This window comes from Marmota monax, unplaced genomic scaffold, assembly GCF_021218885.2.
Source record: "Marmota monax isolate L192 unplaced genomic scaffold, Marmota_monax_Labrador192_F-V1.1 WCK01_AAM20220418_F8-fsc00077, whole genome shotgun sequence".
In the NCBI taxonomy this organism is placed as follows: domain Eukaryota; kingdom Metazoa; phylum Chordata; class Mammalia; order Rodentia; family Sciuridae; genus Marmota; species Marmota monax.
The window spans coordinates 1307906-1379680 of record NW_026694610.1 but is presented as its reverse complement, the minus strand read 5'-3'; the positions used below and the strand labels follow the sequence as shown (position 1 = coordinate 1379680).

General features: G+C 42.8%; 2 protein-coding genes and 1 long non-coding RNA gene across 6 annotated transcripts in view; 2 read left to right on the top strand and 1 right to left on the bottom strand.

Annotated features, from left to right (window-relative positions):
• The window catches only part of Wdr70 (WD repeat domain 70), a 307105-nt gene extending 299361 nt beyond the window's left edge, over positions 1 to 7744 (top strand). For both annotated transcript variants that reach the window (XM_046422290.2, XM_058572058.1), the window contains exon 18: positions 7559 to 7744. In XM_046422290.2, coding sequence (XP_046278246.1) covers positions 7559 to 7646 — 88 coding nt within the window. In that variant the 3' untranslated portion in view covers positions 7647 to 7744. The remainder of the gene's footprint in view (positions 1 to 7558) is intronic.
• Positions 7745 to 40631: 32887 nt separating this feature from the next.
• On the bottom strand, positions 40632 to 63767 carry Gdnf (glial cell derived neurotrophic factor). Of its 2 annotated transcripts, none has more exons than XM_046422314.2 (3): positions 63638 to 63767; positions 58959 to 59135; positions 40632 to 41919 (listed from the first exon to the last, which is right to left on the bottom strand). In XM_046422314.2, exons 2-3 carry the CDS (start codon positions 59107 to 59109, stop codon positions 41435 to 41437), a joined length of 636 nt encoding a protein of 211 aa, XP_046278270.1. In that variant the 5' UTR covers positions 59110 to 59135; positions 63638 to 63767; the 3' UTR covers positions 40632 to 41434. The 2 variants fall into 2 exon arrangements, with proteins under 2 accessions (XP_046278270.1, XP_046278271.1); XM_046422315.2 differs by having other exon boundaries at positions 59037 to 59135.
• A 487-nt stretch (positions 63768 to 64254) lies between these two features.
• Positions 64255 to 70107, top strand: LOC124077796 (uncharacterized). Of its 2 annotated transcripts, none has more exons than XR_006846724.2 (4): positions 64255 to 65510; positions 66079 to 66340; positions 69214 to 69359; positions 69849 to 70107. It is a non-coding gene; the product is annotated as an uncharacterized LOC124077796 (long non-coding RNA). The 2 variants fall into 2 exon arrangements; XR_006846723.2 differs by having other exon boundaries at positions 64256 to 65510; positions 69811 to 70107.
• The last annotated feature ends 1668 nt before the right edge of the window (positions 70108 to 71775 follow it).

The window sequence follows — 71775 nt, the reverse complement described above, 5'->3', positions numbered from 1 at the left end:
CTCCATTGCATGCTTTTAGCCCCTTTATCAAATATAAGATAGTTGTAGTTTTGTGGATTGGTTTCTGTGTCCTCTATTCTGTACCATTGGTCCACACGCCTGTTTTGGTACCAGTACCATGCTGTTTTTGTTACTATTGCTCTGTAGTATAGTTTGAAGTCTGGTATCGCTATACCGCCTGATTCACACTTCTTGCTTAACATTGTTTTTGCTATTCTGGGTCTTTTATTTTTCCATATGAATTTCATGATTGCTTTCTCTATTTCTACAAGAAATGCCATTGGGATTTTGATTGGCATTGCATTAAACCTATAGAGAACTTTTGGTAATATCGCCATTTTGATGATGTTAGTTCTGCCTATCCATGAACAGGGTATATTTTTCTTTTTTTTTTTTTTTAAAAAATTTATTATTATTATTATTATTTTTTTTAGTTTTCGGCCAACACAACATCTTTGTTTGTACGTGGTGCTGAGGATCGAACCCGGGCCGCACGCATGCCAGGCGAGCGCGCTACCGCTTGATATATTTTTCCATCTTCTAAGATCTTCTTCTATTTCTCTCTTTAGGGTTCTGTAGTTTTCATTGTATAAGTCTTTCACCTCTTTTGTTAGGTTGATTCCCAAGTATTTTATTTTTTTTGAAGATATTTTGAATGGAGTGGTTGTCCTCATTTCCATTTCAGAGGATTTGTCGCTGATATACAGGAATGCCTTTGATTTATGCGTGTTGATTTTAAATCCTGCCACTTTGCTGAATTCATTTATTAGCTCTAATAGTTTCTTTGTAGAGCCTTTTGGGTCTGCTAGATATAGAATCATATCATCTGCAAATAGTGATAATTTAATTTCTTCTTTTCCTATTTTTATGCCTTTAATTTCTTTCGTCTGTCTAATTGCTCTGGCCAGTGTTTCGAGAACTATGTTGAAGAGAAGTGGAGAGAGAGGGCATCCCTGTCTTGTTCCAGATTTTAGAGGGAATGCCTTCAGTTTTTCTCCATTCAGAATAATGCTAGCCTGAGGCTTAGCATAGATTGCTTTTACAATATTGAGGTATGTTCCTGTTATCCCTAGTTTTTCTAGAGTTTTGAACATAAAGGGATGCTGTACTTTGTCAAATGCTTTTTCCGCATCTATCGAGATGATCATATGGTTCTTATTTTTAAGTCTATTGATGTGGTGAATAACATTTATTGATTTCCGTATATTGAACCAGCCTTGCATCCCAGGGATGAATCCTACTTGATCATGGTGTACAATTTTTTTTATATGTTTTTGTATCCGATTCGCCAGAATTTTATTGAGGATTTTTGCATCTAGGTTCATTAGAGATATTGGTCTGTAGTTTTCTTTCTTTGAAGTGTCTTTGTCTGGTTTAGGTATCAGGGTGATGTTGGCCTCATAGAATGAATTTGGAAGTTCTCCCTCCTTTTCTATTTCCTGAAGTAGCTTGAAAAGTATTGGTATTAGTTCTTCTTTAAAGGTTTTGTAAAATTCTGCTGTATACCCATCGGGACCTGGGCTTTTCTTAGTTGGTAGTCTTTTGATGGTTTCTTCTATCTCCTCAATTGATATTGGTCTGTTTAGGTTTTCTATATCCTCCTGACTCAATCTGGGCAGATCATATGACTTAAGAAATTTATCTATGCCTTCACTATCTTCTAATTTATTGGAGTATAAGGATTCAAAATAGTTTTTGATTATCTTCTGTATTTCTGAAGTGTCTGTTGTGATATTGCCTTTTTCATCCCGTATGCTAGTAATTTGAGTTCTCTCTCTTCTTCTCTTCACTAGCATCGCTAAGGGTCTGTCGATTTTGTTTATTTTTTCAAAGAACCAACTTTTAGTTTTGTCAATTTTTTCAATTGTTTCTTTTGTTTCGATTTCATTAATTTCAGCTCTGATTTTAATTATTTCTTGCCTTCTACTTCTTTTGCTGTTGTTTTGCTCTTCTTTTTCAAGGATTTTGAGATGAAGTATGAGATCATTTATTTGTTGGTTTTTTCTTTTTTTAAGGAATGAACTCCAAGCAATGAATTTTCCTCTTAGAACTGCTTTCAATGTGTCCCATAGATTCCGATATGTTGTGTCTGTGTTTTCATTTATCTCTAAGAATTTTTTAAGTTCCTCCTTGATGTCTTCTATAACCCATTGATCATTCAGTAACCTATTGTTCATTCTCCAAGTGATGTATGCTTTTTCCTTCCTTCTTTTATCGTTGATTTTCAGTTTCATTCCATTATGATCAGATAAGATGCATGGTAATATCTCTACTCCTTTATATTGTCTAAGAGTTGCCCTGTGACATAATATATGATCTATTTTTGAGAAGGATCCATGTGCTGCTGAGAAAAAAGTGTAACTGCTTGATGTTGGGTGGTATACTCTATATATGTCAATTAGGTCTAGGTTATTAATAGTGTTATTGAGTTCTATAGTTTCCTTATTCAACTTTTGTTTGGAAGATCTGTCCAGTGGCGAGAGAGGTGTGTTGAAGTCTCCCATGATTATGGTGTGGTGGTCTATTAGACTCTTGAACTTGAGAAGAGTTTGTTTGACGAACATAGCTGCACCATTGTTTGGGGCATAAATATTTATGATTGTTATGTCTTGTTGGTGTATGGTTCCCTTAAGCAGTATGTAGTGTCCCTCTTTATCTCTTTTGATTAACTTTGGCTTGAAATCTATTTTATTTGATATGAGTATGGACACGCCTGCTTGTTTCCGAAGTCCATATGAGTGATATGATTTTTCCCAACCTTTCACCTTCAGCCTATGTATGTCTTTTCCTATCAAATGCGTCTCCTGTAGGCAGCATATTGTTGGGTCTTGTTTTGTGATCCATTCTACTAGCCTGTGTCTTTTAATTGGTGAGTTTAAGCCATTAACATTTAGGGTTATTATTGAGATATGGGTTGTTCTTCCAGCCATATTTGTTTATTTCTGTTACTAAACATTGTTTGTTTTCCTCTTTGATTGTTTCCCCCCCCCCTTTACTGTCCTACCTCCCACTGTTGGTTTTCATTGTTATTTTCCATTTCCTCTTCCTGTAATACTTTGGCTAGGATGTTTTGAAGAGATGGTTTTCTAGCTGCGAATTCTTTAAACTTTTGTTTATCGTGGAAGGTTTTAATTTCATTCTCCATCCTGAAGCTTAATTTCGCTGGATACACAATTCTTGGTTGGAACCCATTATCTTTCAGTGTTTGAAATATGTTATTCCAGGATCTTCTAGCTTTCAGAGTCTGTGTTGAAAGATCAGCTGTTATCCTGATTGGCTTGCCCCTAAATGTAATCTGCTTCCTTTCTCTTGTAGCTTTTAAAATTCTCTCCTTATTCTGTATGTTGGGCATCTTCATTATAATGTGTCTAGGTGTGGATCTCTTATGATTTTGCACATTCGGCGTCCTGTAGGCTTCTAGGATTTGGGATTCTGTCTCATTCTTCAAGTCTGGGAAGTTTTCTTGTATTATTTCATTGAATAGACTGCTCATTCCTTTGGTTTGGAGCTCTGTACCTTCCTGTATCCCAATGACTCTTAAGTTTGGTCTCTTAATGTTATCCCATATTTCTTGGATGTTCTGCTCATGGTTTCTTAACAGTCTTGCTGAGCTGTCTATGTTCTTTTCCAGTTGAAATACTTTGTCTTCATTGTCTGATGTTCTATCTTCTAAGTGTTCTCCTCTGTTGGTAGTATTCTCCATTGAGTTTTTAAGTTGGTTTATTGCTTCCTGCATTTCTAGGATTTCTGATTGCTTGTTTTTTATAACCTCTATCTCCCTGTATAGTTGATCCTTTGCTTCCTGGATTTGTTTGCGTAATTCGTTGTTGAAGTGATCTTTCATTGTCTGATTTTGCTGTTTAATGTCTTCCTTGATACTCCAGATCATCTGAAGCATGTATATCCTGAATTCTTTATCTGACATTCCATAAGAAGACAGATTCTTACCCCACAGCCTTGTTTCTGAGCCCTGCTTTTCTCTGCCCTCTCCCAAGTTAGGGGAGGATGGAGCCCTTTATAGATAGGTACTGCCTACGGTGGTCCATAACCAGTGCTGATGAAGGAAATGTAAGCACTTGGGAAATTTTATAGCAGTTTGATATATGTGAAATCTAATAAAAATTTGGATTATATTTTCCTAGAAATGAATGTAATGTTTTGTATGCAAGGAATTGGAAATAAGAAAACAAACACTGGCCTTGGTTACCAGTTGTTTGAAAAATACAGCCCTAGGCACAGCTCCTGGTCAGGGACAAAGGCTGTCTTCAAGATACCTCCTTTGTGTCCCAGGAAGAGAGTTTATTCTTCCTTACTTCTAAATTCAAGAGCCTAGTTTGCTTTTTCTTTCTCTCTCTTTCTTTCTTTCATTTTAATTTTTAAAAGTCCAATTTTGGTAAAGTACACACAACAAAATTTATCATCTCAACTATTTTTGAGTATGCAGCTCAGTAGCATTAAATACACTTGTATTGTTGTGCAGCCAGTCTCCAAAAATCTTCATCCTGTTAAAACTAAAACTCTCTATCCATTAAGCAGAAACTCTCCATTTTTCCCTTCCACCCAGCTACTGGAAACCACCACTTTCTATTTCTGTAAGTCTGGCTACTATAAGTATTACATGTAAGTAGACTTATACAGTATTTGTCTTTTTATGACTGGCTTATTTCACTTAGCAAAATATCTGCAGGGTTTATCATGTTGCAGCATTTTAGAATTCCCTTTTCAGAATGAATAATATTCTATTTATGTATACAACATATTTTCTTGCCTATTCATGCATCAGTGAACACTTGTTTCTTCCACCCTCTGGCTCTTGTGAATAATGCTGTCATGAACAAAGGTGTGCAAATATCTCTTCAAAATTGTGCTTTGAGGGGCTGTGGTTGTAACTCAGTGGTAGAATGCTTGCCGAGAATGTGTGAGGTACTGGATTTGATCCTCAGCACCACATAAAAAATAAATAAAATAAAGGTTAAAAAAAAGAAACTTAAAAAAAAAAAGATTTTGCTTTGAATTCTTTTGAGAGTATACATGAAGTGAAATGGCTGGATCAGATGGTAATTCTATTTTTAAGTTTCTGAGGAATCTCCATACTGTTTTTCATGGTTGCTGTGTCATTTTATATTCCCATTAACAATATGCAATGATATCAGTTTCTTCATATCCTGGCCATACTTTTGATAGTAGCCATTCTAATGAGTATGAGGTAATGTCTTATTATAGTTTAGTTCAGCATTTCCTTAATGATTAGTGATATTGGGCATGTGCTTTTTAGCCATTTTTATATCTTTGGAAGAAATGTCTATTCATGTTCTTTGCCCATGTTTAAAACGAGGGTGTTTTGGGTACAAAACAAGTTCTTTATGTGTTCTGGATATTATTTCCTTATCAAGTACATCATTTTCAAATATTTTCTACCATTCCATGGTTAGTTTTTCAATCTGTTGATTGTATCCTTTGATCCACAGAAGCTTTGAAATTTTGATATATTTCAATTTATCTATTGTTTTTTTTTTCTTTTGTTGTCTCTGCTTTTGGTGTCATATTCAAGAAATCATCGCTGAATCAAGTGTCATCGAGCTTTTTCTCTGTTTTCTTCTAAGAGTTCTGTAGTTTTCATTTTTATGCTTAGGTCTTTGATCCATTTTGAGGTAATATTTAAGGTAATGGTATAAGGTAAGGATTTGGCTTCATTTACTACATGTGAATGTACAATTTTACCAAACAGTGGGTTGATAGAAGTCTAGTTCCCATGATCAATAGTGCTCTATCAAATCTACAGAAAGAAAGAATAAATGGTAATAAAACATTGGGAAATACTGAACATGGGTTTATGCCTTATTTATGGCAAGTTGAGAAAAAGGAGACAATAGCAACTTGATAGTTATATGTCAGGATTTGACTTTGCATATAAAAACATGACTCTTTAAATGAAATATCCTTTTCAACCTCTAGATTTTCTTCCTGTGATCTGCCTTCAATTTCTTTTTTTTTTAATATCCAAAAGCAGCATTGCAGCTTCATAGTACTTACATCACATTACAGCTAACACTGATGAGCAGGTGTCTTATGAAACATTGTCAGATATCTTTGGAAGGCCATGTTCCTTTTATTTTTCTTAGACATTAAATATCGAATTCAAGCCAGAACCAGTTTGTTCCCATTCAGGTTTGTCTACAACTAAATGGTTAGCATCTTTGCTACAGGACAAAACATGTAAGAAACACCAATTGTTTTGTTATAGCATGTTCAAAAGTCAGTGGTCTTGCTTTCTAGTAATTCAGCAACCCTGGGCCTATGAAACTCTGCAGCTGCTTTTTGAAATGTTAGAGGTATGACCTGTGTGAGGATGTCATAATAGTGTCTTGAAGTGACAACAAGAACTGTAACCAATTGGATTTGGTATGGGGACAGCTTGGGCTCTGGTAGGTGTGTGAGGTAACTGGAGAGAGGGAATTGTGAACAACTTGCGCACGAGGAATTCTAGAGCATGACTCATGTAAGACAACATCAGTATGAGTTGTGGATGGTTTATTTTTCCCTGGGATAATCAACAGAGGTAATGTAAAGTTTTAACCCTGCCAAATAAAAGGAATTTTTGTTGTTGTTATTATCTTTACCATTCTGAAATTACCATGATATAATGCATTGAACTAAAAATGAAGGTGCAAGCCAAAATATGTCATGTAATCTTCAGATATTATACTGTAATGTTTTTTCATAATGTAATAGAGCTGTTTTTAGCGGGAAATCAGTAGTAGCAGATATTATAGGAGCATACATTATAACCATTTGACATTTTCTTGGGATTATTTTCTGTGTGAATAGTAGTAAAAAGGAATGTCATCGAACCAGGTATGTTTAGAAATTACAGAAGGTTTTGCATGCAAAGATTACTTGATGTACGGTGGCAGTATTACAGCAATGATATTGTAGTGCAATGTTACAGCCATGTTCATTGATGTAAATGCCTGCTATCTCTATGCTTTGGTCTTGATATGAGGGTGAAAGGGATGTTAATTAGTTTGGTTTTGTTTTTTACTTTTACAGGATCAAATGACAATATTTAGATTAGCTATTATTTTAAACTCAAGTGTTAACTCAAATACTCCTTTTAGCATGTATTATAATCACATGTATTTGGAATAGTTATGTCTAGAATAAGCCAGAGAGCTATACATAACAATTATGTATATTTTCACTTGGTGACTATATTTTATCCTCCCAAATGATATCAGTTTGCCTGAATTGGAGGTGGAGGTTTTTGATGTGTGAGCTTCCACTGAATTTTATGTGTTTTTATTTCACTTAAGGAAAGGACAGTGTATACACAGTCTGTCACAAGGGAAAAAACCTTTAGAAGAATCTTTGGCTCTTTTCCTGAACATAATTAAATGTCTCTTATCCTTTCCTTTGCCAGAAATTTAATGATTTATATTTAATAATTGAAATGTAATCATTTCCCCAATTTATTCCCACTTGATGAAAGAAGCAAGGTCTAATATAATAAACACTTGCTGACTCAAATTTTCCTCCTCTTTTTAAACTATTTTTTTAGGACTCAGCCCAAAACCATGTTTGCCCAAGTTGAATCTGATGATGAGGAAGCAAAGAATGAACCAGAATGGAAAAAACGTAAAATTTGAAGAATCTTGTTTGAGAACCGTTTGCATGAGGGGAAGGGATATGGAACAGTGTTTTGTTTTCTTTAATGCTTATGAAATAAAAAATGCATTTTTATGAACAGATTTTGTCCTTTCCATCACTGAGTCATCCAAAAGATTGATAGTTATTCTTCACTACAATTGTGCTTATATTTTCTTACCTACAACTGTTAAAGTGTGTTACAAGTAAGCAAAAAATAGAGAGTTAGCCTGTTACAAGTACTTTAGGTATTTGGAGACTCATTCAACAGTTACTTGCCTTGTATAGATTCTCATAACTTCAGATGGAAAATGAACATTGAGATGTACATCTGTCTTGAGCAATTTTAGGAACATACCATGGAAATAGAGGTCAAAAAGTTTAATATTCCTGTATAATGTCACAACAATTGTTTATATGACTGTAAATAATTAGGCTGAGTTCAAACAAGAGCATTGTATACTAGGAAAGAAGAATGTGTGTCTGATTGTCTTTCTACAGTAGAACACAGTGGCTAGTTAGGAGAGCTGGCTCTGAAGTCAGGCCAGTGTGGGTTCGAGTCCTGGCTCTGCTCTTCACTGTCTGGCTCACCTTTGGAGAATTATTAAACTATGTTGTAGCCTCGAGATAGCAGTACTAACCTTGTAGGCTTATCAGAAGGATTAAATAAGACTTTCCATGTACAGCATTTGGTGCACTACTTGGAACATAATAAATTCACACTAAATATTTGCTGTTTTAACATAGGGCTAATAATATGACTTTGCTGATTTTCATTAGTATTAAATTTTAAAGATATAGAAATGCTTGGTAAAAGTAATGACTATATAAATAGGTAACATTAAAAATCATGCTAAAAGGTCCTTTTGTGATTAGAAAACTAAAACATAAGTTGGCAGTTTGTCCAAAGTAATAATGGGCCAATGGAATACAACTTTGTGGACTAATCTCACATAGACATGGGGTCACTTTTGCTTGTTAAGTAGTCCCCTCTGGACCATTCAGGCTTTCAGTACTTGCCTTTCACCCTCCTGCTCTCATTTGTTCTAGTAAATTAAGTAGTTAATAGAAGTGAATGATGATCCAGAAAGCTCCTGCTTCTACAAGTTTCACTCATAGCCCCACTCTACCAATCTTCCACTAACGCACATCTCTCTTCTCTATAGTTTCTGTGGTGACAGTGACATTTTTCTACAAACATAACTATAAAGACTTATTTATATATAGTGTTTTTGTCTCCCCCCCCCCCTTAACCCCATCTTCATCCCATTCCCCTTTCCTTGTGACTTAACTGATAGTTAATGAGAGGAAGTACTGCGGGTCGCTGTAGTGCACACCCATAATCCTAGTGGCTCAGGAGGCTAAGGCAGGAGGATTGTGAGTTCAAAGCCAGCCTCAGCAACTTAGTGAGGCCTTGTCTCAAAATAAAACATAAAAAGGGCTGGGGAGGTGGCTCAGTGGTTAAGTGCCCTGGTACCAGAAAACAACAATAACAAAAGGGACTAACATCTGCTGAGGACCTGCTATATAATGAGTATTGTCCCAGGCTCTTGTACTAGCTGATTTAATCCTCCCAAAAACCTCAAGAGTAGGTACAATTGCTAAACCCACTTTATAGATAAGGCAAAAGAGGCTCCAGGTGTCAGTCTAAAGTCACAGTCAAGGAAGGCCATATGAAAACACCCAAGATATCTAAACATCCCTAATTAACAAACTGCCTCAACTTTCCTATTCCTTTTGAAATGCACTTTATCCTAAATCAATTACACACCAATATTTTGTTCCAGCTGCTTAGGATTTATAAATGTATTATTGCCTCATGGATAAAATTTACTGAAAGCCTCTCACATTTTCCCCATCTTTAAAAAAATTTTTTTTTTAATTTTTAATTTTTTATTCTAATTTGTTATATATGACAGCGAAATACATTACAATTCATATTACACATATAGAATACAAATTTTCATATCTCTGGTTGTGTATAAAGTATATTCATACCATTTGTGTTTTTATACATGTACTTTGGATATTGATGCCCATCTCATTCCACCATCATTTCTATCCCCATGTTCCCTCCCTTTCCCTTCCACTCCTTTGCCCTCCCTTTCCCTTCCACTCCTTTGCCCTCCCTTCCCCTTCCACTCCTTTGCCCCATCTAGAGTTCATCTATTCCTCCCATGCTCCCTTTCCCTACCCAACCATGAATCAGCCTCCTTATATCAGAGAAAACATTTGGCATTTGTTCTTTTGGGGATTGGCTAATTTTACTTAGCATTGTCTTCTCCAACTCCATTCATTTACCTGCAAATGCCATGATTATATTTTCTTTTATTGCTGAGTAATATTCCTTTGTGTTTATATACCACATTTTTTTTTACCCATTCATCTACGGAAGGGCATCTAGTTGGTTCCACAGTTTAGCTATTGTGAACTGTGCTGCTATAAACATTGATGCAGCTGTGTCCCTGTAGAATGCTAGAATGCTGTTTTTAAGTCATTTGGGTATAGACTCAAAATGGAGTAGGGAGGAAGAGCATGAGAAGAAAATTACCTCTAGATAGGAAAGAGAGGTGGGAGGGAAAGGGAGGGAGAAGGGGAATTGCATGGAAGAGGGAAGGAGACTCCCTTCATTATACAGAATTTAGGTATGACGATGTGAGGGGGAAAAAAAAAGAAACAATTTTATGTGGTAGAGAAAAGACAAACATGTTTTTTATAATTTGTATGTATAATCATTTTATAGGGAAATTAATAATGGCACGCTCAGTATTGAACAACAATGTGAAAATGAGAGTGGAAATGGAAGAAGAAAATTGTAAAGGGAAAATGACCTTTATATGTTTTTTATTTATTTTAATAACATCAAGAAGCTAACCATTATCAGCTTTGTAAAACCATGGTCTGTTGGCAGCTAAAAATCTCAATAAATACATGGTATTTAAGTCCTATAAACCACTGATTAGAAGTTTCATCACATGAGCATTATTTAAAATGCAACTTACTGACATATTGTACTTTCATGGATTACACATAAATGTGTACAATAAGCTAAAGAATTTGACTAGGGGAAATAAGCTATAATTTCTAAATAGAGAAATACAAATCAATTTAACAGTGACACCTTTAGATAGTAAAGCAAATATCAAAATTGCTATCTTATTAATAAGCTTATCTTATGACTCTTTTTGGAAAATATCTGAAATATTTCTTGAACATATTTTCCCACCATCACCAGCAAAGCTTCAAAATAAGTTAAAAAATTTTTTTTCAAAACTACAATTTTTTTATCATAAAGTAAGAGAGGATTCATGTTAAAAGAACTGAACCAGAAACATTCTTGGCCTCACTGGGGACCAAGTTTTAAGTACTTGTAAATCAGTTTACAAGCAATATAATAATATCTGTGCATAATCAAAACTACTCTAAGACTTCATCTCACTCTAGTCAGAATGGCAGCTATTATGAAGACAAACAACAATAAGTGTTGGTGAGGATGTGGGGGAAAAGGTACACTCATACACTGCTGGTGGGACTGCAAATTGGTGCAACCAATATGGAAAGCAGTATGAAGATTCCTTGGAAAACTGGGAATGGAACCATCATTTGACCCAGCTATCCCTCTCCTCAGTCTACCCCCATCTTAATATAAACATTGCACCATATGGAAGTATTCGTCTTGTACAGCCAAAAGTGGAGGAGGGTTTGGGGAAGGAATAAAAACTTGATCATAGTGGTCTTGGCAGAGTCTGCTATGATGTAAGGACAGAGATAGGCAAATTCAGCATGCGGATGATTTTCTCACCGTTGTCTACAAGTAGGTCATTTCATGTTTGAGGTGATCATTCTCACTCGAGAGTTTTGTAAAGGATTATTTTTGCCACAGAAAATTGAAAAAATGCATGTAAAGACTTAGTTTTTAATTTGGTGAGGGAGAACCTTAGAACCAGGACTGGACAAATAGGAGGTATTCATTTGGCCTGAAGTCCTGTCACCAGGGTGGACTTTACCAGTTGGTTATCCCTCATGAATTACTTGGGTGAGTCTAGAGATTATGACTAAAGAAAATAATTGTAATAATTTTTCCTTCAGTTCCTTCAGAAGTTGCTGTCTTTTTTCCTGTTTTCCCTTCACAATTTTCCTGGCAGTGGTTCCCTGAACTGCTATAGCTTCCATACTTGGTCTTATCCCTCTATCCTCAGGACAGACAGATGCCCAGTATTGTAGCTTCCCAATCTAAAGTATTTATGATCTTATGAGCTTATAAGTAAGTCTTCCTCAAGACTTTTTTTATTCTAAGACACCTATGGCTGAATTACTGATGATAGTTTTGTTGTTTATAAGTGACTCTGAAGTGTGGGTGGTTGACGATAACTGGACTCTCTCCTCATATCTGCCTGGCAGAGTTGTCATGACCAGATGTCTGGTGCTACTCCTCAGATCTCTGAAGTTCATCAGCCATTGCAAAGGATAAACATATGATGAAATTATATTTAGTACATTAATCAAGGTGTCTTGTTAAATGGTATGGCTGGTATCTTGGCTGTAGCATGAAAGATGAAGTCAGGAGTTTGGGGTTCATGTTCCTCCTTTGTTATGTAGTAATTTTGAGAATTTAGGGAAGTCACATAAACTAGGAACCTGTTTCTTCATTTGTAGAATATTTAGCCACCTAGCCCACATCCAGAAGAGGGTTATGGTTCAAATACTGGGGTTGGGGAGAGCTTTGCAAACTATGAAATGCTAATAAAGTTGTTGCCTCTTATGGTTATTTATTATTAGTACTTCAGTGAATGTACATGAAAGACATATTCTGAGGCAGCAAGCCCAAGTCTGTATCAGCATATAATCAAGAATGATTGTGGTGGCTGAAAGGATGTTCTACTAACAGGGAGAATTTGACTCTGCATGTCTGAAAGGATGTCATCCAATGTGGAAGTTACCCAGATTGGGTGGTGCTCTGGTGTGGTTGGTATAGCTTCTCATGGGGCCAATAGGGACCCTGACCTAGCTCCTGTTGGCTTTGTTGTTGACCATGTTTGACATAATGAGCCTCATGGTGCTGGCTATGACAGTATTTGAAAACTTTCCAGATTTAGAATAATGGGAAAGTTGTCTTCTGTATTTCTCATAGGTTATTTTGATACTGTGTGGGGTTTTTTTGCCTTTGATTATCCCCAGTATTAAAAATTATTGTGCTCATTTCATGGGGAGCTGTATGGTCTTTCCCTTTGACTCTACTGCCTCTTGTTTATGAGAAATATCAAGTCAACCATGACAAATGGCCAGCAGTAATCTTGCCTCCAAAATACAGAGACTATTTTTCTTCCCCTAGTTTTGTTTTAAAAAATAAGAAAGCTACTTTTCCTTTAGGGGAATAAATCTTATTATTCAGAGATTCATCATGTAGAGAAAGCTTTGGAAGCAGAAGACCTGGGTTCAAATCCCAGGTTGGGTAATTTATATTATCTCTTTGGAGCCTCGATTATGGTATGAGGATCACATTGTGAAAGCAATAAAACACTATATAAATGTTCTTATTACTATGACTCTTTTTCAGTGGAGTCATGGCAGGAGTATGTAAGGTTCAGGATATTTTTTAGGAATGCTTTATCATGGCTTGTGTGTTTGGTCTGAAACAAGAAAGTTCTAAAGAACATGTAGATATAGTTCTTCATCTCAAAAGTTTTGAACACTATTTTTGAAATATAGTGCCTGCTTGCTCAGTACCCACCAGGAATCAGTCATGGCCTCCCCTGGAAGGTGGAGACCAGACTCTAAGCCTTTTTCCTTTGGGTCTTCCCCTGTGACTATATATTTCTTTCTATCCGGGTCTCAGACTGACCAAACCCAAAACACATGATGGCTCTGTCGCCTGACAATGTAGCCTGGAGGTGAGATCTGTGAATCTACTTCAGGGACAAATGTAAGGTCCTAATCTATCTGTGACTGGTATTCCTCACATCTTCCCAAATCTTGGTCATTATAAATAGTCAACAACCATCAACATGATTCTAGATTCTATTAATTTATGTGTAGTTAGCTTTCAATTTCCCCCCATTTACTCAGGATCACAGAAGTGTTAAAAAAAAAAAGACCAACCAGCACAAAAAGCAAAAGTTATTGCTTTCATCTCTGGAGATGCCTGGCAAGCAACGCCTCACCTTTGCCTCTATGTGCGCTGGGAATTGTATCATGACCTGTGCTGTGGTAAAGCAGACACTGTCAAACAGTCTGTATTTACCCATAAGAACAGTGTTGTTTATTGGGAAGTGGAAGAGGTCAAGGACTGAGCATCCCATAAGTCATAGTCATAACCAACCATGTATCATGAAATCCAGAGAAGGCAGAAAAAGGCTTCTAAAAGAGTGTGAACAAAGAACAAAACTGTGATAGAGAATGTTAGACCCACCAAGACTATCAAACTTCTCCACTCTGAGCCCCATATTTTACCTCTGAGGAAAGTGGTGCTCTCAGGTTCAACCACTGATACTAGGATGCATTGCTAGCCAATGATAGAGCTGGGATCATAACCAAGTTCCTTTCCCAGTGTTCCATTATGTTTGCTACACTGGAGTGTCATTGTCCTGCAATAGTTCATTGGAATAAGACACACTTGGATGTTAGGGTCTGTAAACAAGTCAAGATGGCGCCTGGCATTTTGCCAGAGGGAGTGGTTTGTGAAGTAACGCCAGCGAGCCATTAAGTGTGGAGATTCCTTATTGGTTGACTGCTGTATCTAGTTTATGTTAATTAAGATAAGCTGTGTGGAATGTATATACCCCTCCCGTCCTACAATAAACGGCTCCCACTCCTGCTGTATCAATGTACACAAGTTGTTCGTCACACACACACCACACCCCCCCCCCCCCCCGTTATTTTGCTGCAGCCGGACTGTAGCACTTGGGGTGGGATTCCAGCTCTGCCATATTTTGTGTGGCCTTGACAAGTTAATTCACTTATGTTCCCGATATCCACTGAACTGTATCTCCTCTAAATTTATATGTTGAATCTCTGACTCTATTATCTCAGAATGTTACTGTACTTGGAGACAGGGCCTTGCTATGGTTTGCATCTTGAATGTCCTTCAATGTCCCATGTGTTAAAGGCTTGGTTCTCTTGGTAATACCATTGGGATGGTGGTAGAACCTTTAAGAGGTGTGCTGAGAGCCATAGCCAAGTAGGAATGACATGGCATGGCATTTTTGTTTGAAAGGTGACCCCAGCAAGCCATTGAGATGATAATGATTATGTTAAGATGCGCATTCAATTGGAGATTAGACCCCTGCTGTCTGCCTAGGCCTGCTACTTTGGAGCTCTCTCGGGATCTCCAGGAGAGTTCCCAATGGTTGGGGAAGTGCGGTATGAGGGAATTCCGGAGGAGGGATTTCCTGTTGGAGTAGTGTGTCCAGAGAGAACACCACGTGCGAGGTTCGTGAGAGAATTCCCGGGGAGCGTGGGTGGAGTGTGCTGGTGGAGTTCAGAAATAAAGTTTGTTCCTGCTTCAGTGGCTTGTGATTTGTGCCGAGCCAGACTGCAGCAGAGGTGGGGCCTGGTGAGAGGATTTTAGATAATTAAGGACATGCTTTTGAAAAGGATTATGGGATCCCAGCCCCTCACTCACTCCTTTTTTGTATCCTGGCCATGAGGTAAGCATTTTTGTTTCACCACATTGCTCCTACCACAGTGAATCATCCGGGACAAGCCCAGAACAATGGGCCAACTGATCATGGACTGAAGCCTCCAAAACTAGTAGCCAAAATAAACCTTTTCAGGTGTTTCAGGTATTTCATATAGTGATAGAAGTCTGAATATTACAGGCCTTTAAGGTAGTGTTTAAAGTAAAATGACACCATTAAGATGGATCCCAGGCTATTTGGACTGGAGTCCTTATAAGAAGAGGGAATTTGAATACAAGAGAAAACACCAGGCATAGGTATGCACATAGAGAAAAGGCCATCTGCAAGCCAAGGAAAGAGGTTTGGGGTGGGGGGGGAATCAAACCTGCCAACACCTTCATCTTGGACTTGTATCTTCCAAAACTGTGAGAAAATAAATTTCTGTTGCTTAAACCACCCAATCTGTGGTATTCTGCTAAGGCGGCCCTAGCAGATGAATATAACCCTCATCTATAAAACCAAGATAGGAATGCTTAATCCATAGAGTTGTCAAAATCAAATGGGATAATGACTCTAAGAAAAAGATCCAATCAGAGGCCAAGACACAGCACATGCTAAGTAGCAGGTATTATGGTTATAAAAGGGTCCAGTAAAGTACATATAAATCACTCTACTGTGACATAGATTGGGTCTAAAATGAATTTGCCTGTGATTCTGGACTAAGCTCCTAGGCTTCTCTCAGTTTGGTTTACCCTCTATCAATTTTTTTTTTTTTTGAGAAGCTTTTGGAGCTAGATATGGATTCTCTCTCTGATTGTCATTTGTCTTTCAAATACAGACCAGAGAAAATGAAACCTGTCTTTTTATTTTATCCTGATAACTGTCTCTGCCATAATTAGTCATATTGGAGTCTTTTCACGAAGCTGAGACATCTGCTTAAAATTCAGATTGTTCTTTTAAAAATAGACATTAGGGAATGCAAATTATTGAGAGGCCTCACTGAAGACTTCAGATTCTTGAGGATTCTGAGCATGGGTCACTCTCAGATCTATTCCTTTTGTCGGCTTTTTAAAAAAATCACCCACATTTTCGGGGCTGCTGTGGAAGCTGTGAAAGCAAAATGAAACATCCCGGGGACACCTGAAATGCAAGTGCACAGGGGGCATGCCAGCTGGTTGCGTTGGTCACAGTGGACCAAATCTCACATGTTCCATCAGTGACACCGACGTTACCACCTCCCACTGCACTGGCCCCTGCGCTTCCTCCAGTATCATTTAGCATTGGCTGAAGGCACCAACTGAGTGGGGAGGTGGGGCTGCTGAATTAAAGTATGCCAAATGATCTGAGCAGTACAAGGCCAAGCTCTAAAACACCAAAAGTCCTGGTGTAGGATGAGAAGCAGCAGCTGGCTCCCCTTCAGTTCTATTCCATGGGTGTGCTGGCAAGACCCAGGGTATGAGCCATGGCAGGTGGAATAACTTGCCCATTCTGAATTTCACCCAAATCCCTGAGAGTAGAATTCACACAAGGGCATCTGAGTGTGGGCTGAGGTTTCTCTTCTGCACCACTCAGATTTCTGCAAATCCTGTCTCTTGATCCTGACCACTTCCCTCAGAAGCAGGGCAGCAAAAGTTTCTGTTTTGCTTCTAAAGAAACCAAGGCACAGGGACTTAAACTAGACTTAAAGTAGCAGGTGTGGATAAGCTGACCCTGAGATCAAGAGTTTCTGTACCGCCAAGGTGGCATTTTATAGGCATTGTTCATAATATCTCAAATATAGAGAAAGTGATCTGGTTGTAGAAGAATGTAGACCAGAGACCCTGCAAAAGTCAAAGCCGTGACTGGAGTATAAGTCATGCACATGAGCAGCATCTGTCTGGGTGGCACATAATTGTGGTCATGGCTGCATTACTAACTTCTCATTCAGCCATTTGTTGAAGCAGTCATTCTTTGCGAAATGGGAGTCGAACCGTTCCCCCTTCTGATATCCAAAATGCCACCAGTGATGTCCTTCTTCATATGGTCCATTTTGATGGCTTGTGGTGTCTTACAAGTTACTGAAAGAATGTTGCCTGGAGGGAAGCTTTCTGGATAAAGGCACGCGATGGATTCAGTCTTCCAGTGGAGGGTCTCAACATAAAAGGCTGATCCAATACAAGGGAAAATCTCATTCTAAAACATTGGCCTGCATCAGTCATCTGGGGATAATGATTAGAAATACCAGATTCTAGGCCCCATCCCCAACCATTTATCTTCAAAAAGTTCCTGGGGCAGTGCCCAAGAATCTATACTTACAACAAGGGTTCCCAGTTAACTCTGAAACAGAAGGTCATGGACACTGCTCCATGAAACACTGCCCAATACAATACCACATATTCATGTTCCTTCTGATTTTGAAAACCTCTGACACTCTGTGCCTGAGCTTGTGGGCAATGTGGCTGAATTGGGAGAAGAGCTGCCTGATCTGAGAAGACCAAGGAGTGCTTACTCTAGCCCCCCAACCCTGAAACCTCTTGATCCTCTTGTTTTTTTCTGCCATAAAATGGACCACCCCACACTTTGAGTTTTTAAGAGGAAGAACACTGTGTGATAACAGAAGTAATGTTGGTAAAAGCTATACTACCTTAAACTCAGGTACCATTTGTCTATAGCTTTCACTTTATCTTTTGATGTTCACTATAATATCACTAGAATTTCACAATAAATTATTTCACTCATGAAGAAAAAGCTGGAGGCACAGAGAAGTATTCTGGAGCCAACATCATCCCATTGAGTGAAAAATTGAACTTAAGGCTGGGGATTTGCTCTTCAAACTGGCCACTGGAGAATCTATTGCTTGATGGCCTTACCAAGGGTTGTGGTGTTTGGCTGTGAGGAGTCTTCAGAATCTGGTCCTGATAGCTTTCATTTCTTTGCATTCTTGTCTGCCTAAGCAATCACAGAACTAGACCTGGGATGGGACACTATTCAATCACCAGGATGGAAGTATTCTGTTAGGCCCCCTACCTTTCTGTATAAAAGTCTTGGGGTATCAGTGGTTATTGGTACTGATTATGGGGTATAGGAGTTGCCACTATTAACTCGCTGCCCCAAGTGTTTCCAAAGACATTTGACCAAATTCTCCTTCCTGAAATTGAACTATCTATAACTGAATAGTTATAGCTCTCTTAATGAAGGTGTCTCATGTTTGGCATAGATTATGGTAGGAGTCAGTCTAGGCTTAGCCAAAAATTTGCTGTGATCTTGGGAAATTTACCAGTTTCTTGGATTCTCAAGTTTGCTCATTTATAATATGATATTTCTTACTCTATGCTTTATGGGTCTAATATTCTTCAACCCAACTCTCACCAAGCCACTGGGAAAGCTAAGGATATATGAGTGAGTACTTTCCTTAAAAGCCAGACAGGGAATAAGAAGACACCTCTTGGTGAATTTCCAGAGGTAGAAAAAGCAAAGGCCTCATAACTTAGGGAAGACATGAGAATAGAGATATATTTACATTTTCTTGCTCAGTAGGCTTAAATAGATGCCTATTGCCTCAACCTTTTGCTTTTGTGTTGCTACTTGAGGGAATCCCACAACACCTCGCAGTTAGATCAGGGCATTACAAGGGGGAAACTAATGAGGTGGCATTGGATATTTCTATACCTGGAAATGCATTAGAACATAGTGAGCATCTCTAATTACAGGTAGGCTTGGGGTTCTCCTGTAACCACCTGATCTTACAACCAGGTGTGGGGATGTTTCTAAGGACCAATGGATCACAAAGAGACTAGACCTTAGCAGACACCTATTCCAACCCCAAATCTAAGTATGTTGGAAGTACATTTACTGAGATCCGAACTTGGAGTAAGTCAGTGGCAGAGATTATGCTTTAATGAAATTCTCAGAGACTCAGTAATAACAGGCACTCGGTAAATACATTTGGAATGAGTGAACATGTCTGCAAAATGGAATGATAAAAACTAGAGAGAAACAAAATATGCCTGAGCACTGCTTCTCAAGATTGGAATGTGGAACACCAGGACCAAGGATGTGGGCTTGAGGTGACTTAGACAAGGGCAGGGACTATGGGGGTGGAGAGAAATGTAGGCTTTCAGAATAACTTGGTAGGTTCATGTTTCTGGTGTGACCATGGGTCCAGGTGGTGCTGACCTTCTTGATCACTGATATTGCACTGTTTACCAGAGATCATAAAACGTTCACCTGCAGACTTGTTTGGTCAAACTCACATGGTATTAATTTTTTTTAATGTGAATTACTTGTCAAAATGAAATACAAATTTTGAGCTTCTCATGAAAAAAATCAGAAGGTCTAGCAACAATTGACTGGAGCTGAGTCATGGCTGCCCCCTTAGTGGGCCATCCATCTGTCAGCCAGCTTGTTCCCCTCATTTCAGTTCTTGCTTGGGTAGGGCCAATATTTAATGAATGTGTAATTGGCAAAAATATTTCCGTTCTAATTGGTAAATAACTTCCGGAGCTCCCTTAGTGTCTCTCAGGCTCTGGGCCATTCCCCAGGGCCATCTCCCTAACCCACTTCCCTAGAATCTGGCCATAATGAGGATCCATTTGGAAACACAGGGCCTCTGGCTCCCTGCTCCAGTACCAAGTCCAACATCCAGTTTCTGATTAGTCCTCACCCTGGGCCATAATGGTTGTTAAATACTTTGTACATCACCTTAGGGGATGAAATCTGCAGAAAGTGCAGCAGAGGCCTCCTAGGCAGGGGATATGTTCAATCCCAGATGGCTTTGGGGTTTGATTTGACTTTTTGCCCCCAAACATTTATAATTAAAGACTGTTATTTTCAGAAGTGTTTACTTTTCCATAGCATGGTGCTGAATGTGGTCAATCTGGGGAGGATTATGTAAAATTTTATAACCTAAGGGAGACAGGAATTTTTTTTTTTTTTTTTTTTGCAGCTCCAACACATGAACATGATGTGATTTTGTTTAAATCTATGAAATGTCTTTTCAGAGACATACTTAAATTCTTTGTAGTCAGCATCAGGTAACAGTACAGCTAAATAATAATAGGAGTAATTAATAATGATTCTAATAAAATCTATTTGTCCTTTTGAAAACGTGTCCAGAAAGACACTTGTTCTGTTCGAATCAGAAACCAGCGGGCGCTGGGTTGGCTGGCTGGCTGGACACTGGGAGAGCTGAGCGGAGGCCAGCGAGTCTGAGCACATCCTCAGGCTGAGATATTGGATTACACAAGGAAGGGAAGCTGATTGCCAGTCCTCCCATCTGGAGAAGAATTTCTGGGTGGCAGGAGCTAAGGATAGGGTGAAGGAAAGTGATACACTGAGGAGAGCCGGGTGAGGTGAGGAGAAGAGGCTGCCTGGCCCTTTTCCGTCCGCTGAGGGGAGGCCAGCTTTGCCTCGCCTGTGTTTATCTGAAGTGGAACTAAATGTAACTAAATCACTGTGGGGTTTGCTTGGGGCTCCTTGCCCTGCTCTACAGCAGCACTCTCCTCCTGCTCAGCTGGGCAAACCCATTTCTCACTGCTTACCTCTGGGTCTTCCCCAAGGGTGGAATTGAGGGGAAGGCAGGCTCTTCTTGAACAAACTCCCCCCACCAGAGGCAAAGGCAGAGCCCTTCTTTCTTTTCTCCCACAGCTGCATGGTTGGAACTTTCTGCCTGTATAGCTCTTATTACTAGGATCCTAATTGGCCTTGCAGTCCTCATTCCCTTCTCGAATGCAAACCAGGTGATGGCAATGACCATGTGTTCCTTTTTTTTTTTTTTTTTTTTTTTTGGTAGAGCAACATCTGGCACAAATATCTGCTTAATAAATACTCATCAACTGAAGGAAGGCAAAATCCAGGACAGGTCAGAAACAGCTTTGATAATAGTGCTTGCATTTCCCACAATTGCATTGCTTTCCAAAGCATAGCAAGACCTTGGAGTGCTTGAGAAACCACAAGCAAAGATGGTATCATACAGGGAGAGCAGGTGATGCCCATAGAACCAATACAACTCTAGTCATTGAATTGTTTCAGAGGTCGGGGATTGACTGTGGCTCTGCTTTAAATAATAGCTCAAATGTGTGTGTGATCCTCCAACATCAGTCTCAGTGATTCTGAATAAACCAGAATTCACTACTCGTATTATCATATATACATTTTAATTCCAGTTTGAATTTTTCCTGTTCTCTGTCTCATAGGCCCTGTATTGCACTCTTGCCAGGAGCTAAGCCCTTTGCAAGACACGCTCATGTGGTAGCTGCCATGGCAGCCCCTGCGAGGCAGATGGTTCTCCTGGTGCCTGGGAGGAACTGGAGACTCAAACTGGTTACGAGGCAGCACAGTGAACTGAAAAATCCAGGCCCTATGTGCAGAGAGTCTTGGTTTCCAAATTTTGCTTCTTCTAATTAAGGGACTTTGGGTTACTTAATTATAATCATTGAAACCAGAATATTTGGAAAGAAGTCATTGTTCATCTTCGTCAATCACGTTGGATCAGTGCTGTCAGAGCAGTGGTGGTATGTGGATGTCTTGTTGTATGTCAGATATGCACATATTTACATGAACTTTGTGACCTCTTTGTTCCCTTTCTTTGCGACCTGGGGAGAGAAAGCTTGAAGGTCAGGCATACTCTTAATTGTGCTAGTTCCAGAGTTTGGAAGGGCCTGTTCAATGAATAAGCTGGACAGGCCTTTCTTTTAGACATGAAAGATTTATGACCTGTTCAGCCTAAAGCCCCACCACAAAAACCTCATTGAGCTTGTTACTCGTTATCTTTCAAATATCAACTCAGATTAAAAAGGACTGTCTGGCCTGCTGACAATTATTCACTGGCATCTGTACACTGTGTTATTGTACGGCACTTCCTCAGGAGCTATAATTAGGTGGTTGTGTAAGGAGTCCACAGTGCACGTTTGAATAGCAACTCTATTTGGCTCATGATGTCACTTGCTCACTCTGGTCCCTTCTCATCATATGGCCTTTGCTGTGGTGTGGCTGGAATTCAATACACATGAAGTCAGACCAGGAGTATTCTGTGAAGTAATGATGGCACTTAAGATGAATCACTTGGTACATACCTGAAATAAGTATGGCCCAAGTGACAGGAATTCTGGGAATCCTACTTTTTAGCCATTCAATCACTCAGTCTTTCAGAGACTCTCTTTATCTGGAAGTTGGGTTTCATGGTACCAGCAACTCCAAATGTCTAAGTCTGTTTTGTGTTGCCATGACAAAAATACCACAGACTGGTTAATTTGTAAAGAAAAGAGATTCATTTCATACAGTTCTGGAGGCTGGGAAGTCCAATATCAAGGTGCAGGCATCTGTGAGGGCCTTCTTGCTATGTCATTCCATGGAGGGTGAGGGAGGGAGAGAGAGAGAGAGAGGCAGGGTCCCAAACTTATACTTTTATCAGGAACCCACTCCATCGTAACTAGCCCACTCCTGTGATAAGTGCTTTCATCCATGAGGCCGAGTCCTCATGACCTAAACCCCTCTTAAAGGTCTCACCTCTCAACACTGATGAATTGGGGATGAAGTTTCCAACATATGAACTCTGGGGAAAATGTCTAATCCAATGGCGATTGTAATGTATAGTGTATGAATTACCCGCCTCTTCCTTCCCTCCCACACTCCATTAACCCCACATCCGGTGCATTTCTCCACTGAAGTGACTCTCTTCATATTTCTTGTCTCCATGGCCACCACTTTGGCTGTAGCCTTAGACCACTGTCTCAGCCCCTTGCCCAGTTTCACGTTACCGGACCACCTTCTAATAAACTGATGGCTTTCTTTGATGATCACTTGGAGCATATTCTGTAACTGAGAACCTTACAGTACCGTCTCGGTGCTTTCACAGATCAAATTCTATAAGATCTGCCCCCATCTTCTCTCCAGCCTCTCCTACTCTTCTCCTCACTACAACAATCCAGCCAAAGCAGCTTCTCTTCAGCAACTCAAATGTGTCAAGAGCTCTCCTCCTTAAAGATCTTTGCACTGAACTTTGCTCTTTCTAGGACATTCTCCATACCTCTGGCTCCCTACCATGCCTGCTGATCCAGGTCATTCTTCAAGAATTAGTTTGAAATGTCACTTCCTTAGAAAATCCTCCTGAGACCCCCCACACTCATTTCTTAATCTTCTGGCAAACAGTTCAACTCCTTCAGAGAACATTCCACAATTCCAGTGAGGTAATTACCTGGGAAAATACCTGTTTAAAATCTGTCTCCCTCTAGATTGCCTCTTGATCTTCTAGTGTGACAAGAGGCACCCAACATCAGATATAAACACTGTGGAGAATATAGTTATGGTTCATCTCTGAACTGAATTCTACTGTTGCTTTTTTGTTGTTGTTAAAACATTTTTTTAGTTGTAGACAGACACAATATCTTTATTTTATTTATTTTTTTATGTGGTGCTGAGAATTGAACCCAGTGTCTCATGCATGAGAGGCAAGTGCTCAACCCCAGCCCCTCTACCTTTGCTTTTTTGCACTAGAACATCCTTGAGCATTTTTACTACTGGTCTCCAGCCTCTGTTCCTGGAGAAGAGCCATGGCTCCATGTGAGGGTTTCTTAGCCACCAAGGCCTGGTTTGAAAGCCTGATGGGAGTGAGGAAACATCATCAGGGGCTGGGGATGTGGCTCAAGCTGTAGCGCGCTCGCCTGGCATGCGTGCGGCCCGGGTTCGATCCTCAGCACCACATACAAACAAAGATGTTGTGTCCGCCAAAAACTGAAAAATAAATATTAAAAAAACTCTCTCTCTCTCTTTAAAAAAAAAGAAAAGAAAAATTATCAGTTTGCTGAATTTTCTGTGCTAAAATGGAGCTGAGGGGCCAATGAACCCTATGGTCATATTTTACAGATTGGGGGACTGAGGCCAAGAGACATTGAGCAATATGTGAAAGAGCAGAGCTAAGGAATGGATTCAATGTCCCTAAAATTTTCATCAGAGAGACATACATACAAAGTCTGCCTTTAAACATGAAATGACATATGGAAAATGTCTTATTTTCATTTCTGTCTCCTCACTGATCCTCGTAGCAACCTTGAGAAGAAGGTATTGTTCATCCTCTTGTTACAGGAAGGAAACACAGACACCATAGTGACTTCAGTGGGGTCAAGCCTGTGTAGAAACACCGAAGCCCAACTGTGTCCCCGGGCTTGTGCTTTTTGTGTGACTGTCATTCCCACTGTACCATTCTGCCCTAAATACATTCTTGGGCAACTCCACCTCTGGGAAAAGCTATATTGATCAGGGAACCACAGCTATGAGCAAAGGAAAGGCTGCTTTCTCTTCCTTGCTCACAGGATGGCTGCAACTTGTGTTACCTGTCTCTCCATCTTCTCATGAAACTGCCTCAAGTTAGAGGACTTGACGGGTGAGAGTGCAGAGGCTCTGGAATCAGAATCAGCCAGTGTAAACCCTGGCTCTGCTACCTACAGCCGGTGACCCAGTCAGGTTGTAGATCGTCTCTGAGCCTCAGGGGCTCCTTTACAAAATGTGGGTATGAATTGCCTTCCCCTAGGTTTGTTCAGGGTTAGACAAGATACTGTTTATGACTCCAGAAACACTTTTTATTTTGTTCTTAACTGACACACAATCATTGTACACATTTATGGGGCACTGTGTGCTGTTTCAATACCTGTACTGTTGTTCCTTGGTATCCTTGAGGGATCCGTTGCAGGACTCCCCTGTGGCTACCCAAATCTGCAGATGCTCAATACATAAAATGATATTATGTTTGCATATGATCTACATTCTCCTTCCTGTGTACTTCAGATCATTTCTAGATTACTTATAATATGCCATACCATGTAAGTCCTACATACATTGTTGCTATACAGTAGTGTTTAGGGGGTAATGATTAGAAAAAAAGAGTCTGTACATTGTACATATTTGGTCCAAATGCCACCATTGTCCAGCCACATGTGAGCACATAATGGTGAATTGTCAGAACTAAGAATGAGCCAAGGGGCCAATAAACCCTATAGTCATGTTTTGCAGATTGGGGGTCTGAGGCCAAGAGATTTTGAACATTATCAAGGTGAACAATGCTTAAACAGTATAGGAGAGAGACTGCAGAGTGGTGAAAGTGGGAGGCCACAGAGAGGGTGCCTTCATGTCACCTCACTTGTGGAAATTCAACCTAGGGCTTGGCATGTGACAACTTTCTAGAATTATGTCTAAATGTTTTCTATCCAAGGTTGATGGAGGCTTTGGATGCAGAACCTGATAATATGTAGTGCTGACTATGTACATCGTGCAGAAACTAAATCAGGGTAGTTAGTACATCACCTCATACATGTATCATTTCTTTGTGGTGAGAATATTCAAAATCCTCTATCCTTGTGATTTCTCCTAACAACCAAAGGTAGTCTGGAGCAACTAGTTAAGAAGATAAATGTCTGAAAAGACCACCTGTTGGAGATGTTAGAAGGAGTTGTTAGAAGGGCAAAGTGGATCCAGGGATGTGGTTAGAAGAGGGCAGGGTTGCAGATTGATATGGATTGTCCTTTAGCTGCAGGTACTGGTGTTCACCCCTAACCACATGCCTGCACGTCCATGTGCCATACCTCATGTGTGTGTGTGTGTGTGTGTGTGTGCACGCGCGCATGCATGGGTGCTTGCTCATGAAGTGTGTGGGAGCACGGGCCAGGCAATATCCATAGCTCCCCAGACCCTCAATAGCATCGTGCATTCTACACAGATTGCATTGCCCCCTCTCTGTGTTTGGATGGGGAAGTTTAAAAAGAATAAATGTGAAAAAATGTTTATAAGTTAATTTGATTGCCAATCTGAAAAGGGCTTCATTCTTTAAGACATTTGAGAACTTTTGCTCTAAGCTGTGGCTCTATAAGATATACCCAGAAAAGGTGCTTTAGCAACTGACTCAACTGAGATGTGAATGAAGCTTTTTTTTTTTTTTTTTTTTCTCAGCCTACAGGCTGAAGTCTAAAAAACTAAATGTTAAACTAGGGAATATTAATTTAGAACAGGTTTTTATTATCCACATTGAAATTATAATTTCATGGCAGATTCAGGAGAAGGAAGGAACATTGAAGAAAGAGGTGCCAAGTGATCAAATCAGAGAAAAACAGTTAAAAAAAATAAAAAATAAAAAGAAGAGCAGCAGCTGGGTTCCCAGGGTGTACACCTGCAATCCCAGCAACTCAGGAGGCTGAGACAGAAGGATCACAAGTTCAAGGACAGGCTTAAAAACTTAGCAAAATTAAAAAATAAAATAAAATAAAAACATCTGGGGATGCAGATCAGTGTGCAAGGTCATGGATTCAACCCCCCCCCCCCCAGTACTGCAGGAATAAATAGATAAATAGATAGATAGATAGATAAGCAAGCCAGCCTAGGTCATTCCTGGAGAGATATAAGCAGGAGCTGGCACCCCAGCAGCCTGCAGGTAGGCAGAAATCAAGCCTTGGGGGAAGGAGCCAATAGTCATGAACCCTATAGTCATGTTTTACAGATTGGGGGTCCAGGTTCAAGGATTGCACTTGAGCTTGCAAGCTCTGTCGTTGCATTCTCTCTGCAGATCAAGGGCAAGTCTAGAGGCAGACCCATTCTCCCCCAAGCTCCCAAGACTGAGATGAAAGCAGAAGCTGAATTAGTTAATTTCCACCAAGAAATCACCATGGCAAGGTTTGGAATCTCACATTGGCATAGCAAGCTCCTTCCCACTGTGCATCAGGCAGTCACAGACAGTTGAGCAGTCAGAGGAATCAAATGTCTAATGGGGTGGTGAGAGAGCATCTGTGTCAGCCTTGCCACTGGGCCTGAAGTCTGATGTCCTCAAGCCATGGCCCCTGTATCCTGGGAGGTCACTGCTCACTCAGGCATCCCTGAGCGCTCACTCTCTGCTCCCATGGCCAACCAACCCCATTTAGGGCACATCCATTTCTCTAAGGAGAATATATATCTTTCCTTCACAAAGTGGTACACTCATAAATTCCCCAAGGATTGAACATGGTGAATTCAAGTTAATAAGCAAGATATTCAGGAAGGGCAAGAAATTAAGGAATTTACATATTCCTTGAAATATCTTCTAGATGTAAAGGAAAAGAAAACTATCTTGGGTTTCCTGATGCTAAAACAAAATACCCAGATTGAGTTCATTTAGAAAGCATGGTGATTTATTGAGCTCACAGACATGGAGACTAGAAAGTCCAAGAGCATGGCACTGGCATCTGGTGAGGGCCTGCTTTCTGCAGCATAACATGGTGGAGGACATCATACAGTGAAACAGAGCAAGCATGCTAGCTCAGAGCTCTCTTCCTCTTCTTATAAAACCACTGATGCCATCATGGAAGCCCCATATTTATGAGTTTTTCTAATCTTAATTACTCCCTAAAGGCCAAATTTGCAAATACCATTAACATGAATTTGGGGCTTAAGTTTCCAACACATGAACTTTTGGACCCATTCAAACCATAGCAAAGCAAGTGATGATGTCGCTGCACATGAGACTGAGTTGGGAAAGAACGTGGCATATCACTTGAACATTGAATTTTGAATAGCCTTGGTTAAATTGTTGAGCAAGAGGAACAAGGCAGTGAGTATCTTACTGGGTTGGTGAAGGAAAGGCACAATGGCAGGCCAAGAAGAGGAAATGCTGGTGTCCAGAGCTCTGTCTTCAGACCCTGCTCTCTTGATGCCCTCAGGCCTGGGATCCTATCCTTTCTCGTATTGGAGATCACTCGGGTGCTTCCAATCCTCCTCATCTCCTGGGCTTGGGACTCAATTATCTTCTGTCCAACTATCTTGTTCTCCTGTCTCTTAAAAGCATCACATTTGGCAGGAAGAGTGTACCACCAAGCAGTGTGATCACCAGTGACTGGCCCCTCCATTGATTCCATTGTCCAAACATAACTCTATCTTCTCCTTTTGCCCTCAAGTCTAACCTGTTTCTGAATCTAGTGAATCGTTTTTTCTTTACCTTCATTTCTCCTGCACTTCCTGCCTCATCTGTTTTTGTCTTCGTTCTACTATAATCTTCTTCTTTCTCCTGGGCTATTGTATTTGCCTCCTAACTTGTGTCCTTGCTTCTCCTGTAATTCCTCCAAGCTATACTCCACACTGCTGCTGCACAAATGTAATCATGATCCTACCCCCTGTAGGTTTCATGTTACCAACAAGGTGAAGTCCAAAGTCTTCACTGAGGCAGGAAGAGCTCTCCTTGTTCTGGACCCTGTCTCACTTTCTCTTTTACTTAACTTATCTAATATCTTCACTCAACACCTGTTAGTTTGTGCCAGGTGCTGTGTTAGGTGCTGGGGATGCAGTGGTAAATAGAAGCATCACTTTGAAGCTGACCATCCATCTACACTAAAGCATGGGTCATTCCCTGGATATGTCCTAAGCAGGTGCCTTTGCTCACGTAGTCCTATTTGCTGCTCCCCTGAGACGATGAGCATCTCCACATCTACTGGAAGATATCCACGTGTCTCTCCAGGCTTCATTGAGGTTCTCCTCCTTTACAGAGCTGTCCTAGATATCTCCTTCCTTTGAGTCCCCTATGTCACTTGCACATGGGCCTTTATTCATGTGAAAGGTGAATTCCATGTCCTATCTCTATGATCTTGGGTAAGTTACATGTACAATGTCCTCCTCTATGAAATGAGGACAATGACAATGATTTCATAGTGTTATTTGGAAACACAGTGCCGGGTCTGTTTTAAACACTGTGATTGTTAGATTTTCATTGCTTTGACCAAAATACCAACTTAGAGGAAGAAGAGTTCATTTTGAACTCATGGTTTTCAGTTCTGTTTATGGTGGCCATCTTCAGTGCTCTGAGCCTGAGGTGAGGCAGAGCATCATGGCAGCAAGGCAAGATGAGGAGTGCTGCTTCATTCATGGCAGCCACGAAGAAGAGAGAGAGCGGGAGGGCCAGAGACAACATAGATAATCCCCAAGGGCACGCCCCAGTGACTCACTTTGTCTAACCATACCCCACCTGCCTACAGACACCACCCAGAAGTTCATTCAAATTCTGAATCCACCAAATGGATTAATCCACCAATTAGGTTCTAGACTCAATAATCAAATCATTTTGTCCTTGAACATTCCTGCATTAACACAGGGGGCACCTCATATTCAAAACATGACAAGTACCCAGTAAATAATAGCTGCCATAATCATAATGATTATGATGGCAATAAGGAAGAATAAAATGGCTTCACAGCTGCTGTGAAAAATAGTTTGGTGGTTTGGAAAAAAAGTTAAACAGATACCACATGTCCCAGCAATCCACTCCAAGGCATTTATACCCAAGAAAAATAAAAACGTATCCATATAGAAGCCTAAACATAGATGTTCACAGCAGTATCATTCATAGCAACTGAAAAGTGGAATCAACCCAAATGTCTATCAATGAACAAAGGGATAAACACATGACAGTGTATCCATAGAAAGGAATATTACACCAAAATGAAGTCCTGCCACATGCTAAGACATGGGCGAGCCTCAAAAACATTGTGCTGAGCAAAAGAAACCAGACACACAAGGCCACTTGTATTATTCTTTTATATGAAATATAAAAGGTGGTTACATAAGTAAATGCCATTGAGTTGAAAGCTTTAAAATTTTCATGGTACGATTAAAAAGAAAAGACAGGTTTAAAAAGATGAGAATTTGAGGGAGGTGCAACAAAGCTCAACTTTTGTCTGCTGATGGTTGGTTGAACTCCATTAATATTACATTTTTCTGAAATAAGGATGTTGAATTGACCAGAAAGTATGATGACTCATTCATTTATCCCACAAATGTGCATGCAATGACTGCTATGGGCACTGGTGATACAAATTTTCTGCTCAGGTAGTTCTCCAACGTCTACTCCCAAAGATTCTAGCTAGAGATGTCAAAGCCAAGTCCACAGAGCATTCTCTCCTTTGGGCTCCTATAGCCTTTGGTTCCAGCTTCAGTTTAATCTTGTATTGTGAATAATACCTGTGTGCCCTCTTTCCCAATAGAATGGCAGCATCTTAAGGACAGAGATTGTCTTGGTCATCACACGGTACAGGCAGAAAGAATTCATTCACTCTGTTTGTTTGTAAAGATGGAATCTGATCTGGCTTAAAAAAAAAGAGACCTGTGTGCCAGATACCAAAGGAATTGAAAATACCCTCCCAAGGGATTATTGGAAATGGTACTCCTGACCTGACAGGTGGGGACAGGAAGTGGAACTACCACTATGTGTTAGAATGACTATGTCACTAGGAGAAGTCAAAGTTCATCCCTTCTTTTCCCCTTCCAGCTACTACATTTTTGTATACATTTGGTGTAAGGTTTTTTTTGTTTGTTTGTTTTGTTTTGTATTTTGGTGTGAGGCTTCAAAGATACTTTTGTGGATAATGGGGATGTTTGAGTTGGAAGTGAAGGAGACCTGATATATAATATCAAAAGAAAAGAACTAGGAAGAGTTCAGCACACCAGATCTCACAATGCAAACAGGCCAGAACAAGGGCATTTGGACATTGAGCTGTGATCAGACAGCCTTCAATTTGTTGGTCCTCTGATGCTTCTAAAAGGACCTGAGCTATCTACCATGTTTCAGAGAACTGTGCTTAGTGGGCAGGTTCAAGTAGTATTAGATATGTGACAACCTCACTTTGGGATTTTTCTGTTCCCAGAGGGCAGGCACCATCTTCTCTTCCAACTGGTTTGACTTGCCCAGTAGGCTTGGTACCAAGCCATCAGTTTCCAGTGTTAACTCCACACATGGTGACCTAACCTCACCATGGAAGGAGTTCAGCTCTAGCATGACCATGTTCATGCCAGAAACTATAGAATTCTAGGTTGGAGTCCAAAGTCCATCATTCTACTCGGGAAAGTAGTTTGCACAGAACATGTCATGTTCATTTGTTCACATTTTTGCATCATTTTTCTTTGGAGTTCTCTATGGACATCCCTTTGTCCTTTGATCCATGCTTTTAAGGTTCAGCTGGAGCCATATCTCTCGATAAGAAATCCTTCCTAGAGACCTCAATGGTACCAAGGCCCACTGCCCTTTCCTCCAAATTCTAAAAGCCTTTGTCTGTTACTATGATCTGGGTACTCAATCCTATGGACCTTTGTATTTTGGCAGTAGCTGGATTATCATTATTAAGGATCCATACAATAGTTTTATTTTTTGACTTTTAATTTTGAAATGATTTTAGATGGATAGGAAAGTTGTAAAACAAGGAGAATTCCCATATGTCCTTCACCTAGCTTCCCTGGATATTAACTTTTTCCATAGTGAGGACAGAATGATCAAAATGGGAGGTTAACTTTTATGCAATGCTATTAACTAATCTACATGCTTATTGAGATTTCCCTGATTATCCTACTAATATTTGCCATGGTCTGAATGTTCATGTGTTCCTAAATTCATATGTTGAAATCCTAACCTCTAAGGCAGTGCTATTAGGAGATGGGAAACTTTTAAGAGGTGATTAGATCATGAGAGCAGAATCCACATCAGTGGGATTGTTCCCTTAAAAATGAGGCCCAAGACAGCTTCCTTGCCCCTTCCACCACATGAAAGCATGGTGAGAAGGCATCGTTCCATTCCACGGATTAGGAAGCAGGCCCTCACCAAGTATTGAACCTGCCAGTGCCTTGATCTCTGACTCCCTGGTCTCCAGAACTAGGAGGAATGAATTCCTGTTGTTTATAAGTCACCAAGCTTATGGTATTTTTGTTAGAGCAGCCCAAGGACAAAGACATGTTCTTTTCCAGGATCCAATCCAAGACACCACATTGATTTCATTGTCCTGTCTTTTGAGTTTCCTCCAACCTGGAAACCTTTCTTCTGTCTTGCCTTCTCTCATATACTTCAGTGCTGGTCAGTTATTTTGTAGACTGTTTCTCAACTTGAGTTTGTGTGATGTTTTCTCAAGACTAGAGAGAAGTTTTGCATTTGTGTAAGAGTAACACAGAACTGAGGTTGGGCCTTCTCAGGGCACCATTATATTAGGCAATGTTAGCCATCTTAGCCATGATCATTTGGTTCAGTTGATGTTTGCTAGTTTCCCCACCATAAGTTATGATTTTACCCTTTGTAATTAACAAATATCTTGGAGGAGGTACTTTGAGATTATGCAAATATTCATTTCTCCTCAAATATCTGCCCACTAACTTTAATATCCATTGGTAGATCTGCCTTCAAAAGGTATTGCTGTGGCATACACCATCAATATGTTCATAAATGCTCAGTTGTGTGAGATAATAAGCCCTTATTCAAGCAGCTGCTGTAGGGTTTTCCACTAATTGAAGCTTCTTTGAATTGTCTTTATAATGGGATCTATTATGATAGGATTTTAATTTGATAAATGGTGCAATCAAATAAACATGAATAAAATGCTGTATTCATTTATCTCTCCATTATCCATCCATCTCTCTCTCTCTCTCTTTTGTGAAATAATTGAGTTGCTAGTATTCATATTTCTCCAATTATTCCCTACCCATGTTTTCTACTTGTTGCTGCTATTTAAATTGTTTTGTGAACTTGCTGTTATGGCCAAACTATTCAGCCAAAATAGGAACATTAATTTCTTTGGGCAAGTTGTTGCAAAATTGATACAAAAAGAAGAGATGCCAATTTGTATTGCTGGAATGTGCCAGCACAGAAAAATGACTCTGTCACGGACATTTGTTGCTCCTGTTGCCTGACTTCCTCACCCCCTTTTTAGGTCATAGCCCCCATACTTCCTTTGTAGAACCTCACCTTCCTTGTTCTTAGTCCATACAACTTGCCCGCCTGCTGTCAGCAGTGAAGGGCACATGCCTTAGGCCGTCTGCATTGGTCAAGAAATTGGCATTTGGTTCTAGTTGAATCAGCATTTCTTCAAAGTTCTTGCTGGAGTTATCAAGTAAGAAACTCACTCTGTCTACTGAGGTAGCTTAGAGAGTGGGATCTAAACCTGTAGCTTCCTCTGCACAACTTCGCTATAAAGTGGTGAAGGAGTCTGAGAATGAAGCCAACAGAGGAAGGCAGTGAGATGGGGAGAGTGAGGGAGAGCTATTCTTCATGACAACAATGCAGCATCGTTTTTTTCTTTTTTTTTTTTTTCTGAAGCCAGATCCACCTGAGGACTTTTCAGTGGCTCATGCTAATCAATCCACTCTGTTTCATTATTTAAGCATCTTGGGTTGAGTTTCTGCTACTTGTCACCCAAAGCCCTGATGAATACAGATGCTTTTTAACACCTGTTCCATGTGAAGCATGGGCTTGGACTCTTTAGGATTTTAAGACAAGCCAGACAGGGCCATGCTCCTGGGGACCTCAATTTAGCAGAGGTCACAAGATCAGTGCATCTTTCACCTACATATCTACAAGACATCTCTACAAGAAAAGGTGTCCATGTCATCAACTTGTCTTCCACATGAACAGCTTTGGCTATAGGATCACAGTGAGTTCAGTGATAAATACCAGCTGCGGGGGGTGGATTTGGAGCACTGAAGACATCCTTTCCACAGATGCCGTGGCTTGGGCAAGGTACAACAGTGAGAAAGTGCCTAAAGCTCAGTGTGTGTGTTTTGAGGTTCTGTAGGACATTTGTAGTGTACTGAGGGGAGAGGTTAGGTAAAAAAGGGAAGATTAGAGAGGAAAAAAAACAAGAGAAAATAACTAGAGAGACACATTGTGGGGGCTCTGAGTGGCAGCAGGATCAGGGAACCTGTTAGAAGGTCAGTGAACCATCCAGTTGAACCTTGGTACAAGGCTAGAAAGAACCAGTGGAAAAAGAAAGCTGGAGGTGTTTGGAGTCCCAGCCCCCAAGAACATTCTTCAGGAGTCTTTGGCCATATTTGCTCAAGAATCTTCCTCGTGGTATCATTTGAAAGCCATACTTTTTATTTCATGCTAAACATTGTCAGAGGGAGCAGTGGCAGATTCATCCCGGAACGTGTGCCAACCCGCCTGGCATGTACACTTTTAATGGCATTCCAGAGCTCGAGGCCTGGCAGATTCCCTCAGATCCTTGCCCCTGTGCTGGCTGCTGCCTTATCCAGAGTTAGGATGTCAGAGGGAGCATCTCTCTTCCTAACCTTCCCCAGAGAAAACGTCCTGGATGAGACCCCAACCCTCACCCAGGAGGCAGGTGTAGCTTGGCCTTGGGAAGGATTTTCCTGCAGTGGCTTTAGACTCAACTCCCCTCTGCGATGTTCTTAGCATCCTTTAACAGGCAGCCACCTTTAGGGAACTGTCCCTGACATGTCAGCTGGATTTAGATCCCTCCCCCAAGTGCCCATCACATCCTGACCATCCTTATCACGGCCCTTATCATGTTTTCAACCCTCTTTTCTGTCCCTCCAAGCTCCTGGAGGCCTGGTCTTTCTATCTTGGTATCTTCCCCTGGCAGGAGATAAGTGCTCCATACTTAACTGGCTGAATGAGACCCAGGCACAGAGCGGGGAGTGGATTAAAATCCTCTACACACACAACTTTGAAGAGTTTCCCAAGAGAATCTATTCTGCATGTTCAGAACCTCACCCTGCTTTGCCCTGCTGGACTCCACTGGCCTTCTGCTTTCCTGGAGGTTTAGTCTTCCTCAGCCTCCCTCACTGTCCATCCACCTGGTCCTGTCTGACCTGCTCCCTCTGTCATGGTGCCCTTGATTGCCACTTTGCTGTGGGACACCTGGCTTATGTTGTCCTTTCTCAAAATCCTGAATGAGTCCTGGACTACCTGTGACACCACATTATACTCCATATATCTATACAATTATTTTGCAAGTGTAATATAAAATAAAACCAGACACATACTACTGGCTTATATTTCCCTAAGTAGGAAATAAATGCAAATGTCTTGAGAAGACAATCTAACTTGAAGGGTGGGAATAAGGGTGCTTTTTAAGGGTGCTTTTTAAATCATCTTTAATGATTTACAACAAAGGGAAAACTAGAAGGAAAGTTTGTTGTCAGCAGCTCACCCAGGGCTGCAAGATGACCCTGACCCTGACCTCTGTGGGCTCCAAGCTCTCTTTTGCCTTTGTGGACCTCATCTCTCAAAATGAACAAACAAAACTAATCAAACAACAACAACAACAACAACAAATCCTTATATGACTAACTGTGTTGCTGTAGAGATGAATATAATGCAGGCTAGATTCATTAATATGTATTTATTAGTGTTATATTTGTTTTTTCTTCTGAGGTTTAAAATATTGAGTGAGTACAAAATTGTAGTTAGTTAGGGGGAATAAGTACTGAAGTCCTATTGCACAGCAGGGCGACTCCAGTTAACAATATGTAGTATGTACTCCAAAATAGCTGCAAGAGAGGAATTTGAATGTTTTACCACAAAGAAATGAAAAACGTTAATTACCTTGACTTGATCATTACACACCATACACATACATATTTAAACACCACATTATACTCCATATATTCATACAATTATTTTGCAAATTTAATATAAAATAAAACCAAATGCATACTTAAATTAAAACATTTTAGGGCCCCTAAAACTCCTTGGTTCCCAACACTGTGTGTGTTTGCCCAAAGGCTAAGTCTGCTTGAAGCCTGCATTCCTGCTCACTGTTTCTTGGATGTAAAGTGCTCTTCAGTCATTTGGGGCCACACAGTCCCTTCTGCCTAAGACGACTATTCCCCAGTCCAGCCCTCCCCCTGCCCCGTCAACCTGATGGAGTCATTCATAGTCAAGGTCCAGCCAGAATGCCACTTTTTCTTGCCAAATTCAGCAAATTAAACCACAGGATGCCCAATTAAGTTTTAATTTCATCTAAATAACAAATATTTTAGTCCAAGTATGTCTCACATATCACATGTCCCAAATATTGCAGGAGACTTGTTTGTACTAAGAAGTTCTGCGTGTTTATCTGAAATCCAGACTTACCCAGACATCCTGTATTTGACCTGGCAACGCTACTCTGTGCTGTTTCTGACTCATTTTCAGTGCAGCTCTTCTTCCCACCTGCTGCTCCCCCCAACCTGTCCCAGCATTGCCTACACACCTCTGTCCCATGCACCCGACTCCAGTCCGCATTCCTTCCCATCATTACACAGGCCTGCCACGGCCGGGGAACGTGGCAGTGCATGAGTCGTCACATATGAGTAAATGTGTGCTTTCCCTTTATTTCCCCAATTATCTTCTTATTTTCAGGGATGACTTGGCAGCATTTGGTTTTAATTTCATTCAGGATGTCGAGTGGCTGAGACTAAAGATGAGTTAACTATTGCAAGGGACTACAGCAGCACTTTTGCTAACAAAGATGTGTCCCAATAAGACGCTGTGTTTGACATGCATGACCTAATGCTAAAAGAAAAGCCAGAGGGTCTTAGCAGAGACCTGTGTCCCTCCCTGCTATGTGCAAGGGTGGACCGTGTGTGAGGGTGTCTCAGGTACTCTCTTCCCCATGATGCTGTTGTCAGACAGTAAATCAGATCCAGTGGGACCCTGTGTGGGGGATCTTTCTGTTTTTGATACTTAGGTTTAGGACATTATAATTTTGCCTCTCTAGCTTGGGAGTGGCTTGATTATTTTAAGAGTGCTTTTAAACCTACTTCACTCAGTGCTCACTACACCTCAAATTACCTCCCTCACACAGGAGAACTTCAGACTGAGATGATGTGGGCACAAGCCCCCGGAGACTGTAGGAGCCTGGCTCCAGGCTCCTAATCTAGTGCTCTTCCTGCAGTCTCAGCAGCAAGGAAAGCAAGCCAGACTCCCAGCAACAGCAGCCTTCCCTGTGGCCATGGCTGGGGGGAAACAAGCCCTCAGGACTCAGGCCAGGCAAAGACTAGTGGTCTGAATCAACTTGGGCCGAAGGAAGTTTTGGAAAGCTTGGTGAAAGTTCCCTTTTTTATTGCCAAGGATTTCCCAGCTTTTAGCACATTCTCCCTTTCTTGGTTGAGTGAAATTTCCAAAGTTGACCACTGGTTGATTCTTTTGTTATTCAGGTTGAGCAAGAAACCACAATGCCCAAATACCAATGTGTGTGTGTGTGTGTGTGTTCCCAGAGTGGTATCCTTGTGGTAGAAGTTCTTGCCCCTTTAGTAGTTTATAATCCAGCTCTTAGCTCACCCAAGCTTTAGAGCAGGCAACACAGCCCAAAATAGTTCCCACGGGTGGTCCCGGTGTAATGAGAAAAACAAAACAACAGTGTCAAGGTCAAATCCATGTGGGGAATTCTGCATGCCACTCCCCTCCTGGACTGTTAAAACTGTTCATTAGTAAAGGCTCTCTAGAACAGTGATCTCTAACTTAAAAGAATGGGGAATGGGGCAATGCTATTTAATTTGATGTTTTCCAAAATTATTTGATCAGAGAAATACTCCTTCCTCCTCCTGTTTCAGTTTTTTTTCCTTCTTTCCTTCCTTCTTTCTCCGTCCCTCCCTCCCTCCCTCTTGTTTTTAAGGAACATCTCAGTAATGCCGTTAGTCATTCTGGGAACAAACTTTAAGGAGACTAGCTCTCAAAATGGGGCTGGGGGCTGAGGTCGTGGCTTAGTGGTAGGGGGCTTGCCTGGCATGTGTGAGGCACTGGGTCTGATTCTCAGCACCATATATAAATAAAATGAATAAAAAAATAAATAAAAGGTCCATCAACATCTAAAACATATTTAAAAAAAGAGATAGAGGGGTGAAGTCTAGCTAGATTTCACCACCTCTTCCAAGTGTTCTCTTTCCAAGCCACTTACTTCATGCCATAAATTTTAGCTCAGAGAAAATCTTACTGGCCTCAGCACACCTGCTCCTCCTGGTGTGTAGGTGATGCTTGGAACTAGTCGCCATACATGTAGAACCCTCACCCTGTCCAGCCAGCCCTGCCAAAAGGACTGTGAATGCCTGAGCCCCTCATTGGTACCAGTGGCTCCAGTGAGTTTCCAGGGCAGGATGGTGCCTGAGGAAGGGAGGCCCTTATGGCAACACCACGTGCTGTCCAGTGGGTGGCCCCAGCCAGTGACCCCGCACCAGAGCCACATGCAAGCACTCTGGTGGTCTGTGGCATAACATGGGATGTGTTTGCGTGAGGAAGTATGCACCCCTCCCTCAGCCCAGGGCAGCCGTGTTTCCTCCCTTCTTTCTATTCACCCCAGGATGCACCGAGATCCAGGGATTCTGCCACATTGCCTGTAGAAGCAGCATGAAAGGTGTCACTGTGTATCAAGTGGTGGTTCCACCCAAGCTCTTGTCTACCTCTGGGTTTTTCACAAGTTTCTTCCTTTGCCTGAGATATTGGTCATTTGTTGGCCCAATTTCTTAAGTTCAGCCTCAGTGTTACCTCAAACTAAAGCAGCCCTTCCGCCTGATACTTTCAATGATAGCATCCTGTTTGCAGTCTTCACTGACTGACCATTGCCTAGATTACCACATACTTTTACTTTTTTGAATATTGTCTTCTCCCCTCAAGATGTCAATTCTACAAAAGGCAGAGATCTATTGTTTTGGCCACTGTTGGATCCCTAGTGCCTCAAACAGTACCTGGCATAATATAAGCATGCCACAAATGTTCGTTGAATGAATAAGTAAATTTTCCATGTTCAGAATCAATCACCAACTGTTCCCCCAAACGCTGGTTGGAGTCAACCTCAGGCCTTGCTGATCAACTCGTAGACTCACAGCAAATGCTTAGGGGTGGCTGCCTGGCCCAGCCATGGTCCACCAGCATGTGAGGAAGTACAGAAGCACAGAGAGCAATAGAAATGAGTTTTTATTTGTAAAAAGTTACAAAATGATATTGTACAAAAATAAAGTCTGTAGAGAACTTTGGTTGTATAACACAAACGACTGAGACAGATCAGAGAAGTTAGAGCTTCAAAGAAGTGCACTCCTTACGGAACCAGATGGTAATCACAACAATAAAGAAAAATCACAAACTTTACCCTTTGGTGGATCTGGTGGAGCAATCTGCTTCCATTGGAACCCACCTGTGGTGTGTAGGTGACGCTGGGAACGAGACAACACCCATGGAACCCTCAGCCCTGTTGGGCAGGTATTCTCCACGGGGCGCCGGGGACGGAGGTTGGAACCTGGGAACGTCAGACACAGACACCACATCTGCCAGGACTCTCTGGACTGGACAGATGAACCTGGGACTACATGCAAGTTGTGCCAGAAAGCTGGGGTTGTCACCGTTTTGAGCAGAGGATGGCGACGGAGAAGCCCTTTTCCTCTATGTCCCAGTCACGCGCAGGGGAGCAGAAAGGACAGAATGATGGAGAACTTGGGTCTTTTAGGGGTAGGGGGAGGGGATGTCTAGTAACTGCCACTTCTTTGTTACTTTGTAAAATTAACACGGTTATTTGAGGGAGGCCAGTAGGTCATTTAATTGATTAATCTCTCCTACTTTTATGGCTACTAAAATAGTGATAGATTGTCTCCTGGATAAACGTCCCTTTTATGACATGTTTAACAAGGCCCAGTGCATCGCCCACATTGATGGCTGCCAGACAAGTCCACGACTGGGGACCAGCAGGGCGTGGTCGAACCTACCCACTCTTCTCCCCTCCAAACTCTTTCTTCGCACGCTGAGAGTGTGAGGCTTCTCTGTGAATGCCGTGGCCTGGCACCTCTTCCTTCTCAGCCACCTTCTCCCCAGGGAGTCATCAAGTGAACAGGTGCAGCACGTGTTGACCTCAGGGTCTTGGAGAGGACCAGAGACCCACCTTCTGGAAGGCCATGGGTGTGCCCCTGGCTGCACTGGGCAGGTGCATGTCTCTCAGGAAGACGGTGGCTGGGCAAGGATGGAGGGAGACACTGCAAAAACCTTGGCTGCTTGACAGTCCTTTACTTTTAGTCCAGGACTACGGACTGAAAGGAACTTGACCTTTCATACATATGGTTATGCATATTATAGACAGATACCTGTGGAGGGGAAGAAGAGCTTCAGTATGACTGTGATGGAGGGGTGAAGGGCAGGAGACAACTGCCCACGGCCTCTGCACACGCTCCTGGAAAGGAGACCGGCTAGAGACGCTCCTTCTGAGATCCCAAAGAATCCATAAATTAAAATAGGGAAAAATGCCGACATATGGAGAAACTAAAGAGGGATTTTTCTTAAAAAGGTAAAGTAAGTGATTTTTGCCTAGCCAAAAAAAAAAAAATTATTACTTTGAAAAGTATGGACCCTTGTTCCCAATTGAAATTTCCTTTTGTCACCCCTCTTTGCATTTTTCGAGCACATATACTTTGGCACCTTTGAAAAGAAACTTTAATAAATAAGGGGGGAAAATAGAGAGAAACTCATTAGTGAACTGTAATAAATAACAATAACTTAAATCTCAATAAATATCTTCTCTATATTTCTGTATCTGAAACAGATGCATTGCATCGAGTAGCTTCTCTGGTCACTGGTGACCACGCATAAACGGAGCTGGGTATGTAACATCCGTCTCTCTGTAAACCGACAGGCCCCGGGGTGGGGGTGGGGGTGGGGGTGGGGGTGTCTACCTGTCCTGGGGCAGCTGGGGGCCTTGCCCGCTTGCTCTCCTACAAGAATGCTGCCGAAAACCACAACTTGCTTCCTGTTTCCAAGGACATAAAGGAAATACCTTCAGGTTGGTTTTTAATCTCGAGGACAGCGTTTTTGGTTCCTAGCCAACTTCTTCCCACCCTGCACACCATGTTCAGAATCAATCACCAGCTGTTCCCCCAAAGGCTGGTTGGAGTAAACCTCAGGCCTCAGCTTTCCAATTCAAAGATTATGATCTTTTGTGTCTCTGCTTTTTTTTTTTTTCCTCCCCACTCTCCAGGGTATGACTCCATTGAGTGACAGAAAAATAAACCTTTCTTACTTTCAGCAGTAAAACGTAATGACAAGGAGTGACACCAGGATTATCATTTCCCTGGTGTCTTCAGACATGTGAAAACAAACCACAGGAGATACACTGGTTTGGTTCTTCGAGTGCATCCGCAACTGCCACCATGATGGGTGATGGTGGACTGTATCAGATGACGCGATGACAACAGCCAACCAGGGACACCAGCCCTGAACATCTGGAGAACCCAGATGGCTGTCTTCTCTCTCCTATCCAGTTTTCTGTAGCTGGACCTCTCTCTACCAGGCTCCCACGATGGATGGCTGCCTTCCTCCTCCTCCTCCTTCTCCACTTCCACCTCCGCCTCCTTTTCCTTGGTCCTCATCTTCCGCTCTGGGCAAACATTTCCTGGGAACCTTGGTCCCTTTCTTTGCACTGTAGCAGGAATGCAATACACAGCAGTCTCTGGAGCCGGAGTCAGATACATCCACACCTTTTAGCGGAATGCTTTCTTAGAATATGGTAAACCAGGTTATCATCTAAAAATGACAGGTCGTCATCGAAGGCGATGGGTCTGCAACACGCCTGCCCTACCTTGTCACTCGCGAGCCTTCTATTTCTGGATAAGTTTTTGAGTATTTTGTCATACATTGTCTCAGCTGCATCGCACGAACCACTGCAGTACCGAAAAATCAGTTCCTCCTTGGTTTCATAGCCCAGACCCAAGTCAGTGACATTTAAATGTATGGCGGTTAAGACACAACCCCGATTTTTGCCCCTCTGGCCTCTCCGACCTTTGCCTCTGGAATTCTCGGGGTTGGCGGCTGCAGCCTGTCGATTCCGCTCTCGTCTAGGAAGCACTGCCATTTGTTTATCTGGTGACCTTTTCAGTCTTTTAATGGTGGCTTGAATAAAATCCATGACATCATCAAACTGATCAGGATAGTCCTCTGGCATATTGGCTGTTCAACAATAAAACAGAAAATGTCACATAAGACAACTATGATCATCACAGGCCATCATAAAGTTAAACAGTTATATCGGATGTCATTTCCAACCCCTTTGGGACTTGTGTATAGGTTTTAGAGATATTTTTGTCCAAATCTTGTACCTGTAAATTTTATTTCTTCAATTCATGGCAACCTTTCAAACTAAGGAGCCAAAATAAATTGGCTTTTTGATAAGAAGAGATCAGAGGAATTCTAATGTCCACGATCCATGGACCAAACTTTGAGAAACACCGACTTTGATGATAACAAGTTATAGCTTCCAACTCTGTTACTTGGATGTGGAATACTGAGTGCTTGTCCCTGACCCTCCGTGTATGAGTGGGACAAGAGCCATTCTGACAGAACACAGAACTGGGACTCAATTCTATTTTAGAACTTCCTTTAAAAAAAGATTAAAGAATAGAAAAACAACTTATATTTTACTAACAAAGAGATTGGTTTGCTCTTCCTTTGGATGGCATGACTTTTATTAAAAAAAAAAAAAGTACAATGATGTAAATGCATCACAGCAATAAAGGAGACCAGAGGCTGTTTGGGGATGGGCACAGCCCCATTCCCAGGGATGAGGCCACATCTCTGCTGCAGGCTGTCCCAGGGCTCTCACCTTCTGGCTGCAAGGAGGACAATAGCTATGCCCTTTAGGGAGATCCCATGGGGAAGGTGAGAGGGCACTAAGGTGTCTGGGACCTCTGGTGAAAGTCTGAATTTGCAAACTCTTGTTATCTGAATATTTCAGTATTTGTTTTGGCCAACTGAATAAAAGAAAAGTAAGTACTGGAGCAATGCAATACATTCTAAAATAAAAGCAAATCAAACTCCTGTTCATTAGGTACAAGGCCTTTTATGGTCTCTATATCCCATTTTCAGGCAACTTGTAATGTTTAGGGTTATAAGTGGCTTAGTAAAATACACCTCAAGAAAGGTGTTAGTAAGAGAGGTTTTTTTTTTTTTGCCAAGATTATGTTAAAACACAGAAAGATTACATTGTGCCTTTCCTACTTCAAATTATTCTATCATAAGCCTAAGCTATCTTCTGGTGGAATGAAATGGCTCAGAATGACATACTTAGGCAATCTTAAACATTTATAAAGACCAAATATAAGAACTGTTCTGAGTATTGTGTGTCACCCCCAGTATGGAACTGGGGTATTTCTGCACATAATGCCTATTAAAGTTTGAGGTCACTACACACGAGTTGGATCCATAACTCAGCCATTTAAAATTAAAAGTGAGACCGCGCCAGCTCAAAAGAATAAATAAATGAAATAAAACTAACCTATTTAATTATTAAAGCAGCAAGTATCCTACTGTGTAAAATAAAATCTAGCTAAGGTGCCTTAGCCATATATATGTGTGTGTGGTTAAGGCACCTTAGCAAGATACACATATTTGATACATAATAATGAAAAGATTAGGGATTGGAATCTGTGAAGATGTTGTTGCTTGATACCTGAAACTTAGCAGATGCACTGAGGGCACAAAACTGTTTCCACCCTGGCTGAAGCCACAGTGGCTTCTGAACTCTTGTCCCCCATCCACCCTACCCACATCCCCCTTTCTATCTATTTTGCACCCAGGGGGATACTCTAAAAAGGTCCATTCAGATCATCTCCTTCCTCCTTTCAGAACTCTCCACACTCCCTATTTCTCCTGGAGTAAAAGCCCAGGTCCTCACTGGCTTCAAAGCTTACCTGACCTGGCCACCTCCTCTGCCCCCAGCCTTTGCTATCTCTGGCCTCGTTTCAACTTCTCTGCTTACCCCTTTCCCTCTGGCTACCTTGGTTCCTGGCTGAGCTTCCAGCACGGGGCTTTTCAATCTTGGCACTGCTGACATTTTGGACTGGATCACTCTCTGTCACGGGAGGCTGTCCTCTGCCTTGTAGGATGTCAAGGTGCATCCCTGGCCTCTACTCAGGAGACTCTAGGAGCATCCCCCAACCCCTACCCCATCATGCTCACAACACACTAAAGCGTCTCTAGATGTGGTCAAATGTTCCCCTGGGTTCTAAATCATCCGGACTGAGAACCACAGCTCAAACACAAAGGGGCACTTAGGTCTTTTGCAGGCTGTTTCCTCTCTACCTGGGCCACTAGAACTACTTATTCCTCTATGCTACACCCACGTCTCCTTCATGTTTTTGCTCAAATGTTATGACTCAACAAGTCCCACCCTGAATTCCTGGCTTAAAAGCAGTCCCTCTGGAACCCCTAGTCCCTGTGCCCTGTCCCCCTCCAGCCCCACCATAATAATCCTTGTGTTCCAACACATTATCCAACTGAGGGTCTCAGGTGTGTTATTCATTGTCTTCTCTGATAGCAGGCCAACTCCAAGAGGCAGGCTTCTTTACCGATGGATCACAAACAAGGGCTAGCAACACCATCTGGTCCCCAGAGGCCCTGATAACTGTTTGTTTAATGAATCAATCACTTTCTTGGGGTGGGGGGAAGAGTTCTTAGTTTTTCAAGGGGAATTCCACTGAATACTGTATCTTTATGAAATGAAAGGCTCCAAAATAAATAGCCCATATCACTTGGGAAACCTGGGATGTCCTGCATGGCACAGTTGTCTCCCATCCGAGAGTAAAGGACCATCTGCAAACCCACCTTCCTCACCAAACCCCCTGCAACCCTAAAGTTCAGCTGCACATGCCCACCTCATCCTGGGGCTTCAAAAGGACTCCTGGGAGTCCTTTCTCAAGGGGCCTGCCAGAGTAGGGGAGCATTCCCAATTCCTCATTTCCTAACTGGTCTTCCTTTAGGAAGTTTTCTTAAAAACAGCAACAATAAAAACAACAACAAAAAATCTTTAAACTTGATTTTTAAAAAACTATCTTTAAAAATAAGCTGCTTATGCTGTTTTTGGTTTCTTTCAATAATAAGCTATAAAAGAGAAAATAAATATGTGTGCCTGTATGTATTTGTAAAAATAAATATTTGCTTGTGATAGTAAAAAAAAAATGCTTGTATGGAAAATCAAACTTCTAAAAGGAAGGTGATCAATCAAAATACAAAGGAGTCTTTAAATTGAAAAAAAAAAAAAAGACTATGTTTTGCAAAGAACTCACACCATGAGGTCCAGGCTCTAGTCAAGAATTCCTGAATAGATCATTAACTTAGGAACCTGGGAATATTGAGCGCTATGATCGATTAACAATCAACTGAAGATTAATCAGAAATGAGGATAAAATATTACTAAAATTTCAACTTAAGCTAATGGCAAAACATTCAAGTAATAAAATTTCAAGTCACTCAAGACTCAAACATTGATGTTATATAATTTCATATGGTTAGTTATAAAAATGTTCTAATATTTTCAATCTTCTTAAAAATTTTTCCAGACACTGTAATTGCCTGGCTTTGTTTATAAGATAAAATACAGAATACCAAGTTAAATTTGAATTTCAGGTAAATAGTGAATATAATTTTAATAGAAGTAGTTCCAAATATCATGTGGGACATATACTACAATATTTGGAATATATTTACACTATATGAGAAAGTTCAGTGCCCTTTTGCGTATTTTCAATTCCACTTGGCTTCCCCATGTGTAGAATGTGAATGCACAAACTACTTAAGATTGTAGATGGTGTGGTAAGAGATCACTAACCCTGAGTTAAAAGCCTTCCAAGGGGTGGGGAGTATAAACCAAAATAAATTTGTCCAAAGCCATACCGTGTACAACACCAAGAGTGAACCTCATGTAAACTATGGATTGTCATGTCAACATAGGCTCATGGACTGTAGCAGATGTATTGCTCAGGTGTGGATCATCGTCACAGGGGAGGCTGTGCCTGTGTGGGAGCAGGAGGTGTATGGGAAATCTCTGTACTTTCCTCTCAAGTTTCAATAAACTTCAAACTGCTCTAAGAAGTAAAGTTAAAAAAAAATGGGGGTGGTGGTGGATGTGCTTCCTGTCACCTGGGAGGCATGAGGATAAATATTCTACTTGTTAAACTGAAGGTTGTAGCTACTGAGAACTCCTCCCTTTGATGGGAAATCTCCCTCCTAACCTTGTTGCTAATGTAGAGACATTATTTAAGCTCCAAGTTCAGCCTGCAGGTAAGGCTTATGGAGTTGAAGGAGTTTTTGCCCCCTGTATATTCTTGAAAAATAGAACAAAAATATTTATACAGAAAATTTTACATCAATATGAATTCGGAAAACCAGGAATGGGCGACATTGTATTTTCCAAATCACACAGCAAATAGTCCTGTCTCCTCCAACTAAAGTCCTAATTTCAGGCCTTTTGATGCCATTGAATTCATTCAAAGGGAGAACCTCAATTTGTCAATGCTGGGCACTTGAGGACACTAGGTGGCATATACCTCTGGAGAGGATGCTGGGCAGTCCTCACTGAGCCTGTTCTTAAGAATCCCACAGAAGCCTTCAGCCCAGCCCAGGCAAGTAACTCCCCATAATGAACCGAAAAGCCCACAGTTGCCTCAATCTTCCAGGAATTCACTGAACTGAGGGAGAAAACAAGGGTTTGGGGTTTGGATCAGTTTTCTAAGTTAAAGTTTAAGGCCTATCACTTTCTTCTTCATCCAACAAAGGGTGTGGCAGAGTGTCAAATTCACAAACAGCTCTCACTGGGATTAACTTTGTTCATAAAATACTTGCAAACCACAAGAGAAGAGCATCCTTAAAACAAACAGGTGGATCAAATGTTTGCTCATTTCCCAGACACACCTGGAGGATAGATCTTAGAAAACATGTCCATCTCAAAGCTGAAGTTTTTGAAAAATCGAAACGCTAAAATGAACTTAAGTCATCCTTCAGATTGCAACCAAATATTTTGGCATTATTCTATTCGAAATATTTTAACTTTGATGTGTCCTTTATATAAACAGTGCTATTCAAACAAATGAAACCCAACTGGGACACCACTCTGGGAATAAACCTCATTGCAGAGACTTTGCCTTTCTTCATTATGGGGAAAATAAAGTAGTAATGTCACATTAGGAACAAAGGACTGGAATAGTGACTGTTTTGTAAAGTTAATTGAGATTTTATAGAAACAGTGGTGAGGGCTCCAAGTACTTCCTACAAGATCTAAACTAAAAATGACATAATTCAAAACATTATCTTGATTAAGCTGGCATTGGTGGTCAAAGGATTCTCCTAAAATGTCAGATTTCTCTTAACAACAGTTTAGGTTAACCATACTTTAATGAGAAGATCATTTTTATATTTATGGCTGGGCTGTCCTTCTTATCCTGGCTAGGCTGAGAATCCAAGCTGGCCTTCAGCCTTGGTACACAACCTGTGGGTCTGAGAGAGAAGCGCACAAGGTTGTCCACAAAGCATGAGGATGTGCCTCCTCATCAGCATGGAATGGACTCTGAGGATGGAGGGGAAAGCCTCTGAGGCTGTGAGGAGTCCAGGAAAGAGCGGGGAGCTGATCCAGGTCTCATAGTGCCTCTACCCAAGTGGGAGGAGGGTTGGGAGATCTTCCAGGCTAGGTTTGAGATTTGCCAAGTCAGTTTTGGCTGGATGCAGGATGCTGGAAAAGGCACAGATGTCTCGTCCTCTGGGGAGAGGACCTCCTCTCTACCCCACTATAGAGCATCTGGCTTCTGCATCCAGAAAGGGCTGACACGCTGAGGTTTAGCCAGGCCACACAGGTGACAGGTATGTCTAGAGTAAGTGCCTGGATGCCCTCACTCAGGGCAGAGCCCAGTTCTGGGATGGGACTATACTTTGGGTAAGAGGCCACAGAATGATGTACCTGGGGCTGTCCAAGTGCTGGAGGGTCCATTCCGACATGCAGAGCCTCCCAAGACAGGAGGAAGATGGAAACTTCCTGGGGGTGGGAGATATTTAATCTGATATTCTTTGCCTACCTGTATTACAGGTAAAGTACAAATTGCCATGTAGGCCAAGTATCTGAAAAATAGGATCCCTTTCTCAATCTACACACACACACATATATACACACACAGGTACACATACATATATACTTACAGATGTTTACACAAAGACACATGCACATTCATTTATATTTATAGGAAAAGAAAAGATCAGCCAAGGATTTATATAACTTCTCGAGAATGACTATTGCTCTTTGTAGAAATCAATTTTTATCTTTTGATAAAATACAAAAATTTTCTTTCACTAATTTTCAAATATTATTATAAGAATGGCATGGTTGGGTATTACTTTTAAAAGTACATTACAAAACTTCATCAATATCTAAAATAATTAATAGGTTTCATGAAGCACTTAAAAATATTAGCCCTAAGTCTAAACCTACAAACAGCTCGGAAAGACTGAGGGAGGAGTAAACTTTATCTTTTTACAGAACCAGAAGCTGAGGCTCAGAGAAAAACAATACTTGCCCAGGGGCACGTGGCTACCAAATGGGGACTAGCTCAAGCTAGTTTTAGTGCCCCAGAAGGCCTTTTTGTTTTTAAGTAAAAATTCTATTGCTGTGTAGCTTTTTGAGTCCTGTGGCGAAGGGTCAGTTACTTTGAGACAAGGTATTTTGATTTCACCTCACCTATTTACCCAATTCAGAACAGGAAGTGAGAAATACAAGTTTTGTTGAAAAATTCAGTAATGAACTTGGGTACATTCGGTAGATCCCAAAGTTGGTTCGCCATGGGCCACAGAATACAGCTAATAGTCTCCAAAAAAGAAAAAGCCATGCCATTCAGGGGCATCTCTCCCACATCCTGGTTCCTGCATATCACTCTAAGGCCCATCTGGCCATTTCCCAGTCAAAACCGGAACACCAGCAGCCAGCAGCCGGGCAGATTCAGACAGACAGGCCCATCTCCGGAAGCTCCTCGTGCTCAGTCTGGCACCAAATAAGGAGGCTCTTGCTGCAGAGTTGGAGAAGATAGAACCCCCGGATTCCAGGCCTGGGTCAGTCCCTGACCAGCCGCGTGACCTTAGACTAGTCACTTAACCCTTCTGAGGTCTTAGACTAGTCACTTAACCCTTCTGAGGTCAACTTGACCTCCTCTGGGGCCTTTCCTTGCTCTAAACCCCTAAGATGTGGGCAGTCCAAACTCTGGCTGCAAAGCATGTTAGACATTGGTTTCTATTCCACTCTAGCCACCACCATCAAGGGTCCCATGAAGCCCCCACAGGAGATATTTTAGGGATCTAGCATACTAACCTGTTCAGTTTACTTGTAGGCTCAATCAGCTATATTTGAAATAATCATTGCAAATCCTTTCTCAAATCATAAAATCATGTCCCGTCCTATTAATTTGTGTAGAAAGGACCCCAAACTTGCATCTGAAAATACCCAGATTACAGTATGAATAATTCTTTAATTTTTTTTTAAATTGTATATGGACATGATACCTTTCTTTTTTAAATTTATTTTTATTTGGTGCTGAGGATCAGACCCAGTGCTAGGCAACTGCTCTACCACTGAGCCACAACCCCAGCCCCATGAATAATTCTTAAACCTCAGTTTCCATCTTCAGAAGCAGAGTTGGATCCAATATCCTCTCAGAGGACATGATTACACTCACATGCCACAATTCCTTCAGTCTCCATCATCCAAAGTCAAACACTAACCTCACCCTTTTCTTAAAATCTCAATTTTACTCATTTTTGGTTTTGCTGCAAAAACTGTGTTTAGTTTACTCCCAAATCACAACTACCAGGCAAGAATCACCTACTGCAATGACATAACATAGAGGGTAAGAGCCCACAGCTTGTCCTAGGAGGCCATCTATGGGCTGCCAACCTTGTTCTTATTTGACCTTCAGGGACCTCTGAAATGTGCAGCATGAATCCATGAGAATGTTCCAATTCCCTGAAAAACACTTGCAAAGTTTTGTTGTCTATTACTATTAAAAAGTGATGATTTTATCACATAGTTGAACTACTTAAACAAACAAAAAGGCCTCTACTTCACTAGGCCTTGAATGCTAATGCATCTCACACCATGCATGACCACCACAATTAATCTACCGTTAGATAGACTGTCCTGGCCATAGGCAACTTTTGGGTTAATTCAAGAGGGGTTCACAGCGTCTATTTTCCAATTCAGGCAATTTACAAAGTCACTGTGACCTTTTCCTGAGCCACCAGTACATTCTCTCCATGACCAGTGGTTTGTTGACAGTAAGGCATGACATCGGTTTATTTGAAAACTATTTGCATTGTAAAAACACCAGTGTTTTGTTGTTTTAAAAAAGCATTTCTGGATTCTCTCAAGGCAGAAGGAAAAGAAGAACTAGAATGCAAACCACTTCAGCTTATAGGAAAATGGAACCAGGGTAACATTTTTAAAAGTCACTTTGCCCACCAAAATTTCCATTTTTATCTACCATCTCCACCAACTTTAATCAACATGGCACACACTTACTATTATACTATATTTTGAACTGTGGCCTATAACCCAACTAAGTGAACTTGCAAGAAATGGTACAAGAAATTACTTCATGAATATAAATAGCAAAAAAAAAAAAAACCCAACTCACTTAACAGTAACTTCACTATTCATATCCCAATTGTTCTAATTTCTGTGTATGTGGTCCTTACTTTTATTATAGTTATACTAATGATTTTACAGTAATACAGAATGGCTGGTGGGGGGATGTCCATTCTCCCACTTTTAAATCAGGAAAACACCCAGTAGGGTGTCCATTTGTAAGCTAATCCATGAACACCTGGTGTGAGCTAAAAGCACTCCACAGCCAGCCATAAACACCCCACAGTAACAAGCCCGCACCAGGAGCTCTGCTACTGCCCTTATAAAAAACTTAACAGGGAAGGGCGAGAAATTTCCCAGTAAAATTAAATGCACAAAAGCCACCGTGATAAATAATCCCTTGTGGTGTTATCGGAGGCGGGTGAATGTGTGTGTGGCAGGGGACTTCAAGGAACCTGATGGAAAATGTGCTTTTCCTGTCACACACAGCACTGCCCCCAGCTTGAAAGGCCACAGGATACCCTTCGAGTCTATACTCGGTTTCCCTTTGCCATTCCCAGGGCACAATAAGATAGGGATAAAAAGAAGGCTGAGGGCCTTTGGAAAAGTAAGAGGATGAAAAACATGTTCTCTATCATTTGAATATGTTTGATAGAGGGGCTTTCTATCCCAAGCAAATGAATTTACTAGAATCTCAAGGACTTCACACAATCAGACATGGTTATCATTCTGAGACAACTACCTTTGCAAAACGCCCCCCGTGCCTGCTTTTTCTCCTTGCTGACTTTTTGATGCCATCAAAAGAGTCACATTGGAATGTTCTGAGCTGGCAGGAAGTGACTTTGTGGGGGTAGTGAAAAGTGAGTACAGGATTCAGCCTGCTCTGGTTCAGGGTGGTTGAACTGCTTCATCTGGAAGCCTCAATCTCTCTATCTCAAAACAGGAACAGTCACACCTGCACCTTAGGTCAAGATCAATATAAGAAAAACTGAGCTCAGTGCCATGGAAAGCATGCAACACATGTTGAGTACGCCCCAGGGAGATCACAGTGTGATCATTGTTTGGCACAAAGAGCAACCATATCTGGACAAAGCAAGATTCTCCTAAAGGGGATCCAGACCTGGGTCTCTTTTTAGCCTTGCATATTCTATGGTGGAGAGACTCTCTATCCAGGACCTGAATTCCCTGGCATGGTGGTCTGTGGGCAGAAGGATCAGGCCAGTCTTGGGACTGCCTTTTCTGGGTCCCTAGAAATGTCTGAGAATAAAGTACATAAGCATCAACAGATTCAACTGATTCCCATGACTGATATTTTTCTGATTTCAAACTGAGGTACTGCGCGACCCTCTGGGCATATGTGAAGTCTTCCTGCAATGCCTGTGGGTAGTTTTAAGGGAACCAGTGTCTATGTCCTCAACTTCTACATGTGCTTTCCTTAAACTGGGCCCAAGAATGCTACTGATGCTGGCTCTCTGTCCCTGCATCCCCTTATCCAGTTCTCCTTGTGCCTTGCTGCAGGAGGCATGGTTCTCACCATGGAAATCTCACTTTCCTCTGGGCTCCTGAATGAGGGATGAACACCCTCAGTGCTCTACAAAGACACTCAGGCATATAGGCTCCTTGGGAGCCAGCGACATCAGGCGCCTTCTGATGTGAGGCCACAGCATTGTGAACATAGCATCCCAGTGATATTCCGAAATCTAATCATGTAGAAATAATTAGATGAATCCTAGGTAAAGGACTGTCCAGGAAACAGCTGGCAAGAAAGCCTACATTTTTAAAAAATGTCAATGTTGTGGGAAGAAAAAGGCTTGAGAATAACTTCAGATTAAAGAAGAACAAAGAGGCAGGCAATCAAATGCAATTTAAGATCCTGGGTTTTAAAAAAAATAAATAGAGAACACTATTGTCACAATTTGAGAGATCTGAATGTGCACTATTAGATAAATGTTATATTGGTGTTAAACTTCCTGAGACTGATAACTGAATTGCGCTTAGGTAAGACATTGTCCTTATTCTGAGGCGATACATGTGAAGTATTGAATGTTATGATGTTTTCGATGAATTCTCAAGTGATTCCAAAAAAAAAAAAATGAGGCAAATACTACATAGAGGTCAATCTTAGTGAAGGGTGTGTGATGTTCATTGTTCTAGGGACACTTACTAGCAGACAGGCCAGAAGAATAAACCAAGAAATACTGATGCAGCTGGCTCTGCCTTCATCCTGGCTTGGCACTCCTATCTGCTTGTCATCGGTCTGTCCACCTATTCATCTTACAATTAGGAAGTTGAGCCTGCTATGATGCGTGTGCATTAACAGGTGTACTTGAATTGAAAATGAAGTCAGATATGTTCTGACCAAAAAGCCAATTTACTTGGGTTCCTTAGTTTGAGAATTTGCTATGAATTGAAGAAGGGAAATTGGTAGGTGGATAGTGGGGACAAAAAGATATTTAAAGCCTATACACAATCCCTGAAGGGGTTGGGAATGATATTTACACAACTATGTAAACTTCTGATGAAAAAATTTTAGATTTCAACTTAAAGCTGTGCAGTAGATTTTAATATCTTTAGTGTCAGGTTTGCAGGTAAAAAGGTTTGAAGACCATGATTTTAAAGCCATGGCTTTCCACTTCAGTTGTCTTATTAAAGTCACACAAGAGTGGGTTTTGCCTCTATCGAGTTAGCCACAGTAACTATGCTCTCATGGTGACACATACCGTTTATGCAAACTGAATCCTGTCCCCACCAGGCAATCGCTCTGGCGCTTGTGTGGTCACGTATGGTCTCCACATTAATGTCCCCTGCCCCTGGGCAGAATGGGAGTGATCTGAGAACCAGTATTTGCCACAAGGCCTCCCAAGGGCTGTCTGCCTGCCTGTCAGCCACTTGAGACTTTGCTTCGTCATGGAGAGTCAGGGAGCCTTCTTAATTGCAAAATCATCAGTATTACAGGAATTCTTAAAGAAATCCAAATTACTTTTCTTAAAGCTTCCCGATCTGGACTTTGAAGTAGCTATTAATAATACAGGTCTAGGCCTACTCTGGTTCCAGTGGATATGGAAAAAGGGACCTAAAAGAAATTTAATATTCTTTCTTCTCCTTTGTACTAGCTTGATCAGTTTTTTTTTTTTTTTGGGAAATCTGTGTTTTAGGGTTAGTGAATATATTTTCAGCAAGTCAAATGTCTGTGTTTTCTTAATCTATGAATCTGGACGCACAGTCTGCTTTAATCCAAAATATACTGCCTTTGGGACTAGACATCTGAGGCTTGAACTCTGGCTTCACCACTTACTAGATTTGTGACCTTGGACAATTCTTTAGACCTCACTTCTTTACCTGTGAAATGGAGATAATTTTGTTCAGTCGAGCTCAAACTTACTCAATTTAGGATGAGATATAAACCTATTTGTTCAAAACCGATTTAACCATGTGGATATTTAAGAGGTGCTGTGGCACTAACATAATGAGTTTTCACTTGCAGCTATTCACTTACTTGAGGATTGATTCAATTGTGCCTATGCCTAGAAGCTTTTGAAAAAGAAAACAATACTGAAAAACAAAAAATAGACCTATGCTATAGACCCCACTTGTGAGCCTGTGTGATATACCCCACTTAACATTTACTGCAAGACATCTCTGCTCAGAGGTTCTTTCTCCACTGCCAGAGAAAAGAGAGCAAACCCTTTCTTTTCCTGAATTTTACAGCACCATATAATCACCTGTCAAGATACCTAACAGTTCCCACAACTTTTCAGTACCTCTCCCAGTACCTGGACACTGGTCCTTGTAGCTGACACCTACACCTTCCCCATATCATGGTCACAAATTTCCCCATTCTGCTCCTTAGTCTGGAATGTCCCCTTGTCCTTTCTCCTCTCAATATCCATCTTTCAAGTACCTGTTCAAATTTTCCCTGCTTTTGATTTCAAATTTCCATGCATTCTTTCCTGCTTTTGATTTCAAATCCCAGTGATCTCATTCCTAGGAATTCTTGACTTCGGCTATCGTAAACCCCTCAGGATAGACACATCTGTCTGTCTGACTGACAGTGTCCACCCATCTGCCTATCTATAGTTTACAACTCAATCACGAGCTATTCGAGTTCACCATGTTGCCTTTTTGATGCTGCCCAGCCCCCAGCACATGAAAGGTATTAATAATTGCTTCTTGATTGGGCTCAAGTGATTAATTAAAGAATAAGTATTTTCATCAAGTGAAGGCTGTGGGGGCTAAATTAAAATAAGAGCAGAAGAATATTAGGAGGGAAAAAGATCAGATACCTTTCATTTTTGTCAACTAAAGCAGACTCATTGGAGCATCTTGCTTAGGCTGTTGGGCTAGCATAATGTCCCAAGCCTGGCCAATTCAAAATGAGCCTTCAGTGCATTTCTCTAAATAGCAATGATTTGAAAATAGGTCTCCAAACTGGGGCCAGAGGGAGGTGCTGGTCTCAGATCTCAATAAGGGATCAGTGCCTCCTAAGAGTCTGGTGTGCAGTTTCTTTCTAGCGACCCTTTCCAAGCGGCAGAGCCCCTTTCCAGCTTATGTAATTAGTAGAGCATTTGTTCCCCCACACAGTCCCAAAGCAATGGGAAGCAACAATGAGTGGTGTTTATGTATTCAGAATTCGGCATCTTACAACATTGAATTTGAAAGATTAAGACATATCCAGCACCAGAAGCTTCCTCAGCTATGTGGTGGGCTGATCATTTACTAGAAGTTCTTCCTCTCCCTTGGTTTAGGAAACATTTTAAATTCCATGTCCAGTTGGGATCAATTAAAACTGAAATGCTGCTGGGTGTGGTGGAACACACCTGTAATCCCAGCAGCTCGGGAGGCTGAGGCAGGAGGATTGTGAGTTCAAAGCCAACCTCAGCAAAAGCAAGGTGCTAAGAAACTCAGTGAGACCTTATCTGTAAATAAAATACAAAATAGGGCTGGGGATGTGGCTCAGTGGCTGAGTGCCCCTGAGTTCAATCCCTTGTATCAAAAAAGCAAAAACCAAAAATCTGAAATGTTCCCTTTCAATATAGGTAGCCTCCAACTCACAGCCTGCCTATCACTTACATAGGAGGCTCTTACCCTGCCTGGCCTTGGGACAGGAGGGTCTCTCTCACATGAGCACGGGAGTCTGGGGGGAAGTAGATGCGCTCTGCAACTGGGAAAGGGATGGAGCTGTGAAACCTGGGAAGGGCCAAGGACAGCTGACCCAAGGGCAGAATCTCAGGAAAGGCTGACCTGTCCATGTGCTGGCCAACCAACCTACAAACCAACCAACTAAGGGACCTGAAGTAGTCCCCAAATAGTCTGTACTATGTTGGACTGCGTGGAATTTCATCTTTTAGAGTGATGTCCTGGCAGAAGTGGTAACAGAAAGAGTTCATTAGGTACCTGGGGAGGGGCCACTGGAAGCAGGAGTGTGGCAAACAACAACTATGATACGGAGCACAAGCATTCCAAAGCAATAGCTCCATTTAACACCCAGGCAAGTTTAATATTAGCCCAACTTTACAGATGAAGAGATCAAGGTTTAAGAGATGTTAAGTCTGGTTAAGTAGCAAGGCTGGGATACAAACTTCAGTCTGAGTTGAATGTGCTAACTTGTGTTCTTTCTTCGAACCCTCTGTGATCTCCTGTAGTTTATGGGAGATGTCACCCAGGACAGAGATTTCAGCTGGTAACCTTGTGAATTATAGCTCACTTGCATCATGGTTTACAAGTGTGAGAACTTGACAGCTTGACTCAAAAGACTGTTTCTATAGGAGATTTCATGACCTGCTATGAAATTGGTGGTATGCAATTCCATTGTGTTACAAGGAATTGCCAGTAATTAGAATTTAACAAAGTAATGCTCAATGTCTCTTCTGGCTGGTTTCCAGTTGCATAAAAAAGTAAGCTCACTCAACCAGCCCAAGCTTTCTTTATGTTTGTTTCGTGTGACCCACACATGTACATTTACTGGAAAGTGTGTTCCACAAGGGCAGGGACTTGTGTCTAGGTGTTCCAAAGTACCCCTTGCACCTAGAGAGTACTTGGCACACACAGGCACACAGGAACTATTTGCTAAATGAATTCGTGTGTTTAGATTGCAAAGTTTTAAAACCACATGTACTTTAAGCTTTCAGTTGTAAAACAGATCTAGAATTGAGATATGTAATAAAAATACAATGAAATAATGTTAAGAAACTCAGGATTCAGTCATCTAAAACCCTCCTTTCATAAAGTGCATTTCAAAGGTTTGGGGGGAACTCTGACCCCAGCTTCAGCAGTCCTGCCTCATGCCATCATGGACCTCTGGCACCGTGGCCAAGTTGCTTTACTGTTTTAGGTCTCAGAACCAGAAACAGCTCCAATACTTTTACATGCTATGACATTTGTGAGTGTTGCCTTATAGATTCCTTACTCCTGCTCTAATCTCCCTTTGGTGATGATACCGGCAGAAAGGAAACCAAATGAACAAGGTAGCTAAAGAGAAAAGTCCTGGATCCCCAAAAGGCAAATCACAAGTCCTTGAGTTTATACAAGTTAGAAGTTGCTACAGGAGGCAGCCATGGACCATTTACTTGGGCAAGCAAGTTAGTCAGTTATGAATTCTATTTGGTTAGTTTATACTATGAAAAAACAGAATTCTGGATGTTTCATACAGAAAACAGAAATGGGTGTGTTCTGCTGGTTTGAATATGAACACAGAGGTCAGAATCTTGTCCATTGATGATTTAGCATTGGTTTGGGAAACAGGAAGTAATCCTCAGTCACACATCGTGCTCTCCTGCCTAGGATTGGTAGGAGTAATGCTCATTTGCTTGCTCTGTGGCTGGTTGTGCTTAATATGAGCCCCAGATTGTCTTAGGGTATTGTCATGCTATAGTGACTAAACCCTGTCTGTGCATTAGACCCACCTGGGGAACATCAAAAAGTCCAGATGCCTGTCACACCCTAAAACAATTAAGTCAGAATCTCTTGAGGTGAGGTCTAGCATAGTCTTTAGTTCGCCATGTGATTGCTATCTTTTTTTTTTTTTTTTTTTTTTTTTTTTAATCAGCCTCTTACCAAAGGACTATTAGGACAGGAGCATGGAGACTAGGGGCAAATCTCATAGCTACTGGCATTTTGGAGTGGAAAGCCTTCCCTCTATTGTACAGTGGTAAACTCTTCATCAGATGCCAAATCATGGAGTTAGTTGAAAGCACAGCCAGAACCAGGAGCCAGAATTTAATATGCTAGGTAGGGTTGGGGATGTAGTTTTGTGGTAAAGCACTTGCTTTCACTGTGTGAGGCCCTGGGTTTAATCTGCAGCTCTCATTGTCTCCTGCTCTGAAGACAATGGCAGGAAGGGCATTTTATATTTACTTTTTATTGGAGACACTAAATTTGTGATTGAAATGAAAGCATTCTGAGATAAGTTTATGCATATAACTGACAGAAACACAAAATAGGTACTTGAATTTCAAGGAATCAGCCACTTCCTCTAATCCTAAGTCACTTCTGGAAGTCCTAATTTGACTTTTAATAAATGCACTTTTTTTAGTCTTTCTTGGAACTTGTGCAAGAAGATGTTTTTGTGGCTGTAATTAGGCATTAAAAAAAAAAGCATGTCACATGAGAGTTTTTTCCTAGCCCAAGGCCACCAGTTGTGTGGGTATGACCACAGTATATTTCAGGTACAAAATAACTAGAATGATAATTCTGAGGGGCAAGAGGAGTAGCTATCGTGACCTCCTGGCTACATACACTCACTATTGCTTTATTTTGGAGTTGTGTTAAAATTTCCATTGCCAACCTTCCTATCTACACACATCCCCAACAATGTCTATAGCTTGTAATCTAGCATACCTCATTTTATGCAACAGATAAATTGCTGAAGAGTGGAAGGTAAATGATATCAAATCACAGTTGACACGTGCTAATTGACTTGCCTCTAGAACGTTAATTTTTGAGAGGTAAATCCTTGACTTTCTAGTAAGAATGACCTGTTTTCTTCTTATAGAACTAGCACTGCATATGTGGTGTGAACTCCAGTTTCCCCTCCTAGTTCCAGCCTGCACTATTTACCCTTGTCTTTTTAGAACGGGAACTTTTCTGAACAGATTTTGACACTACCCAGATGCTTGCTCTGTAAATCCAGTCTCCTCTGTATTTTCTCTGTCTCTGGCTTGGTCTTGTGAAAACCTGAACTCTCCTTTGCCGGTGCAGTTTAGGATTAAGGACAGCCAGGCACAGATAAAAGGGCTACGGAATGGGAAAAAAATCAATGGGGGTGTGTACACATAGGGGAGGAGAGGAGAAGAGAAGAGAGGAGAGGAGAAGAGAGGAGACAATTTGTGTGCGTTCCGTGGTGGTGGTGGGGTGGTGGTGGACAAATATTCATCTGTTCATCAGAATGATGAAGACACAACACTGGATACCCTCTGTGCTGAGGGTAATTATTGTGTAATTTACGGGCAGCAGCAGACAGCTACGCACCCCATCAGGCTTTGCTCACGGGTCAAGAGTCACATAGCCTCTGTGGTTGGCTTGGGGTGCGTGCGTGCGGCAGGAAGGGGTGCCAGGGGGTCGGCTAGCGGTCCCCCCGCGGGGAGGGAACGGTTCTTACAGTCACTGCTCAGCGCGAAGGGCGCGCGGCGGCGGCCGAGGGAGCGGTCTTCGGCGGGCGCCTCGGGAGGCCTCTTACCGGCGGGCAGCGGGAAGGCGGACGCGGTGTGGAGCAGCACCAGGCAGACAGCCACGACATCCCATAACTTCATCTTAGAGTCCCGTCCGGCAGCTGCACCTGTGCGGGTGGGCGGGCAGCCGGGAGAGAACCACAGAATGCAAGTTAGGCTAGGGCGCCAAGGGCCCAGCGCTACTCGGGCGCTGCATCCCCGCCTGTCCTTGCGCCCCGCTCCAAACTTGTCACCGCCCTCCTCCGGCACCGCCGAACGCGTGCGTTTCCCTGGGCGTCCCGGGTCCTCATTACAAGTGCCGCTCTGGGTCCCTCTCCCAGATGTGTCCCGGGTGCAGCTGCACTCGGGGTCCAGGACACAGCTGATCCTCTCCTCCGCCATCGGGTTTCAGGGGTCAGATTTTCCAAGCAGGGCCGCTGTCCCCGCCCGTAAACCTCCAAACAGAGAGACGGGATTTCCGGCCTGTGCTATCTGCGGGCGCGGATAGGAGCCCCCCGCCCCCATTCTCTGAGGGCAATTAGGTAACTCCCACGCTGTGTCCTTGGCCTCAGTCTTCGAGCCCTTTCCTCCTGGCCTGGCAGCTCTCACTGGAAGCCAGCCCTTAAACTAAGCAAGCAACAACCCTTTCCCTTTGGGAATAAAATCAAGCTCCCCCCATCTGCCTCCACGGCGGGGGTGGGGGGCGCTTGTGACCATCCTCTAAGGTAATTGGGAGCTGGCTGGATGCAAGCGCTCACCCCGCCCGCTGCCCATTTACCTAAATAAATGTATTGTCGCAGGAACAAGTTAGTAGGCACTTGGAGACTTTTGGCCTGTATGAAAATATCTGGGTTAAATTACCTAACTTCCAAAGAATCAACTAGGCTTAAAATACCCGTTCCACCTTTTAAGGTTATGAACATTAAATAACACGTGAAAAGGTTCTGCGGAGCACAAAGTAAGCGCTCAATAAACGTTTTAGAGGAATTTGCCTTAAATCCTCCGTAGTATAAGCGAAAACTGCTTATTTTATTATTGCAGCTTTTCGAGATTCTGGCCAGAATCTCTACCCATCGGAGAGGAGTCGCTAGCTCTCTGGGCCACGCGACAGCACCAGAAGGCCCAGAATATGAGATCGCATGGGGGTGGGCGTCCGTTCCTAGCGAATGAACTCCTTTTGACTCTTCAGGCCTCATATTCCCAGAAAGGAGGTCCACAGGGTCCAGGGTCAGTGAGAAAAACGCATTGTAAACTCGGGGCTGAGGCCCAACCAAAGAGAAGTGCGGAGAGACGAGTCAACTCAGTGTAAGGTGTTACCCTTCCCTTCCTAATCCCGGTGTTCTCTCCAGGGGACCACTGAGTGCAGAGAATTCTTAAACTATGAGGTTCGTGCAGTAGATCATTCCCTATCCGTGCATTCCTCAATAAAACGAATTCTTCGGAAAACTTCCTTGAATTATTTTCATGGGAGAGACATCTTACAGGTGAATGCAAAAAACTTCATCATCCTTCCTTTGTATTAGTGTGCCCGCCCCTTCCAGGACACCCCCGCTCCCGAACCCGCCCGCGTCCCAATCTCCCGAGAACTCCAGCCCCGGCCCCCGGAGAAGAGTTTAATTCCGGCCGCCACCTCCCACCGCTGCGGAGATGAAGGCATTTTCCATCCTTTGAGCGTCTGTTCTCCATGCAGCTGTTGAGCTCCAGGAGAGGGGGGGGAGGGGGGTACTAAAAACTCAGACTTGCAGCACTTCTTGTTGTGTGGGCTGGCTGGCAAACCCGGTAAAAGCCCAGGCCCAGGAAAACTACCAGGCCAGGCAAAATGAGCTCAGAGAGGCGCTTTGGGAGATCTCCCAACCTCTGCCAGCTCCCGGGTGCGTGAGAAATGGCTGGCGGTCGAGAGGTGCAGGGAGGCGCGGGGCTAATGCGCCATCCCAAATTGCGGTGCCCGCCAGCAGGAAGCCTCAGAGGCACCAGATTTCCCTTCCGCATTAAGAGGGTTTTCCTCCCCCACCCCCTTGGCTGGCGGAGGGCTTTTTAAATTGGATGTGGAGATCCTGGGTTAGAAGTGTGGCGAAGATAGCAAAAGAAACAGCGGAATATTCTCCGCCTCGCTGGAGGAGGCTCCCAGTTCCCGCCCTAGGGCGGGTGCCGCAAGCGCCCGGAGAGAGCTTCCTCCTCTCACAGGACCTGGTGTGTTTTTCTCTCTGAGTGCCGCGGGGGCCAGTTACGGTCGGAGCCCATATTTGCTGGGCGGCTGAATTGGGGCGGGGAGGTCTGGGGAATCCGCGCACAGGGCGGGACGTTCTTCTCAGAGTCCCTTTGGGCCCCACCCAGCGGCACCTCTTGTCTCTTTGTCACTCTTCCAGAACATCTACATCTGCCACATGTGTTTCCTCCGCGATCATCGGCCTTTGCAATGCGTGAGACCAGCTTAACTCTGCCACGTGTGGGAACCAGGCTGCCTCCTGACCTCCACGCCAAGGTCGGCTCTGCCAGGTGACACACCACACTGTCTTGTGATTACCAGGCTCGACCAACTCTGGGTCCTGGACTGATGCACCCGGACAGTGGGGCAAAAAGGGCGCGCCAGGGACGCCTGCACTGTGTGAGTTCCCTGGACTGGGACTTTGAGGAAGCCCAGGAATGCTGAAGGAGTGTCTATGCAAGTGGCCGCTAGTCGATTCTGAGTTCCCGGCACCAGGGGGCACCAGAAACCGCCCGAGTCCCGTAGTGCCCACGCGGCCGGGAGGCTGCGTTGTCATTTTAAGTAAAAAATCGGCGAACAACCACTCCCTCTACAAACCTTCCCAAACCGAATCAGCCCGGGAACCTGTGGATGTCCTTACTGGCATCCCTGCTTCACCGTCTCCTACCCCTCCATTCTCTCTCCCTAGTTTCGGTCTTCCCACTTCCACCCAGGTGGTTTCTTGGCAACCTGCTTTTAGACAGCCCCTTCGCCTCGTCACCGAGACAGCTTTGCAGCGGGTGAGCGCTCCCGCCGCCAGTGCCCCCGCACTTTCTTGTGCTGGCAGGCTGGGAGGTTTGTTTGGGCTTTGCCTTCAAGATCCAGGTCTCAGGAAAAGAAAAAGGAGGCGGTGGAGCGGGAAAGGGGGTTCGCTACAAACTCGGCGGTTTTCTTTTGGGGTTAGTGACAGAAATTACTGAAAGCAACAGCTTTTCTTCATTGTGTCTAGTATCCTAAACCCATGGAGGACTTCTCCTCTTAACCCCCCATAACTGCCGGGCCCAAGACAAGGGAAGGAAAAATAGTGTGGGGCTCTTTTAGCCAGCAAGCTGGGTGAGGGTTCCGAGAGCACTCGAATCTCTTGCAGGAGTGGGGTAAAGGACGCGGTGGGCTTCCTGCACTTGTCTAAAAGACGACACCTCCCCCGCCAAAACGAAGGCGCCGTGAAACAGTGGGGGCTTGCTCCGGGCAGGAAAGAAACCCAGCGGATCCCACTTTGAGAGCTTTGTGGGAGGTAGTCCGCGCGCGTGGGGTGAAATTGCATCTTTTCCTTGAAACACTCAAGTATTCAAAATGCGGGGGAAGAGTCTATCGCACTCGAACATATCTACAGCAGGGGCTAGGAGAGTGTGTTTGCCCCCGCCAGTGAGCACAAACGTGGCGAGCTCCGGGCTGGACAGCCCTCCCGGGGCGCGCGCAAAGGCTCTGCAGGCAGATTCTGCCACGGGCGGAAATCAGCGAGGCGCCAGGAGCCTGGAGGGAACCCGTGAAAGTCCATTCCAGCCCTGGCGAAGGTTCCTTTTCACTGGTTGGGACTGAAAACCGAACCTTTGCGGAGTCAAACCCCAGGTGGTGCAAAGTAGTGGGGGAAAAGTAGTGTTAAAAGTAGTGCAAAGTAGTGTTATCGGGAAGGAGGCACAGAGCACAGGAGGAAAAAAAGGTCATTAAAATAATCACCTTCGTGGCCTAGTGGAGACCTTGAAGAGCCCCAGGGTCTGCTCGAGATAGAGCCCTGAAGCCGGGAATGTCCAAGGAGCCGCTCTCCTAACCTCAGCCGAGTGAGGGCATTAGGAAAGTGCAAGCAAATGGGCCCTGAAAAAGGCGAGGAGTGTAGCTTTGGGAGACCTCCCCTCAGGAGGTGAGCCCTCTATTTTTACGTTTACGGGACCTTTGCAGCAGTCTTTCCCGAGGCCTGAGCTTTCTCTAGGAACAGACCAAAACAAGCTCAATCGTAAGTTACATTCCGGGCAACAGTAATATCTCTGCAGCTGCACTTCTGGAAAAGACATTTTGGCGACGGCGGGTTCGAAGATGACCCAAGTCCGGTTTGGTTCCGTGACATGTCAGAGGAGCACCCTGGCAAGTTGGGAGGTTTACTTCCCCTTCCAGGCATTTCGGGGTCCAGGGGCATCAGGGGCTCCATAGATCTTTGCCCACGTGGAAAAGGCATCCTGCCCCTCCGCAAGGCCAGCCTCTCTACCATTTAACTTCTCTCTTCTCGGTCCACCCAGAGCCTCTCCTCCCTCTAGTCTACTTTCCACTCTCACTGCACCCTCTGGGGTCCAAACGCGCCCTTTTGTCCTAGACACTCTGCATCCAGCGGTGTCCGCTGGCGACGCAGACGGCATTCACCCTCTCCACCCAGACTTCCCCCACCCAACTTACCTCGGATCCGGTCTCCGCAGACCCCCAGGTGGACATTAACTCCAGGTGGCCCGAGTCCCAGCCAGGACACCCATCCGGGCAGAGGGCAGGAGCGCGAAGCCCCGCCCAACAGGTCTGGGGCAAGAGTTCGAAATCCTGGGGTTGCGCGGGGCAGCGAGGGAACGCAGGAGGCGGCGGCCAAGGCTCCAGTCGCCGCCGCCGCCGCCAGAAGGGGGAGGGCTGCCGACACCTCCTCCGTAGGTCTCCTGTACCCCCAGAAGCCGAAGTCTGAGCAGCCGCCCCTTCCTTGGGTGAGGGGTGACACGGCTGCGCGAGCGGCGCTCTTGGCTGGGGCTGCACCGGCCCCTGGCGCTGAGGGCCGCTCAGCGGCAGCCACCGCACTCTGCGCCTCCTCGGGGCGCAGTGGCTGGGAGTGTGAGGCGGGCCTGTCTGATGCTGCCGCGGGAGCTGAGGTCTTGCCTGGAGATCCGAATGAGACACCACGTCAACCCGCGCGGGCAGTCCCTTGAAGACATGAGGGCGCCAGGAGCGCAGGCTGGTCGTCGGGAGCCCGGGCCTGGGGGCCGGTGTGGGGGAGGGGAGGCTCGGGGCCCGAAGAGGGGAGGGGTCGGGAGGCTGTGGCGGGCCCGGCGGTGGGGGAGGGAGAGGAGAACAGAGAGGAGGCGCTGGAGCTCGGAAGGCCAGGCGCTGGGTGCGAGTGGGTGACGCGAGGCGCCCCTCCCCGGGGTGCAGGGAGAGCGCTGGGCGCGTGGAGACGCCGCCGGGCTCGCGCCTTCTCCTTGCCGGGTAGATCCAGAGGAATGTGCGGAGCTCGGCTTGGAGCAACAGAAAGGGGCAATCCGAACTTGGCCGCCGCACCCGCGCCGGGCTTCGCCTCGGTGCCCCGCTCTGGGAGGAAGGGCGCTCTGCCTGGTGGAGGCTACACTAGGCTTTCCTCGCGCCTGTCGAAGGCGTTCCTTCCTCCTTGGCTGTCTCGCCTTCTGTCTTTTCTGCAGGTAGAAGGCAGCGGCGAGACAAGGAGCTGTCTGCCGGAGTTCTCCTAGCACCAAGAAGGAGAGATGTGGAGCGGCCCAGGGAGGGAAGCCGAGTGTTTGCCAGGGGACGCTGCGAGTGGGGATGCATTTATAGGACTCGCACTTCGTGACGTGCCCTCCACTGGCTTTTCTGATTCGCTTTCTGACCTAAACACACATTAGTTTAGTCCCCATGCTAGGGCCAACACGGTCTCCAAATATCTGCTGGCTGAAGTCAGAGGCTTTGCATATCATGTATTACATGGCAGGCAATGAAGAAGGCTTCTGAGGCTGGCCGGCTCCTCAGTCCTAGGTTCCATTTTCATGCTGTTGTAATATAATACCAGACATGGGGTAGGCACATACATTCAAAATCCCAATTCCAGAGGCATAAGATCATTTTATCAAGAAGAGGTCAGGGGAGGTTGGGCAAAACCTGCGTTTATCCAGATTTTCGAAAATGAGATGGAAAACCTAAGCCTGTATCCCGTTGGGTGCTTAGTTTCCAGCGAGCAGAGACCCAGCCCCCATTTCAGAGCTCTGAGTGGGAGAGGTGAGACCTTTTCGGCATTCCTTTTGTTGGTTAGCTCACCACCAGAAGCAGCCAGGAGCCTTCCTTTGTAGAGGACAGGAGGAGGGCAAGTCCTTACACACCCTGTACATGGCTATAACCATAAATACGTTCCATTCACATGGAGCATGAAATTAGCTCCACCTTCAAAATAATGTACTAACTAAAGGATGTCTTTGCTAAGCAGAAACCTGTTTTCCGGAAGTGACTGGACCTGAATTCAGTTGGACTTCTTTTATTTTATTAGTTAGGAACCTGAAAAGTGTAAACAGGCTCAGTTTACATCCAGGTAACTTTTATTTTATGACTCACCCCCCCCCCCGTTGTTGGGGAGTATGTGTTCTTCAAGTAGCTCATGCAGACAATAGACAAGGGGAATGTGTGTGGCAGAGTGTGTGTGTGTGTGGGGGGATCACATTAAACTTCTTAAAAGTCAAAGATCAGCTACTTTGGAGGTTTGTCAGTGAAGCTAGTGTGGGCGGGAAATTGTTCTCACCAACAATACTGTGATAAAAGATTAAGTGGAGTGTAAGTCAAGTCATCCAAACATACCTTACTTGAAATCAGGATGCTCTTTGCGCTGTTCTGTGGAATTCGACTTTTCCTTCTTTGATAGATCTATGGTAGCAGTGTAAATGGGTTTGGAAATGAGAGAACAGAACAAGCTTGACATGCTCATTCCAATTTAGCATTGTTTTTGGAATTTGAAGACAGTGTTTTTATCATGAATGATTTCTTCATTTTAAGTAGGCTTTTCACTGGAATGGTCAAGCTGTCCAGACACCTGCAATTATTTAGTACTAGCTGTGTGCTGGCCGAAGTGCTAGACCCTGAGAATTGTGGTGATTGGATTTTAGGGGGTTGCAAGGAGAAGATACACTGACTTAACCTTGAGTGATGGGAGTTTACTGTGGAAGGAAGGCTGACCGGAATCTCCACCACTCAGCCACGTGTCTCTGAAAAGCCTTCCGGAAAGGCCACTGGGCCAGGCCTCACGAAAACTGGATTGAAGTTCAGGAACTGGAAGGTCATTCAGGATACGGCTCTGGGACTGGGTTATCTCGCTGCCCCCTCAGTGGCAGGCATCTGCTGGCCCTACTAACAGGCTTAACCACCAAGGTAATTCAGCTCCTCTCTCTCCCTGTTTTTCTCTGGGCTTCCTTTGGCTTCTGCTCCTGCGACCAACTGCTCAGCTCTCTGTTCATCTCACATCTAAACTCCTTAGTGAAAGGATCTAATTGGCCCCACTGGGCACTCACCAAGTGCTTGAGCTGGACTGAGATTTTGTATCGGGTCTCCTTGTAGGTGGCTGACCTTAGGTCAGGTGCCTATTCCTGGACCAATCATCTATGTTCAGGTTGTTGGTATCACAGTGTACAGAACCTGGCCCCTATTTCTTGGGAAACTTCCTTCCCACTTCTTTACAGTGACTGTCCTCAGAATAGGCTGTGTTAATGGAAGGCACTTTTAACAGCCCATGTTCACTTTAAGACTCAGATGAGTAAGATATGACTCCCAGCCCTGTATAAGCGTACCATTTATAAGGAAAGGGAGACATATACACAAGTATCCTTGGTACAGTATAAAGTGATATATACTCTTCATGGAAGTGTACATGAGGTGCCCAGATACTGTAGTCTGATGTTCAATGGGCCCTGAAACTCTGGCAAGATGACCAAAAATATCCAGACCTTGACTCTACCCAAGACAATTAAATCAGCATCTCTTGAGGGGTGGAGTCCAGGAGTTGACAGGTTTTTTTGTTTGTTTGTTTTTAATTTTTATTTTTTAGTTGTAGTTGGACACAATATCTTTAATTTATTTTTATGTGGTCCTGAGGATCGAACCCAGAGCCTCGCACGTGCTAGGTGAGCACTCTACTGCTGAGCCATACCCCCAGCCCTGAGTTGACAGTTTTAAATGCTCCCTAACCTTATTTGTTAGCTCTATTTTTTCCCCAAAGGGTGTCATTATTTTATGATTCCTTTTGAAAGCATAACTAAGAAACTCACTATATTTTGATAGTCTAAGACTTTTTGAAAACATAAATTCATTTTGAAATACTAATTATCTTTAACACTAATTAAAGGAAACCATAAAATTTAATTTAGAATTAAAGCAAACATTTCTAGTTTTGAAAGAACTTTTAGTTTTAGGATTACAATGTTCAGATGAATGCTGAACAAGTTCTTTTTGAAGTCACTACCTCAATCATGGGTAAACAAGAAGCAAGTACTTGGTGTCTTGGGAACAAGGTGATGGCTTGCTGTCACAGTTGCCACATCCCACAAGTTGAAAGTGGAGGCTCTCACAGCTCAGAGGCTCCATCTTCTCAAGGACACAAAGATGAGTGTGATTTGCAGTTGCTCCTTGGCCAAGTCCTGAAGGGAACAATCAACAGCACTGCTTTGGCTCAGTAGCAGAGTATCCTTTGACAAAGCAAGGATAGCAGCATCTAAGAATTCTGACCTCATCTCCAGATCTCAGCTTTTCCTTTAGAAAACCCTGCCTGAAGTTGGGAAAGAGCAAGTGATACACATCCCATCTCTTCCAGGAGGAAAGAGTTTCAAAGCCCTGCTCATTTTCTGTTTCACCTGTGTCATTATCTTTATTGGGATTTCTCACGAATCTCTAACAGAAAGATGTCTAAATAGTTGGTGCCCTGTGCTCCAGGATCTTACAGTCCTGGGCAGAGAAAACATGAACATAAAGTGGCAAAAAATAAAATGGCAAAAAATGATTCCATAGTCTCAAAGTATCATGCAGCTGTGGAATCCAAGGTAGGCCTTGGTTGGGGTAGGTATGCAGAGATAAGGGTGGAGAGTTGGTGCTCCAGGTTGGATGAAAGGGGTTTAGCGGGGGAGACTCATGCTAAGTGCTCACATGTTCTTGCTCAACCTCCCTGGCCTGGAGGGACTGCAGCCTCTGGAGGTGTTGGGGTGGGCCATTCACAAAGTTCTCACAAGCTCCCAGTGGGGCTTTGCAGCTGCTTTGCCTATAAGGGCAGGACCCATGTCCCCGGACTCCCTCATAATCTTGGGTCATGACGGCTGAAACAGAATCCATCACTTAAGCAGGGCAATTTCCTTTTCAAAGTCTCTGCTTTATTGGGCAGGGATTTTTCCATGCTTGCTCGCTGTTTAACAGCCATTTTCACAACTGATACTATTGCTCATGAAGAAAAGATAAATTTACCTTCAGACCATTTAAAAAGGAGAAAAGCAAGGGGTGGGGAAACGGGAGGAAAGGGTGAAAAGGCACTTTAATGGCCTTTTTGCGCTGTAGAGAGAAGAGACCAATTCTTTGGAGCAAATTGTTTTTCAGAATTAATCATGTCTGACATTGGCATGGTAGTTATCAATGATTTCTAGCAGTTTCTTTGATAACGATCAGATTGTCTAATTATCCACTAATTTTGTTTTTATTTCTTGAGATTGCTTTATGAGGCACCTCTTTTCCAAAAATAAAACTTCAATCAGGTGAAAATATTATTTACTGCAGATTTTATAACTATGCAAATGGTCTCATAGAGTTATGAAATTCCAGAGCTGGAAGGGACCTGAGACTTCTAGTCCAGTCTCCTCATTTTACCAGGAAAGCCAACAGAGGCAGCGTGGTCATGTGACCTTTCCAAGGTCACTTTGTAAATGATACACCCCTACCATCCAAGTAAATGTGGGATAAAACTACTTCACTGATGTGTGTGTGTGTGTGGGGGGGGGAGTCTGTGGGAGGGTGTTGGGTCATCTTTCTTTGAAATTGTGATTGAGTATAATTTATTGAGACAATAAGTGAATCCAAATTCAGAAAAAAATAAACTGGAAGCTTTATTGGTAGCAGAGGTGGCTGTCAGGCCAAATGGAGAGCAGGTTTGAAAAGAAGTTGATTGTTCCCTTTTGGAGCCTAGCAAACCTCCAAGTAGAGCAGAGTGCTAAATATATTTTTTTAAAAATCTGTTTAAAGGGCCATTATATTTTCTGATTGGCTTTTAGACAACAATCACGAAAGCATTGGGGAGAAGAAAGAGGAGGAGGAATAAGAAGAGGAGAACACAAGAGGAGAAGGTGGAAGAGGAAAGAGAGAGGATTTGCATGGGGAATCAAGATGCCTATGTCCTGATTCTTTTGAAGAGCATCTAGTGCGTGCTGCAAAATGTTGGGGGTGGGAGGCTTCTTCAAGAATTGGAATTCACAAGTGGTAGTAGAGAGAATACTTCCATTGGGGATAATTGATTCTGGGACAAGGAGTCAGTATTTGAACCTTCAAGTCCAGATGTCCAAGGCACCTCTTTGGCATGTACTAATTGCATAATAAGCAGACTTCAATCAGGACTGTTTTCCCCTTACTGAAATAGATGAACTATTTGATCAAATAGGATCTATTTGATCTATTTTCTATTCTGTGTTACCTTGTTCACTTTCCTCAGCTTGGGAAAACTAAACAATTAGTGAATCCTCATCAATATTAATGGGTTTAATAGAAGCAAGTGGTAAAAGTCAGTGTGGATTTTGTGGACCCTCGAGTGCTTCAAGCTAATCCATCCCTTGTTAGCAAGGGCCATGACTAGAGTCCTTAATTTTGAATCCTAGGCACCTCACCTCACCCTAGTCCTGGCCCTTATTGGCAGGAACATCAACTTGAGAGCAACCCTGAAGCACTAATTGGAAAGAAGTCATGCTGGACGATCAAGCAATTTGAATTGGAACCCTGACCTTGAACAAGCTGTGGAAGCTTGGGAAATTTCTGGCATCCCTAGCTCACCTATTTTTCCACTCCCCCCCCCCCCCACTTCTTGCTCCTTTTGTCCTCCCTCATTGGGATACTATGTGAATAGATGAGATAATAAACCAGATTTTCTGAGTTTCAGAATTACTCCCTGGGAATAATTTATATTGCACATATTCTTTGCTGCCGCTGGGGTACTATTTGGCAAATCACTGCCCTCGTACAGTGCTCTAAGAGGAACCCTAGTGACCTGAAAGAGTTAATGCCTCCCACCAAGCAATTAACTTACTCCTGGGGCATAATTTACACTGGGAGGATCTGGCTGACCATATGTGAAGTGCTTGAAGTCCTTTGAGAAAAAGTCAACTCTAGAAATGTAAAGAATTAATATTACACAAAGCACATTTGCAGACTATTTTTCAAGGAATCTATCATGTAACTCCTCAGAACAATTCTGTGAGGTAGGTCATTGTTACCCTTTCCAGAGTCATTCTGTAGCCCATGAAAAGTCAGTCCATAATATACCCTGTATGAAGTTAGGACATAACATATTTGTGGAATGACTTCACAATTTGAAAAATAATGGATAAACGACTGGGAAGTGCATTTTAGAAATTGGAGTCAAAAAACTAAAGTAAAAGCAGGATAAATATAAGTATCTGCTCGACAATGTTGAATAGTAGGAATGTGTCCTACATATAAGAGATAATTTTTAAAAAAATACAAACTCAGGATATTTTGTTAGAATGTGGCATCCATGTCAAAATGGTCATTTGAGGAGACTATCTGCATCTCTTCATAGTTAGTTATTGCTCATTGTACTATAACATGCAAACACACTTTTTATTTATCCAACAAGTGTCGGGCACTTCCCTTCCTGAGTCCCTGTATGAGCAGTTGCTTAAAGCTCCTTAAAAGAGACGTGGTAGCATCCGTACATCCAGGAGTGGCAATTATCTGGCTTTTCAGGAAAAGTTTAATTTTTGGCACAAACCAAACTATCTGAAAACGATTCTAGTGAGAGAGAAGAGTTAAACCAAAAGGATGTAAGTTAGAGCCTGCTCTTCTGGTAACGGTTGGTGGTGAATTGCAATGATGGCCTGATTCTTCATCCTTGTATCCTTTGCATCTCTTTGCCTGTGACTGCAGTTTTTACTAAGATGATGGTGTCTATTTCCCTGTCCCATGAATCTGATCTGGCATTGTCCCTTGTTTTGGTCAGTACAATGCAGTGGTAGTGAGGCTACACCAGTTTAAGACCTCTGAGGTCAACATGCTTCCACTTGCTGTCAAACCTCAGCCATTGCCATGAGAACATGCCTGGGCTAGCCTGCTGGAGGTTGAGACACACGTGGAACTGAGTGGTTTTGCTCCAATTTTCACAGCCAAGGTCAGTTAGATAAACCAAGAAGCTACTGACCCTCCCCACTGCCCCAGACATGTAAGTGAACCTAATAAAGGTCAGCAGAGCTGCTTGGCTGGCCATTCTGGATAGATGAATAATAAATACTTGTCCTATGCCACTGGAACTTTGTGGTTGTTATGCAGCTCTGCTATGATAACAGATAACTGATACAGCTTGTACACGGATTCAAAAGAGAAACTCCCAATGCTGAACCATCATAACGTTGATGTAACAAGGGAATGATGTTTCCAGGTGACCACTAGAAAGCTGTAACACACATTTGGCTTTATATATCCAAGTAATTTGGGGGGCACCCTTCCTTTGTTCTACTGTATCTTGTACTCATTGTTTGCAAATGATCTTCTGCATAGTCATGGCTCTATTAGACAAAAATGTTCTGTAAGGGCAGAAGCCACATCTTCCA

What these genes read in the sequence shown, in the direction of transcription:
- Gdnf (XM_046422314.2), bottom strand. Translation starts at nt 59,109, where the DNA reads ATGAAGTTATGGGATGTCGTGGCTGTCTGCCTGGTGCTGCTCCACACC. An exon ending in CTTCGCGCTGAGCAGTGACT is followed by an intron (nt 41,920 to 58,958) that starts GTAAGAACCGTT and finishes ATTGTTGAACAG; the next exon opens with CCAATATGCCAGAGGACTAT.